Source organism: Mustela erminea, chromosome 6 (genome assembly GCF_009829155.1).
Source record: "Mustela erminea isolate mMusErm1 chromosome 6, mMusErm1.Pri, whole genome shotgun sequence".
Lineage (NCBI taxonomy): Eukaryota > Metazoa > Chordata > Mammalia > Carnivora > Mustelidae > Mustela > Mustela erminea.
In genome coordinates, this window is record NC_045619.1 from 105,488,201 (window position 1) to 105,557,273 (window position 69,073).

General features: G+C 50.8%; 2 protein-coding genes and 1 long non-coding RNA gene across 10 annotated transcripts; 1 reads left to right on the forward strand and 2 right to left on the reverse strand.

Moving 5' to 3' along the window:
• The first annotated feature begins 7,271 nt into the window (after positions 1-7,271).
• On the forward strand, positions 7,272-42,179 carry LOC116594151 (putative ATP-dependent RNA helicase DDX11-like protein 8). 8 transcript variants are annotated; one of them, XM_032349146.1, is made up of 28 exons: positions 7,272-7,407; positions 12,328-12,512; positions 12,758-12,905; positions 19,198-19,446; positions 19,904-19,990; positions 20,278-20,435; positions 27,213-27,258; positions 28,120-28,227; positions 28,456-28,543; positions 28,880-29,139; positions 30,639-30,791; positions 31,906-31,952; positions 32,290-32,369; positions 33,267-33,311; positions 33,435-33,502; positions 34,995-35,033; positions 35,286-35,397; positions 35,557-35,688; positions 36,152-36,264; positions 38,922-38,994; positions 39,348-39,451; positions 40,119-40,268; positions 40,545-40,613; positions 40,717-40,817; positions 41,202-41,307; positions 41,642-41,720; positions 41,854-42,008; positions 42,087-42,179. In XM_032349146.1, exons 3-28 carry the CDS (start codon positions 12,762-12,764, stop codon positions 42,114-42,116), a joined length of 2,796 nt encoding a protein of 931 aa, XP_032205037.1. In that variant the 5' UTR covers positions 7,272-7,407; positions 12,328-12,512; positions 12,758-12,761; the 3' UTR covers positions 42,117-42,179. The 8 variants fall into 8 exon arrangements, with proteins under 8 accessions (XP_032205037.1, XP_032205039.1, XP_032205042.1 ...); XM_032349148.1 differs by having other exon boundaries at positions 41,223-41,307; XM_032349151.1 differs by having other exon boundaries at positions 28,934-29,139.
• LOC116594153 lies at positions 36,715-40,124 on the reverse strand. The gene is made up of 2 exons (XR_004287077.1): positions 39,472-40,124; positions 36,715-38,388 (listed from the first exon to the last, which is right to left on the reverse strand). It is a non-coding gene; the product is annotated as an uncharacterized LOC116594153 (long non-coding RNA).
• Positions 42,180-43,041: 862 nt separating the features above from the next.
• Positions 43,042-57,798, reverse strand: LOC116594152 (WASH complex subunit 1). Its single transcript, XM_032349152.1, has 11 exons — positions 57,709-57,798; positions 54,082-54,235; positions 47,226-47,337; positions 46,893-47,039; positions 46,597-46,733; positions 46,260-46,395; positions 45,863-46,064; positions 45,605-45,772; positions 44,689-44,847; positions 43,631-43,699; positions 43,042-43,471 (listed from the first exon to the last, which is right to left on the reverse strand). The coding sequence occupies exons 2-11, from the start codon at positions 54,228-54,230 to the stop codon at positions 43,332-43,334; spliced, it is 1,419 nt and encodes a 472-aa protein (XP_032205043.1). The 5' UTR covers positions 54,231-54,235; positions 57,709-57,798; the 3' UTR covers positions 43,042-43,331.
• Positions 57,799-69,073: the final 11,275 nt, after the last annotated feature.

The window sequence follows — 69,073 nt, forward strand, 5'->3', positions numbered from 1 at the left end:
CCACCCCTCTCTGCCTGCTTCTCTGCCTACTTGTGATCTCTGTCAAATAAATAAAATCTTTAAAAAATAAATAAAAATATTTCATTTATTTGTCAGAAAGAGAGCAAGTGAGCACACATGCAGGGAGAGTGGCAGGCAGAGGGAGAAGCAGGCTCCGCACTGAGCAAGGAGCCCGATGTGGGGCTCAATCCCAGGACCCTGGGATCATGGCCTGAACTGAAAGCAGATGCTTAGCAACTGAGCCACCCCGGTATCCCTGAGACCAACCTATTATATGAGGAAATAGAATGTATCCTATGCCCACTAGAGTGTGGCTTAGTGAGGAAAAGTTATATACCTAGATATATACCAGACCTAGTACTCAAAGACACCAGGGCTTGGAGAAGTATTACTAGAGTGCATCCTGCACTGTTCCAGGGAGTGGCACATGGAGTCGGGAGAGGGGGGGAGGTTGGGACCAATCTGCTCTCTGGAGGTTCTCTCTGTTTTTTGTAAGTAGCCTCCACACCCGCTATGGAGCCCAGCATGGGGCTTGAACTCGCAACCCTGAGCTGAAATCAAGACTCAGTGACTTCATGGATTGAGCCACCACGGTGCCCCTGGAGGTTTTCTCTGATATGACAGGTGCATTTCATGGAGCTTCCTAGTGCCTAGGTGGTGATGTTTCACTCAGATTCCTATGATTTCCTTGTTCTGATTCTATGCTTACCAAGCAATCTTCCAGTTCACATTGGCTTCCCAAATAGGAAGACATGAATTTTTTTTTCCCTCACTGGAAGTGGCTCCTTTATAAATGAATCCAATGACAGAGATGTAAATTTAGTGATTGTGCATTTGTATGATATGAACTTTCTGAGTTTACTAAGAGAATTCAGCTTCTGGACTGAGGCTCCGTTGGTATTCATTGAATGAATGAATAGGACGACCAGGCTTTACCCTGGAAAAAGTTGCGTTTGAGAGGCCCTGGTCCTGCTTGTAACACGGCATGTAACTCATGTGTACCCCATCAAGCTGCATAACTTCAGATATCTCAAAGGTAGAATATCCCTATCCCCCTTCAAAATGCATTATTCCTCCTGACCTCATTTCTGCTCTTGCAATGGCCAAAGGCCTAAATCTCAAAATGTGATTCACAGCTAGAACCCAGCTTTACTTATTATTAGATTTTATTTATTTTTGTTAGATTTATGTTACAGCTCTATCTAAAGGGGATCTAAGAAAACTTATAATAAAAGCATTTTATATTTTATAAATAAAAACTTATAATAAAACCAAACCCAATTCATATTAGTGTTAATCTTTGTTGAGCTTTTATAACATGGGATGCCTGGAGCTAAGCCCTCAATGTTACCAAGATGATCTCATTTATCTCAGAAGACTCCTGGAAGGTTGGTCTTGCTATTATCTCCATTATATAACCGAGAAAACTGAGGCCCAGAGGCCTTAAACAGCTTGCCAGAGTCACCGAGATTGTTAACTGTGGATCTGAACCCAGATGGTCTGACTACTACAGCATGTACTTAAAATGATCAAGAAGTAATAAGGAAAAAAAATAAGTATCTAAAAACACTGGCCAATGGGGGGACAGCTGGGTGGCTCAGTCAGTTGTCTCTGATTTTTTGTTTCAGCTCAGGTCATGATTTCAGGAGTCCTGAGATCAAGCCTGCATCAGGCTGGGTGCTCAGCAGGGAGTCTGCTTGAGATTCTGTCTCCCTTTGCCCCTCCCCCTACTTGGATGGGTGGACACGTGAGCTTGTGCGCGCGGGCGCGCTCTCTCTCTCTCTCTCAAATAAATCAATAAATCTTAAAAAAAAAAAAAAACACTGGCCAATGAAAAACTAAAACAACGCACATTTAGTTTTGAGATTAGCAAAGTCAAAGAGGAACATATAATGGGCTTAAGGAGCTCTTGATGCAGAAAACATAGGCAAAAGGAAACATAAATACAATTAAATTTCCTTCTAACTTGCTGCCCATTGACAAATATTTGAGACAGGCAGAAATTAACACTCCTGCACAACCCCCAACTCTTAATGTTAATGCCTTGCTAGAGAGGAAAACTACCTTAGCTTGACAATAGCTAGGCCTCCAGGATCCTAAATCTTCATTAATCTTCTTTAACATAATGAAAATCCTTTTAGAGACTTCCTTTGTCTCTACCCCTTCCCCCCACACCAATTTAAAAGTATACAATCCATCACTCATAACCCCAGTGCAGCTTTTCTCCGTACCAGTCCTGGTCCCTGTGCTTTAAAAAACCCACCTTTTTTTGCACCAAAACCATTTCAAGAATTATTCCGTGACCGTTTGCTCCTGGACCCCATCAAATCACAATAGCTCTCACTGTTGAGTTATAGAAAGTACATTTGTACATGATATTTTTTTTTTCTCCCTGGCCTTGAGTTTAGGGAGGAGTTTGTTAAGAAGGTCTTTGAGCTAATTCAATGAATGACATTATCTGAGGCTGTTTAATAAGAAATGCAGAGGTGGACCACATAGGTCTAACAGTTTTGATTTTACCCTCAGGACAAAGCCCAAGGTCTAATGTTAGGGGTGTGTATTTTATAGATGATCCATGGGGTGGGGATTAGGGGAGGATAGAGGGTGACCTGCAGGTTTATAGCCTCATAGTAACTGCCTCCATCCTCTCATTTCTATTGCTGCCACCCTTGGAAGTGCAGATCCCTATTGCATGGTCAGGTTTATTGCACAACCTGGCTTGTGTGCTTGCTTCTGGTCTCTTTCCCTTCCAAAACACCATTTGAGATAGGGAAACTGAAGGACTTGATTAAAAAATCTACTTTCTGCGTCTTCTCTGGCTTCTATCTTTGCTAGGACCAGCACGCAAGTAGGGTAAAGGCCTAAAGTATAAGGTAAAGTATACCCTCGCCTCATAGTGCAAATAATGTAGGTCCTCCTTTGGAAGAGACAGGGAGTTTATGACTTCTTTAGAGTAATTAACATCTAAGGAAGGAGCAGGTGCACTTGACCGGAATAAGTCATCCTATGTGTGTTCCAGACCATGAGCGCTAGACATCTTGACACCAAGATCCCCTGCCTCCAAGGAATAACAACTGGGCCCTCATCTTTGTTTTAACTGGTTCCTGGATGCCTGAGAGAATACTTACCCCAGACCCCAAACATAGACAAGACCCTCTCTTTTCCTTTCTGAGTCTCCCAGACACTCTGTATCTGCACTCTTTTAATATCTCCAATAAACTTGGCTTTCACCTCCTCTTGGGCTCACATTTGATTACTATCCTATGCGCAGCCAGGGGCCCTCCTGGCTGGTCCAGCAGGATCCCCCTCTGAGTCCCGGGATCTAGTCTGTTGGCAGGCATCACTTCCACATTGCTTCCGGCTTAATATTTCCAAGACATTGCTTTTTCAATTTTGTCCCTCCATTCAAAAATATTTCAGTGACTTGCAAATTGCTTACAGTATTTTATAAAGGAGACGACAGGTCCAAAATGTTGTCACTTAGGCCAAATCAGTAAACCAAGAATCAATATCTAATCTAGTTGCAGTTTGAACCCCTAAGAATTTAACCTTTAACCAGTCAACAGGGAATTTGCTGGTCAATGAGCAGGAAATTTACTGATATATCCCTTCCACTCCCTTTGAGGTTGGGGTAGGGGTCAACCTTGCCTAAATAATTCATTCCTCCCTAACAAATTCCTTTCTTCCTTTTAAATGCCTTCTTTTTCTTCAAAAACCTTACTTTTGTTTAAATCAGTGGAGCTCCTCTTGGCTTCCTAGATGGGATGAGTGAATTGTTTAAAAAAGCCAATTAGATCTTCAAATTTACTTATTTGAATTTTGTTTTGTTTTTTACAAGTATGAAGTCTAAATGTATCACCTTGCTATTTAAAGTTTTCTGACCAGACCCTGACTTACCTTCATGAGTCTTATCCTCTCCAATTCCTTCAATGGTGCTTCTTAAATCAGAGGCTTCAATTCCCTAGGAGTGTGTGTGTGTGTCTAGAGACAGAGGGAGTTTTGAAGCAATAGGGCCAAAACCTAGTGAGCATTATCTCTTAAGAGTCAAGTTTACCAGATGACAGTTACTCTAAAAAATTTTTCTTTTTTCTAAAACATGCTATAGAGTACAATATTACATCAACTTTAAAGCTAAAAGCAGGGCACCAGAGACCTTTTTGGGATTTTGGTGGGCCACATCTCAATGCCCCATTACTTTCTTAGTAACTTCGAACTACCCCCAGTCACTAGTAGTCAGAAGTACTCAAAAATAACTGACACCGGAATTGATGTGGGATACAAAGAAGGAAAATTATTAAGTTTCCTTACTACCTATGGCCCATTGACAAGTCCTTGAAACAGAAGAGTGACATTTCTCTAGGGACTCAACTGCCTCCATATTGACACTTTGCTAAGGGCAAAGACAATCCTAGCCGTCCCCCACCACCAAATCCTGTAAGCCTTCTTTAATATATAAAAATTCCTTTGGAAACTTCCTTTATATCTAACCCCCCCCCCTCCAAGATACATGTTGGCCATCATCCCCCAAGCATATGGCCCACCAATATGCAACTAAAGGGGTTCATGACTAAGGTTTTTTTTTTTTTTTAAGATTTTATTTATTTATTTGACAGATCACAAGTAGGCAGAGAGGCAGGCAGAGAAAGAGGGGGAAGCAGGCTCCCCACCAAGCAGAGAGCCCAATGTGGGGCTCGATCCCAGGACCCTGGGATCATGACCTGAGTCGAAGGCAGTTGCTTTAACCCACTGAGCCACCCAGGTGACCCCTAAGGTTTTGCTAGACAGTAATAAATGACTTTTTCCCAACAATAGCCAGCCCCCTCAAGGTCCTGGAAACCTCGCTTTCAAAATTCCTTAGAGACTTCCATTATCCCTAGTCCCGTTCCAGCTTAAAAGAATATAATGGGCCACTCCTCATGACTCCATTGAAGCTCTTTCTGCCCCCAGGTCCTGTCCCTATGCTTTAATAAAATCACCTTTTTGCACCAAAGATGTCTCAATAATTCTTTCTTGGCGTGGGCTTCGAACCCGAATGTTCTTTCCGACATCAGAATCACCTTTTATAAACTCCCACTATTATGCAGTTTTTAACTTTTATGATTTTATGCAGTTTTTAACACTCGTTCCTCTTCCTGAAAGCCTTGCCTTCAAATTTTAGCAAACTATCCCTAACATCCCTTGATCCTGCTGGGAAATCACACCAATTACCTATGTCATTCCGCAGAAGCACTTAGTATAAAATGTCTCCTTTATCATTTCTTAGGATCATTCTGTGATATTGTGGTAATAAATATGTATTTGGTATTTGTCCCCATTCCTAGCACAGAACTCCTAAGATCCTTGGAATTTACTGAGATAGATGGAGGTGTGTTATGTTAATGTAGTGATTTTTGGAAGGCCCCTAGGTAACCAAAGGATGGAGCTTGGTTGCCAGGGGAACCAACCAAGAGATTAAAAGGTTGGAACTTTAGTCCCACCCTCAGACCTCCTGGGAAGGGAGAAGGCCTGGAGATAAAAATATTCAATCACCAATGGCAATGATTTAATCAATCATGCCTGCATAATGAAACTTCAGTAAAACCCCAGAAGTAGTGGGTTCAGAGATCTTCTGTTAGTGAATGCATGCAGGTCCTGGGAGAGTGGTACTGATGAGGGAGCAGGAGGCTGGCTGAAGACAAAGCAAAAGCTGGCACCTCGCACCCCCTCTCCACCCACTCCCCTCGGTAACGTGTGTGACATTCCTCAGGCACCCCTGACTGCCATATGCGAGAAACAAATAGTTAACTTGCAGAGATCACAATCCTGTAAGACAAGAGTCTCCCTTGGTTTACAAATGTCCTAGATCTACAACAAAGAAGTTACCTTATCAATAGCACAATTTCCAGAGGCAAATAACTCAGTTCCTCAAGCCCTAAATAAAGTTAAATTTCTTTAAACCCAAATCTCAATAACAAAGACGCTTGATAGCAGAACTGTGAATAGCTTGCCAAAAGACAACATTGATCGAGCCGTGAGGCCTCCGGTTTCCCGGCACCTTGTAGGCCCTCTTTAACATATGAAAGTTCCGTTGAAACCGCCCTTCCCCTCACCTTCCCCCAACCGCCAAGTACATAACCTGCCATCTCTCACAACCCGGGGCAGCAGCTGTTCCTGCCCATGGGTCCTGTCCCCGAGCTTTAGTAAACCACCATTTTGCACCAAAGACATCTCAAGAATTCTTTCTTGGTCATCGGCTCCGGACTTCAGCCCACCGAACCTCACCTAGGTTCTAGAACTTCATCAGTACTACTAGATAAGGCATGGAAGATTCCCACATAACCTTGCCCTATGCGTCTGTTTCATCTGGGTTTTATAATAAACTGGTGACCTAGTACGCAAATGTTTCCCTGACTCTGTACAGCAAATCAATCTGACTGGGGGTAGGGTGGGGTCCTGGGAACCTCCCATCATCTATAGCCCACTGGGTCAGAGGCATAGGTAACCCAGACCTGTAATTGGTGTCTGAAGTGGGGGCAGGAGCAGTCTTGTAGGACTGAGCCCTTAACCCATAGGATCTAATGCTATCTCCAGATAGTATCACTGGACATACTTTCAGAAAGTTGATAGGGATCAGGTATAGTTTTATTTCCCAGACTAAACAAAGGAGAATCCAATTCCAGAGATGTGAAGGTGACATGTTTGTTTTCCTACCTAGAAGCTCCTGATAGCCAGTCTGGTGCTTTTCTAGATTTCCTTGTTTTCTTCCCTTCAGGGTAGTGCCTGGCACTCGGTGGAAACAATAACCTACACTCTCCTAGAGTGCTTTAATCGACACGATTTCAGGATATCCAAGACCATGCACAACCCTGTCGAGGTGACCAAGGCAGATGCCGTCCATTTTAGAGGTAAAATAACTTGAGGTTCATTTGTAAGGCCTGACAAGAGCCGGGACCAGAATACGGGTTTTTTGATTCTTGGTTACAGCACGTCGTCCTTCGGGTGTTTGATCAATACTGGCCAATTTGATCGAGTCAAGCAACTGTTGAGCTCAGTACATTTGGTGCCAGTCAGTGGAAGATCACTAAAACATGCTGCATCTGGCAGGAGGGCAAAGGGAGAAAGCCCAGAATCCTGACCCCAGCCTCTAGGGTGCTGTCATGACAACGGTTTCCGGCGCCGGGGGGGGGGGGGGGGGGGAATTCCCGCTGAATGCGCTGTGCCGGCGCCTACGTACAAAAGGCGAGTCAGCCCACCCGCCCTTCCGAGTTCCGGACTGCGCAGGCGCACTAGCGTGGGGGCGTGGCGACGCAGCACCCTCCTCCCGGGCGCCCACGCTGACGGAGGTGCGCCGCGATTTGAAATTCCGGGACCTTCTGCTCCGGCTCGTCGTCCGCCAGGCTTCAGCGAAGCAGTCCCGCCCCGAAGAAGGTGAGTGCGGTGCCGCGTGAGGATGAAGCGAAGTGAGAGGATAGACGGTAGACGCCAGTGGAAGCGCAGACACGGCGGGCGGTTGTGCGGCGGGGCAGGGCGAGCCGGGAGCGGGAAAATTCGGTTCTGGAGCCGAAGGGGTGGGACCAAAATGTGATTGGCAGGCTAGGAACCAGTGCGAGGGGAAAGGGCGGACTAATGAGGGCGGGACCTGCAGTGGCTGTGGAGCTGCGCTTGGGCTTGAGAACGCTACCGCGCGTGGGGGGTTTCAGTTTAGCCCGGCTGTGCTAAGGCACTTGTCATCAATTGCCTTATTTAGTGATCACTACAACGCTATAAGTGAGTGTTGTTACCTGTTTCTCTTTTACAGATGAGCAGACTGAGGCTTAGGGATATTAACATGAGCTGGGATCCCGGACTTGGCCCCTGGAGCCCAGCTCCCATAATGTTGAAAGCTGTGCTTTACTGCCCGTCAGGGAATCGAGGTGAAGTAGGGGGTCAGTCTAGAGGACTGGGATGAATGGATTGACCAGAATGTTGGAGGAGGTGCCCTGAATGTGGAAATAAATGTTAATATGTAGCAGGTTCTTCTTAGATATTGTAAGAGCCTCGAGAGTGGAGCTGGGAGGGGGACAGAAGGCTCCAGCAAGGTGGCCCAGGTTGTGGCCCGGGTTTGGAGCGCTGCTGTTGTGCTCTGAGTTGGCAGCAGGTGTGGAGAAGCTTTTCTTCTTCTGGGCTGTGTTGTCTCCCAGGTGTGTGAACTTAAAGTGTTTTAGGAACATAACCATACAATCGTCGCTGGCTTCAGGTTCTCTTGGGCTACCATAACAAAGTACCTTAGACTGGGGGCTTAACAGAGTTTGGTTTTCTCACGGTTGCAGAGTCTGGGAAGTCTAAGGTGCTGGCGTATTTGGTTCCTTGTGAGAGCCGTGTTCCTGACTTGCATGCAGACAGCCCGCTTCTTCCTCATCTCACATGGTGTGGAAAGAGTCCTCTTTCCCCTTCTTCTAAGGCCACCCGTCCTTATAAGGATTAGGACCCCATTCTTTTTTTTTTTTTTTTTAATTTTGTTTATTTATTTGACAGAGTGAGAGAGAGCACAAGCAGGCAGAGCAGCAGGCAGAGGGAGAGGGAGAAGCAGGCACCCCGCCAAGCAAGGAGCCTGACATGGGGCTCGATCCCAGGACCCTGGGATCATGACCCGAGCCGAAGGCAGGTGCCTAACCAACTGAGCCACCCAGGCACCCCAGGACCCCACTGTTAATGATTTTGTTTCACCTCAGTTTCCTACTAAAAGCCCTATCTTCAAATACAGTCTATACTGTGCTGCTAACTCAGAGCACAATAGCAGTCCTCCAGGACCTGGCCTACAACCTGCTCATTCTCACTTGCTGGAGCCTTCTGTCTCCCTCCCAGCTCCATCCTTGGGACTCTCACATATTTATACAGTATATACATGAATACACGTGAATTTGGGGGGACCCAATTCATTCTGTAGCAATAGTTTATACACAAATAATGAGTGATAATTGAGAACTGAAGAAAATGAGCTTTCAGAACTAACATACCTGAGATGCTTTCATGTATTTTATCTGCTTTAATAAGTATCTGGTGTATGCCTTAGCACTCTTGGGGAATTCTTGGGAGAACTTGTGCCTGGGGTCATGGTTGTCCACCACACAACCACCCTGAAGAGGTGAGAAAAAGTCCCATCAAATGTCCTTAATAGCACTCAATCTATTATTCAAGCCTTTATGCAAACGCTTCTTTAACTTGTGATTTAGCCTGTGCTGTTTCTGGAATAATGAGATCCATAATTACCACCCACAGGGAAGTGAAATAATAATTACTTTTCCTCTGTATTGTTTCATGTTGTCATTCTGATGTTTAGTAACCAAGTCTTTCTTTTTAGTCAGCTTGCCCTGGTGGGAGGAAGAGGGATGAACTGCGAATCCCAGGGGCTTGGAGGTCTGGCAGATGGGGGTTCAAGTCTTGGGTTCAAGCACTTGCTGAGTGACTGGGCAGGTCTCAACCTATCTGAGTCTCTGTGTTTTCATCTATAAAATAGAGTAATGAAAATATCACACAGGGTTGCTGTGAAGTTCTATGAAAGCAGTTTGAAACCATTAAAGAATGGGCCCTTGAACTAGATATTTTAGTTGTGGAACCTCCTCTGCCCACACCTCTGAAGAACAGAAACCTCTACTTAACAGCCACCATGTCAAGCTGGCTGTTCATTCCATCAGAATTTATTTGACTGCCTGTTAGGTGCCACAGTACCTATTCTGGTGCTGGGGGGCAGGGAAAAACCAGACCGACAGGGTTCCTCCTTTTATGCCACGTTTATTCTGGTAGGAAAGGATTATAAATAAAAGAAGTGCAGCTAGTGCTAAGAGCTATGAAGAAATTAAATAGAGGGTAATGAGAGAAAAGTGTGACTTCAAGCAGGGTGGTGTATGTGTGTTTGGATAGGGAGTGGTATTTGACCTGGATTGGGTGGCCAAATAGAGGGGGAGGCTTCTCCGAGAAGGCAGAGTCCTAAACGTCTATCATTTCCCAGACAGTGGTGGAAGGGGGTGGGAAGCAGCAAGTACGATTAGATCAAGCTGGGTACCTCACCAGTCTGTAGGCTGACCAGTGATCTAGTTTAAAAGGACAGGCAGTGCTGATGAGATTTTTCCCTTGGGATTTTAGAACTAAAAAGAGTGAAAAGAATATCCCCTTCTGAAGCTCAGAGGTAGAGGGTGCTGAAGAGGCCCTGTGCCAGTCCAAGTCTAGGGTAGGCAGAAGCTATGAGTAAGCGGAGGTGGTCAGTGAGTGGCTCCATCTGGCGTGTGCCTGAGCCGCAGAAGGGCAGTCTGGGTATTTACTTGCTAGAGAGGTTCTTGGAGCTCTTTTAGGATCTGGATTACTTGTAATTCTAGTCTGCAAGAAATCCCACTCTGCAGTGGCTTCTGTTGTAGGTTTTTGCGGGTTTTGCATAATTTCTCAATATGTGTATTTTTATTAGATCTCCCTTCTGCCTCTGCTGGTTATCTCTTTCCATATGAATGTGACTAAAAGAGACCCATATGGACTTTGGTGTGGATTCCTGGGTTTTCTCTTAACTCTGCCTTTGAGAATTACTTAGTGTCTGGAAGCACGAGTGCCTGTCAACTGTGTCCTTACAGTGTTGTACAAGTTAACCAGGGTAATAATAGTAAAAAGGCCTGTGCAGTGTTTAATGCATATTAGGTGATCAAAATTTGTTAGATACCTTCCTCTTTTCTTCCTGTTTTTTTTTTTTCTTCTTTTTTTAACTATATGCCTCCCTCTCAGTATTAAGTGGTCTTAGTTTGTAAGAGTCACCCTTGTAGTTCTTTGACCTCTGTCCTGTTAGGTGCTCCTAAGCTATAACCAGAAGAGTGTCATGGCTATTACCTTTCCCTTCATAAATGTACTGTGACACTCACTGGTCTTATTGAAGCCAGTCATGTAGTCAATTGTAGGTGGATTTCAGACCAATTAGTACTTGTACTTGGAAGAGATAGGCCTTCCAAATAGTTTGGAGTAGTGGCTTCTAAAGAGAGTGTGGGAACCAGAATGGAAGGGTCAGTCCTCCACATGGTGATGAAAGGAAGAAAGGGTTGTAGTAGCTGGCTGGCTCAGTGGGTAGAGCATGTGACTCTTGATCTCAGCGTCATGAATTCAAGCCCCATGTTGCATGGAGCCTACTTAAAATAAAGATTAAAAAAAAAAATCGAAAGGAAGAAGAGGTATGCAGAAGCTATCTTGGAGAAATTTGGTTCAGAAGAGGGGAATAAAGATCAAACATGGAGCTGAGAAGTTCTTAGACCTTGGCCTGGCAAGGAAAGAAACGCTGTGGTCTTGAGGTAGGAAAGATGACATTAGGGTTTGAAGCTGATGGCCAAGAAAAGAATTCTTGAGACATCTTTGGTGCAAAAAGTGATTTTATTAAAGCACAGGGACAGGACCTGTGGGCAGAAAGAGCTGCAGTGGGGTCATGAGGAGTGGCCCACTATATACTTTCAAGCTGGGAGGGGACTAGTGATAATGTAAGTCTCTAAGGAATTTTGGAAGCAAGGTTTCCAGGATCTTGAGAGGGCTAACTGTTGTTGGGAAAGGTCATTTATTACTGTCTAATAAAACCTTAGTCTTGAGTCCCTTTAGATGTATATCAGTGGGCCATATGCTTGGAGGATGATTGCCAACACATATCTTGGGGTGTTTAGAGATAAAAGAAGTTTCCAAAGGAATTTTTTTAAAAAAGATTTATTTATTTGTCAGAGAGAGAGAGCGCGCGCGCACACAAGCCGCAGAGTGTCAGGCAGAGGTGAAGAGAGAAGCAGGCTCCCTGCCAAGCCAGAAGCCCGATGTGGGACTCGATCCCAGGACCTTGGGATCATGACCTGAGCCGAAGGCAGCGGCTTAACCGACTGAGCCACTCAGGCGTCCCTCCAGAGGAATTTTTATATGTTGAAGTGGACTTACATGGGAGGGGCAGTGGGGTAGTCAGGCTAGGATCACCTTTTGCCCTTAGCAAAGTATGAACATTGAGGCAGTGAGTCCCTAGAGAATGTCACTCTCCCTGTTTCAGGGACTTGTCAGTGGGCTGTAGGTAGTAAGGAAATTTAGTAAGTTTTCTTTTGCCTTTGTTTTACACATCAGTCTCAGTGTTGGGGAGCTCTGGAATTCCAGCCAGGACCTAGTCCTCGTCAGCAGAGCTCTCCCAGTCTGCAACCCGACAGGAAGCGCTTATTTATTGAGGCTGGGAAGGCTTTAGGAGGCAGCTCTGATATATTCTGGAAATGGAGGTCAGGGCAAACTGAAGATTCCTTTGAGATACGGATGTATGCACGTACCTGTTCCACATAAAGAACCTTACTAGTGATCCTCTGCCTGTGTGTCATAATTTTACAGATCTTGGCAGCAGGAGTACGTGCGACAGCTTTGCCCAGCGAAGGCTATCCTGCGGACATGTGCACAACCGTGCTGCACTGGTAGTCGGGAGCAACATCCCTGACCTCCAGGGCACAGTCCTCGAGACAAGGTCTCCGCGCCTCTCCTGGAGGCATTAGGGAGTCCAAGAAGCATAGGAATCCCAGGTAAGATGGCAGAGCGGTTTCTGTTTCGGGGCTCTGCTGGGCTGTGTTCTGCATAGCCATTCTTGACAAATGTCACTCTATGGGTTGCCCGAGCTGGGTATGACTTCATGAGGACATGCACCAAGGGGAGAACATGGTCTCTGTTTACAAAAAAGCCTACAGCCTGAGGAGAGATTCCATAACTAGTACTGAGACTGCTCTTAGGAATTGCTCTAGATTTCAAGCCCTTTTCTTCCCCCCCTTAGGACCATGGCTAATAAAACCCAGGAGGTTGGTGGCATCCATTTCCCTTTTCCCTTCACACCGTATTCCATCCAGAAAGACTTCATGGCAGAGCTGTATCGGGTGTTGGAGGCTGGCAAGATTGGAATATTTGAGAGTCCGACTGGCACTGTGAGTATGAATCATCAGGAAGGTTCTGAGAGACCCTGATTATGACACCGTAGAAGCCCCCTAGCATGCTTGTTAACCTAGGCAGAAATTTTCATTGTTTGAAGTTGGGCAAAGTTGTTCCCTAGGTTTACCTTTCTGAGTAACAGTCACTTCCACTATTTAAGATTAAATGCAGCCCCAGGGTTTGGGAACAATTAGGCTGAAGACAAAGGAGAATGTGAATGCCTATAGGAACCAAGACCTATAGCCCCCAAGCTTTCCAAATTGTTCTGGGCACACAAGTGCTTTGATGTTGAGAAACGGATTCCTTGGCTTTTTCACAGGTTAAACATACTGGTTTAGTCTTCAGGAACTAGGTTACCCAGTGCTGGAGAGATCCAGTCAGAGGCCTGTGAGCTTTTCCTTCCAGGAATGGAATGACAGAGGGATTTATCCAAGGGTGGCCAGGAAGAGCATTAGAGCTATAGCGAGCAGTCCCTGCCTCTCCTTTAGAAAGTACTGTGTGATAGTGAGCGTTGATGCGAAGGTCCCCCAGCCAGGCTGCAACCTCCTGGAGGTCCTCCATGTCCCTGTCATCCCGTGGAACTTGGCAAGTTCCGTCCACAGGAGGCGCTCAGGCTTGTGCAGCAGGCCTGCTTCCCCACCAGTCCCCTGAGATGGCTTTTAGTACCAGCAGTGACTTCCTCATTAGTAGATTTGGGTGTTTTGAGTCCTTATTTGACCTCTCTGCAATAGTTAGTGTCATTGAACATATCCCTCTCCTTTGTTTAAAGTCATATGAAAAATCTAATAAAGGATAATGCATGCATGTCATTTAAAAAGTTAAATTTATCAAACTTGGTTCTTTGGACAGGTACTTCGAATTCTTTTAACTGGTTCCTAAGAAATATACTTGCATAGCATATCTGAAATTGTAAGCTTGGCTGTTTCTTGATTTATTCTAGTCATTGTGCCTTCCTCTTGTGATAGCTAAGATATAGCTCTGTAACTGTTTCCTTTCCCTCCTGTGCCCCATCCTCCTGATGTAGCTTAGAAAATTTTAGCCTCTGCTAAGTCAGGATGCTCTGATTATGGGTTTTCTTCTGGAATAATTTTTGTTTTCCCACAGTTGATAATTGCCTTTTAAAATTTGTCTAGTTTTTAATACACCTGCATTACTTTCTCACACCATCTAGGGGCTTTTCCGTATGCTAGTCCATCCTTAAAATTATAGCTTACTCAGGCTGTTCAGGTGTCATAACAAAGTACCACAGACTGGGCGCTAAGAGGACAGAAATTTATTTCGCAGTTTGGGAGGCTGGCAAGTGCAAGGTTTGGGCAGCTTCTGGCTTCTGGTGGGGACTCCTCCTTCTTGTAGGGGTCCCCCTTCCTACTGTGTCTTCACATGGGGGAGAGATCTTCGGTGTTTCTCCTCCTTTTATTGGGACATCAGTTTTATTAGATCAGGGCTCTGTCCTTAGGACCTCATTTAACTGTAATCCCCTCCCCGAAGGCCCTTTCTCCAGTACAGTCCCATGGGGGTTAGGGTTTCAACATACGAATTTGTGGGGGGACACAGTTCAGTCTGTAGTAGTTACGCCATTCTACCCTGGAGACTTTCTTCTCTATGTTCTTCTAAGATCTGCTTCACAACTATTATACTAGGAATTTCCTTTCTCTCCTTGAAAAAAAGAAAAACCAACTTTATATTGACATAAAATGAAACATGCCTCTTTTAAATCCTCAAGTCAGTAAGTATTGACAGATGTAAACCCCCATATAACCACAACCGCAGTGAAGATGGAAACGTTTTCATCAGCCCAGGGTTTGTTGTACCCTTGGCTGCTGTTCTTCCCCTCGCACATCCGCACCACAGCCAGTGATCACCTCCCGTCTCTGCAGACGCATTCTGTCTTTGTAAAGTTTCACGGGAATGCAATCCTACAGTAAGTCCTGTCTGGTGACTGGCTTCTTATACTGGCTGAGTATATATTTTGGGGATTCATCCCTGTTGTGTGTATTCTTTTCTGGGTTGGATTTTCTGTTTTCTGGATTCCATGTCTTCTTGGTTCACTTTTGTTTTGGAAGAGAACGTTCCTGAAGGGTCGCATGGAGGGGTAAGATTTTGAGACTTTGCTGGTCTGCAAATGTGTCCATGTGCCTTTTCACTTGCTCGATAGTGATTGGTTGGTTGGGTGTATAATTCTAGCGGCAGAGTGCTTTTCCCTCCCAGTTGCTCCCTCCATCCTCTGGTTTCCATTGTTGCTACTGGGAAGTCCAGTGCGGCCTGCGCCTCGGTCCTTGGTGTCCTGGTCCACCCACCCCGCCCTCCAGAGTTTCAGGATATCCTGTGTCCTTTGTATTCTGAAACGTCGTGGTGGTGGTTTGGAAGAGTGCTGTCAGTTCTTTGTGTTGGCCTCTTGATGGGCACTTCTCTTTTTCCATCCTCAGATGTTTTTACACATTCGATAAGCTTCCTGGTACTCCCGTGCTTTGAGTTTGGACCTTCTGGTTAATCCTGTTACTATGTTGTCTTCTAATTGCCTGTCTGGTTGGGCATACTGGTTTGTTTTTGTTTTGTTTTGCTTTGAATTCCGCTTCTTCAAGATTCCTTTGACTTTGTTGTCCAGTCTTTCTCTTCAGTTTATTTCTGTTATTCTCTTTAATATTTAGGACCTTGTTCTTATTCTCTGCTTCTTAAAAATAGCATCCTGTTCTAGTGTCCCTGAAATAGTAATATCTTTCTGAGGATATCAGTTAAAGTGCATTTTTGAGTTTTTTCCACCCTGTATCCCCTCACCGTCCGTCCTCCTCCTTCCTCCAGTTTGGGGTCTGTGCTTTGTGGAGAGGCTTTCCTCAAACGTCTGGTGACCCTTGGCTGTCTCCTCTTGGTGTTCAAGAAAAAGCCGCCCCAGGGCTGGCTGACAGGCTGGCTGTGGGCTGATGGGCTAGCCTCTGTTGGGGCATCTGGTGATTAGCGTCTGTGTGATGTCGCTCAAGCCATCCAGTCTTTCTGGAGTAGGCTCCTTTAAACCCTTGCCTTCTGGTCCCAGCCTGATGGCCAGTATTCTTGAGGGTGTCTTGGGGAAGTGGCTTTAGGTGCATGGTCTTTCACTGTGTGTCCCGATTTGGTTCTGGCCCTCTTCCCACCCTTCACGCAACCCACCATCTCCAGAGCCCTCCTGGCTCAGCCCCTCCAGAGGGTACACGTCCTGTCTCCTGCAGGGTGGGGACGTCCCTGGCAGTTTCGGGGCTTCTGAGCACGACTATCAGGGAATCTCCGCAGGCACTCAGGCTTAGCATCCTTTACTCCTCTCAGTTCCGGTTGTCTGCTTTCCATCTCTCCTAAAACCCGTTACTTTCCCTTCTTCCGCTTTCTTTGTTTTGGTGGGTTTTAAGCCTCTTTTATTCCTTTGGTGTACTTTTAGCATGTTTCAGAAAAGAACACAGAAGAGCATGTGTTCATTCTGTCCTGTCTAACCTGAAGGCTCAGCTCCCCATCTCAGCGCTCTGCCAGTTCCATGTAACCTGTTCCTCTGCTCAGCCCTTTCTTGTAGATGTTCTTGGTTCCAGGGCCTCCTGTCCTTGTGACTTCAGTTACTGTCCCATTCTGACACTGTCTAAATCACGCCTGTAGTAAGCTCTTCTCCCCATCATTGGCGCCCCACTGCCCACCGGCGTGCCATACCGTTAACACGCAGTGCCTCACCTCTGCCTCGGTGGCTGAGCTCCCTGCTTAGCTCTAGATGCTGCTGCTTCCCTTGTCCGTGTCCCCTTTATAGCTTTTCATCAGGCCCCCACATTGTACTGACCTCTCCACCGGGATGGAGCCCATGCTTCACAGGGAAATGTGACGCCCCATGGCCATGGTTCGTGTGTTAAGTTTGTGCCTGTGGGCATTTTCTAGAGAACTCTGTTTCCCAGCATCAAGCCCAGTGCTTGCTACAGTGTGGGTGTTTAGAATGCAAGAATGTACTTGGCGGAAACTTAGAACTGTGATATCTTGGATGGTACCCCATGAAATAACATTGTTCAAAGCTAGGTATGTTGTGGGTACTTTATTAAATTTATTTCCTAACATGAGCATTTGGTCATGTATCCTTTTAGCATTTTCCAATTTAAATTTTTGTTGTCTTACTAGAGGATATAGAATTGCAGGCCTCAGTTCTCCTTTCTCTTTGTGATAGAGTGTGCCCGCGGTGGTTGTGGGAAGGTAACTCTGACATTCCCTTAAGGAAGGTCCTCAGCTCCCTTTTTAGGGGAGGGTGCTGGCTCTCTGACCAGCTGTCTGACCCTGGCCACTGTTACGTAGGTGGCTCTCATGACCCTAGCTTGCTGATGGCTAAAGCCAGTGGCTCTCCATTTTACTGGCAATACAGAATGGCTGCTCTCCAGCTGCTGCTGGGGAGAGCTGTTTAGAAGGCTTTGCCATTCTGTATTCATCAAAAGCTGAGAGAAATGGTATATATGGGCTTTTCCAAAGATACGTCATCCATTCATTCTTCAGAAGTGCTGTTCTATCATAGGGCCTTTTAAGAATTTCATGAAATAGGGAACGCTTGGGTGGCTCAGTCGGTTAAGTGCCTGCCTTTGGCTCAGGTTATGATCCTGGGGTCCTGGGATCGAGTCCTGCATCGGGCTGCCTGCTCAGCGGGGAGCCTGCTTCTCCCTCTCCTGCTCCCCCTGCCTGTGTGCGTTCTCTCTCTCTCTCTCTCTGACAAATAAATAAAATCTTCATGGGATTTTATTTCAAGTTCCCTTCAAGGGAACTTCATGAAATGGGTTCTTATTCAAGGTCACAGTAATTTATTACTTAACAAAAGCCAAAAAAAAAAAAAAAGCTAGCTTCTATTACTCTCTTATGTACCAGGTGTTGTTCTAGTCCTGGTGTAGGTATTAGCTGTTAGGAGTATGAACGTAATGCTTACGGCAATTCTGAGGAAGGTACTAATCTCTCTCTCTCTCTCTCTCTCTCTCTCTCTCTCTCTCTCTGTCACATACACACACATACACATCACCTCCTTTTTTATCTTATTTAACTGTTCCCATTTTTGCCTCTGTGGAGCACACAAGCCTAGGGAGGTTAGCCTCAGGTCACAGAGCTGGTGAGTGGAAGAGCCAGTGTTCAGCCAAGCAGCCTGAAGGCTGAAGCTGCTACTGTGCTCCACTCTGTCCCCAACCCTACACACTGTGCATTTTACCTACGGTTCGTTCAAGCCCATATTAGGTTCAGGACCCCTCTGGATGCTCTGAGACCCCCTTGGGTTAAGCAGGCTCGGATAGTTGACTGCCTGACCAGAGCGTGTTGGCTCCTGCAGAGGCTCGCCCGAACTGAACTGCCCTTTGGACCCCAGAAGCAGCAGCTTTAGGGAAGGAGCCCATGCGGCAGCCTCCCGCAAGTTAGTGCTCCCACTGCCCTGACAGAACTCCGCAGGCTGGGGGCTTAACCCACAGAAGCATACTCTCCCACAGCTCCAGAGGCCAGAAGTGCAGATGAGGGAGTCAGCAGGGAGGGCTTTAAGAGCAGACTGTTCCCGCCCTCTCCTCAGTATGTCAGCCTTCCCTGTGTCTCACCTTGTTGCCTGCCCTCTGGGCTTCTCGCCCTCTGGGCTTGCCGTGGTGGCCCAATTTCTCCATTGTGTTAAGGACACCAGTCTTAGTGGATCAGGGCCCTCCTCTTTCTTAACTACTTGCATGTGTGGTAACCCTTTTTCCAAATAAAGTCACGTTCTGAGACATACAGTTAAGACTTAACATATGAATTTGTGGGGGACACAATTTAACCCACAGGGAGGACCCATAGGGAATATTCTAGTCTTCAAATTAAGAATTGTGTTCTCCAGAGCAATTAGTTTGCTTTAAAAATTTTTTGAAGACTGGATCTCATGGGACTGATCCTGTTCTGTCTGCACATGGCTGTATTAAAGCATAGAGCCAAATGTGGCTTCCTGTTGCGAGTATATAGGATTTCAAGCTATGTGTTTTTGGCCTTAATTCTTTTTTGGGACTTTATCTAATTCCTCAGCTTCTAATTATGTTAACTTGCAGTACTTATATGTAACCTGATAAGCCACATTAAATTATCTTAGGAATAGTGAGCTATATAATTAAGCCAGGAACTTTATTTTTATTTTTTTTTCTTTTCTGGCTGTCCTTTTGCTAAATCCCTTCCTGTCCTTTCTCAGGTTGGTCTTAGAGTGCTTTCTAATATTTAAAGTTAGACCTTCCTTGAAGGCTTTACTGAAATGAGAAATGTTATTTGGAAAACTTTGGTTTTTGTTCTTATTTTTGAAGACTTTTTTTCTTCTTGTAGGGAAAATCTTTAAGTCTTATTTGTGGGGCTCTTTCCTGGCTCCGTGACTTTGAGCAGAGAAAACATCAGGAAGAGGCACGTCTCCTTGAAACTGGAACTGTCCCCTTGAGTGATGGGAAGGAGCAGCCCCTGACTCTCTCATCCTCCTGCAAAGAGACCCCAGACACCCCGAGGCCTGCAGGAGAGCCTGACTGGGTGACTCAGTTTGTGCAGAAGAAAGAAGAAAGGGACCTGGTGGACCGTCTGAAGGTGAGCTGTGGGGTGACAGGAGCTGGGAGCCATCCAGGAAACAGGGCTTGGCTGGTGATTTGGGGTTGATTCTGGGAGTTAGCATGTCCTTTGCCTTTGCAGTGCCTCCTTGAGTCAGTGGTGCTGCACCTGTGCTGTCTTTTCAAAGCTGATGTCAACAGGCCTTTTCTAGATGGGGTGGACGGTTCCCTTCATTACCCAACCAGGGAAGGAGCCTCACTGTTGCCCTTGGCAACGCGGTTCTGCGGCTGCAGACTCCTTTAAGGGAATGAATTTGATTGAGAGGATGTGGCTTTGGGACGAAATGTGTGGACCTCCCATACTGAGGGTCAGGGATGCTGCTGCCCCCCTGGAGTGTTGCCCACGGAAGGGAGAACCGCTCTGCCCCGGACTCTTTAAGAAGGGCATGGTTGGGGACTTCGGCAGGGGTTTTCTTTCTGGCTGTTTCACCCTCTAGGAGGAACATGTCAGGAGGAAGAAGCGAGAGGAGCGCCTGCGGCAGATTCGGCACAATGCGCAGCTCAAGTATGCAGCCAAGCGCGTGGTAAGCGACCTCTGCAGGGGTGGCGGGGACAGTGCGTGGGCGCTGTTGCTCCCCTGGGTGAGTGCCCAGGGCCGACCCCCCACCCCCCAAGCTGAGTTCTCATCCCCCAGTAGCTGCAGCTTGAGCTGAGGTGTTGATACCTTAGACACCGGGAGAAGAGCGAGGCCTGTGGTAGTGATGTGTGTGTCATCCTCAGTGGTAGCTGCTCAGAGGCCGCTCGGTCCGGGGGGCGGGGGTCCAGTCCTGAGATTTGTTTCTCTTTCCTGCTTGGCGATGCTCCTCGGCAGAGACAAGAGGAAGAAGAGATGGAGCGTCTCCTCTGCCTCAGCAGGGAGATGCTAGCGGCGGGAGCAGAGGCCGAGCCTCAGGAGCCACTGGTGTCTGGGGAGGAGGAGCTGGTCCTCGCCGAGTATGAGAGTGATGAGGAGAAGGGAGCAGCTCGTGGGTGAGACGACGCTTCTCCTTCACCCACTGCCCCTGCCTGGGTTGCCATGGGGGCTCCCACGGGGGCGGCTCCTGTGCCCAAAGAGAGGCAGGTTGTTTTGCCCCTCACAAGGTGTTCGAAGGGATGGCGTGCCAGCCCCCTGCCCCAGCTCTCAGCCGGGCTCCTCTGGAGCACTCAGAAGGCTGGAGACGGTGCCCTTGCATCTGCTGGCGCTGGCTCTGTGAGTCTGAGCTCCGTTGCCCTCACCAGGTTTGCGTCTCCCTGTCACACCCAGCGGGGGCTGTGCCCTAGCCGAAGCCACAGGGCTGGGGACAGAGCAGCTGGGCCTTGGAACCAGCTGGGCGGGCTCTAATCGTGTGCTCCTTGCTCCCAGACGACACCGTGGGAGCTTTAGGATGTAAACCATCAACGTATCCTTAGCCTAAGCTGTTGTCTCCACCGTCCGGTTTCTGTCTGGGTTTCTGATTTATGAGCAGTAAGCTGCTGGGTGGAGTAGAAGACCCTGAAGATGACAGCTGCCCCTTGTCGGGGCCTCCGCTTTCATTCACACTTCAGTTGCACAGATGCCCTTTGAGGGCCAGCTCTAGGTGCAGCATGGTCCCTGATGCCAAGTCTGCCGGATGTGCCCCCTACCCTGGGCAAGCTTGCATGTGGTTGGAGCTGGGGGTGGGTGGGACAAACACACAGATGGTAACTGCGCAGAACGAGCGCATTTGCCCAGGAGGAAAATAAAACCGGGGGCAGTAGGTGGAGTGTGGGGTTGCTCCTCTGGGTGAAGCCAGGAGAGGCCTCCGAGGAGGTGAGGAAGGGTGAGAAGGAGCCGTGGGAAGACCTGGAGGACAGGGCTAGTCAGAGGTCTGCTGGTGCCCTGGTCTGGAAAGGGGAGCAGGTTTGGTGGGTTGAGGGACACACAGAAGGTCCAGGGGCTAAAAGCAAATGAGGTAGAGTAGAGGCAGCTGTCAGTTTGTGTGGGCCTCGGAGTTCCACCGAGGACGCTGGATGTCTTTCTCCGTGTTGCGGGGCTGTGGGCCATTACAAGTGGGGGAGCGACCTGATAGGGTTTGGGCGTTAGGAAGGGCGTTGAGGTCATTTTGACATCATTTTGACATCATGCCCCAAGGCATGAGTGCCCCTAGAGATCATTCCTCTTGGGCTCCCAGCTTGGAAGGGAGGTTTCCTGCTTCTCTAAAGGTGACACCAGGTCCCATGAGTCCCACGTTGTCATTGACGCTGTGGTGACCGAGTCAGTGTAGAGTGTAACTCCAGCGTCTGAAACCTGCTATTGACGGGTGATGGAGAAAACCTTCACAGCTGGGCTGCAGTGCACCATCTGACTTGACCCGGGGATGCTCCTCGTCCCGGCTGCCCTGACTTCCTTCTTTCCCCCTCAGCTTTATTGAGCTACAGTCAGGATAGAACACTGTGTGAGTTGAAGTTGTGTACCATGAGAGTTTGATAGGTGTCTGTATTGCAAAGGGACCACTGTGATGAGGTCACTTAATTCATTACCTCACATACGTAGTATTTCTTTAAAAATGTGCTGTTTTGGCACCTCTCAAATAATACGGTGTTGTTAACATGGTCACTTATTAATTAATAAAGCTTACTAATTAAAATAATTTTATTACTTATTAATCACTTATTAATGATCATACCCTTTGGCTACCTTCACCCACTCCTGAGCCCCTACCAATCTACTTTCTACTTCTAGGATGGGTGTGTTGTTTTTTTTTTATTCCGCACATGAGATGACCCAGAATTTGTCCTTCTCGGACTTACGTCACTTAACCACAATGCCCTCAGGGTTCATCTGGATTGTCACAGCTGGCAGAATTGCCCGCCTTTTTATGGCTGTTTTACTGTGTGTGCGACGTGTTCTTCATGCATTCTTCGGTCCGAGTATGCTTCGGTGGTTTTCATTAGTTGCTGCTGTGAACAGGGAGGTGCAGGGATCTTGAGATACGGATTTTGTTTCCTTCGGGTATATACCTGGAAGTGAACTTGCCTAATCATATGCTACTTAATATTTTTAATTTGGGGGGAACATCCATGCTGTTTTCCAGAGTGGCAATTTACGTTCCTGACCACAGGACACAGGGTTCCCTTTTTTCCATGTTCTTGGCAACACTTACCTTTTCTTCTTTTCTTTTTTAAAGATTTTATTTATTTGAGAGTACACACATGGGCTTTTGTGCACCTGTGTGCCCCAGCATGGTGTGGGGAAGGGAGAAGCAGGCTCCCTGTGCCTGCTGAACAGGGAGCCCAGCATGGGGCTCCATCCCAGGATCCTGAGATCGCAACCTGAGTGGAAGGACCTGAGGGGAAGGTAGAGCTGCTTAGCTGACTGAGCCACCCAGGCACCCTTGCTAACACTTAATCTTTTTGATCATAGCCATTCTAACAGGTGTGAAGTAATAGCTCATTGTGGTTGTTTTTTTTAATAAAGATTTTATTTATTTGACAGCACAAGTAGGCAGAGCGAGAGGGGGAAGCAGGCTTCCTGCTGAGCAGGGAGCCCGATGCAGAACTCCAACCCAGGACCGGGAGATCGTGACCTAAGCTGAAAGCAGAGGCTTAACCCACTGAGCCACCTAGGCACCCCACTCATTGTGGTTTTGATTTGCATTTCCTTGGGGGATCAGCATCTTTTCACGGACCGGTTGACCATTTGTAGGACTTGGAAAAAATGTCTGTTCCGTTCCTCTGCTTGTTCTTCGTCAGATCATTTCTTTTTTGCTGTTGAGTTTTAGGAGTTCCTTATATATTTTGGTTATAAGCCCCTTATCATCAGATAGGTGGTTTGCAGATATTTTCTCCCATTTTTTGGTTCCTGTTCTATTTTGTTGATTGTTTCTTTTGCCGTAGCAAAAGCTTTTTATTTTGACATAGTCCCACTTGTTTATTCTTGCTTTGTTTATACTTTTGATGTCATAGCGAAAGAAATCACTGTGAAGACCAATGTCATAAAGCTTTTTTCTGTGTGTTTTCTTCTAGGAGTTTTAGGCCTCACATTTAAGTCTTTAATCCCTTTTGAGTTTTAAGTGGTGTAGGATAGGGATTGCGTTTCATTCTTTTGCATGTGACTCTTCCGTTTCTTCAGCACATACTGAAGAGAAGGTCTTTTCCTCATTGAGTATTCTTGGCTCCCTTGTCAAATACTACTTTACTGTATATGCATGGGTTTATTTCTGGGTTCTGTTCCACGAGTCTTATGTGTTTGTTTTTATGCCAGTACCTTCCTGCCTTGATTATTCTACTGTTTGGTTTTTTGTTTTTTTTTTTTTTTTTTTTTTTGGTTTTATTTATTTATTTGACAGAGAGAGGTCACAAGTGGGCAGAGAGGCAGGCAGAGAGAGAGGAAGGGAAGCAGGCCCCCTGCTGAGCAGAGAGCCTGATGTGGGACTCGATCCCAGGACCCTGAGATCATGACCTGAGCGGCCTAACCCACTGAGCTACCCAGACGTCCCTATTCTACTGTTTTTGTGCCAGTGCTGTACTCTTGATAATCATACTGTTGAAAATCAGAACATGTGATGCTTCCAGCTTTGTTGTTTTTTCTCAAGATTGCTTTGGCTATTTGGGGTCTTTTGTGGTTGCATATGATTTTTAGGATCTTTGTTTTCCTATGTTTGTTAAAAATATTGTTGGACTCTTGATATAGGATGGCGCTGAATCTATAAATGGATTTCAGTAGTGTGGACATTTCAGCAGCATGAATTCTTCTGACCTGCAAACATGGGACAGTCTGTCGTTCGTGTCTTCTTCAGGTTCTTTCACTGAAGTCTTGTAGCTGTGAGTGTGTAAGTGTTTACCTCCTGAGTATTTTATTGTCTTTGATGCCATCGTAAACTGGACTGTTTTCTTTATTTCTGTCTCAGATAGTTTATTGTTAGCGTGCAGAAATGAAATTGATTTTTGTGTGTTGATTTTGTACCTTGCAACTTCACTGAATTTGCAAATTAGTTCTAACAGTTTTTTGGCGCTATCTTCAGGCTTTTCCTGTGTATGATCATGTCGTTTGCTAACAGGTAGTTTTACTTCTTCCTTCCCAGTTTGGATGCTTTTTCTTCCTTTTTCTTGACTGATGGATCTGGCTAGGACTTCCACTGTATTGCAGAGAAGAGGTAAAAGTAAGCACCTTCGTCTTAGTCTTGTCTAGTGGGAAAGCTTTCACTGCTGAGTAGTGTTAGCTGTGGGCTTGTCACAGATAGCCTTTGTCGAGGGACGTTCCTTCTGTATCTCATACAGCAAAGTTTTTATCATGACTGGGTGTTGGATTTTGTCGTTTGTTTTTTCTGTGTTACTGAGATGATCATGTGACTTTTGTCTATCATTCTGTTGACTGATGTGTCACATTTACTGATTTTGCATATGTTGAGCCATTCTTGTCTTTCAGGCAGGAGCTCCGCTTGATCATGGGGCATGATCGTTTTTGTGTGCTATTTAACTCAGTTTGCTAACATTTTGTTGGGAGTGTTTGCCTCTGTCTTTATCGGAGATATAGTGGCTTGTATATCTTATGTAGTGTCATTATCTGGCTTTGGTGTTGGGGTAATACTGGCCTCATAAAATGAGTTTGGGAGTGTTCCTTCTCTTCTGTGTTTTGGAAGAGTTGGAGAAGGGTTAGCATCATTTCTTTAAATATTGAAATCATCATCAGTCTGGCCAGTTAAATTATCTGGCCCTGCGCTTTTCTTTGTTGGTGCTAGAGGCCTGCCCTTACGCACAGATTTCAGGACTTGGATTAGAACCAAAACTTCTGACCCTGCCCAGGCCTAGATGGTCAGACCTCTTTAGGCATTTCACCTCGGGGAGGTAGGAAGTGCTCTGCAAACCCTTTGCCACCTGCCTCCGAGATTACTTGCTTGCTCCTGGACTTCTCCTCGAGAGCCGCCCCCCGGGACAAGAGAAAGGACTTGAGTGGAGTTTGTGAATATTAGAGTAACAAAGTGCAACTACCCAGGGCTTTGGCCTGAGCCATTAATCCTGCAGATTAACTCCTGCAGCTTCCATGCCTTGCTATTTGGAGAGGGAGGAGGACGCTCTCTGAGAACACAACCAGTTTTTTGTTTTGTTTGGTTTGGTTTAAGATTTTTATTTTTATTTTATTATTTTTTTATTTATTTATTATTTATTTTATTTTATTTTATTGAGGCACCTGGGTGGCTCAGTCAGCAGACGCCTTTGGCTCAGGTCATGATCCCAGGGTCCTGGGTTGGAGTTCTGGTCGGGCTCCCTGCTCAGCAGGAAGCCTGCTTCTCCCTCTCCCACTCCCCCTGCTTGTGTTCCCTCTCTCGCTGTGTTTCCCTCTGTCAAATAAATAAAATCTTAAAAAAAAAAAAAAAAAGATATTATTTATTTATTTGACAGAGTGAGTGAGAGTGAGAGTGAGAGCACAGACGGGGCACTGCAGAGGGATAGGGAAAAGCAGACTCCCCACTGAGCAGGGAGCCTGAGGTGGGGCTCAGTTCCAAGACCCTGGAATCATGACCCAAGCCGAAGGCAGACATTTAACTGACTGAGCCACCCAGGTGCCCCAGCCAGTTCTGAACATAAAATTTCTGCTCTTCCTTTCTTCACACATCCTGCTTATCTAGATCCTGTTGAGTTTGCTTACCTTGTGCTACATGATTTAAATCAAAGCCTGTCAGACAAAGGGTTCTGAACAATTATTTATTGACTGGAAAGGCAACCCTATAAATCTCCTTTTCTAATTGCCCATGGGAATTAGCATTTCTGCTTAAGAAAAAAAAAAATTCCCAGGTGAACAAAAAGAATCCCAGTGATGGCTCTGTAGGGGGATTGTGTCTGTAAAAGATTTTGTTTGGTGGAGAGCCTAGACTAATAATGTCAGCTAACCATTCCGCCTCGTAATGCAGACTTGACCTCCCTCCCAGTCCCTCAGTGCATGTGGGCTCTTCCTTCATTGCCGGGAGGGGTGAGGTGCCAAGGAGGGAAGAGGTTTGTCTGGTTCTGGGCAATAGCATCTTTTTTCAGTCAGTTGTGGCTTCCCTCAGGAAATGTGCTTGGAGTTCCTGCCGTGTGCCAAGGCCAGGGTGAGTCCCCTGGCCCTCTCAGAAGCAAGATACCCCAGAGTCTTGCCTGCAGACATGAGTCTAGAGAGGCGGACAGACTCAGAATAAGTGCCTTGGAAGGAGATGAGTTGCAAAGAACAGGTGCAGGGGGCCACAGCAGTGTGGCGAGGGAGGGGCTGGCCGAACCTCTCGGGGAGGTGGAGGAAGGCAGCCGTGTTTATGTGGGCATCTCAAGGTTGACACAGTTGGCTAGGTAAAAGAGGAAGTGAGGGGCGAGCGCCTACCAGGCAGAGAGAACAGCGTGTCCGAGGCTGCGAGGGGTTGAAGTGCACAGTTCTGTGGGGACTGAGAGAACTCCAGTTCGCTGGAGGCGTACACAGTAAGGACCGAGTAGCCTTTGATGACGGACAGAGTCGGACAGCGAATGGAGGTTTTAGGAATACTGTGCCCCTTTCTCCTTTCCCTCGTGAGTGCCGGGGGGAGGATTGGGCTGGTATTAGCTCGGTGCATCTCTCTGACCCAGTGGGCAGTCAAGCAGGCACTTGCTTTGGTGGAACTTTGTTGCTGGGATGTGTCTTGTCTGTCTCTGGCTCAGAGCTCAGCCTCAGCTCTGCTGGCCTCCGACGAAAGGGACGGAATCTGGCTTAGGTCCAGGGCTCGTTGTGGGCATGCAGTAGGTGCTCACTCAAGTGTGTCTTCAGGTGACCTGAGTTCTCTGAGTTTCTGTGTTCTTTTCTCTCAGAGTGGACGAGGATGAGGATGACCCAGAGGAAGAACATGTAACTAAGGTAAGACATTGTGTCGTGGGTATTCTGGGCTTGGTCCTGAGTCCAGGGCTCTGTGTCTGCTCTTGGCTGCTTCTCGCTCTGTCATCAACAAAGAGCCTCCAGTCTCCTGACTCTGGGTCTCCCCAGATCCAGACCTCGGTGTTGGGGTGCTCACTTGGCAGGCCCATGGACCGGTGGTGTCTGTCTGGAGGTGTTAGGGGGTGAGGGCAGGCCTGAGCAAGAGCGCCCTGCCCTTTGGCTCCCTCTTCTCTTGTCTGTGTTTCCGTTGGCATGGAGCGCTGGGAGGTATGTAGGGTTCAGACATCTGTTATGATTAAAAACATTTGGTTTCATTTGTGTAAGACTTTGGTTTTCTCTGTTAAAAGTAGATATTTTCTCCCTGTTTCTCTTCTCTTCTCGCTGTTAGGCTTGGAGGAGCATAGAGCACAGCTCAGCTCCCCTTGTCCTACTGCGAGCCTGGCCCCCCAGCCTTTAGGGAGGAGTGTGTGGACAGCCCACCCCCGACACGCTCACCAGAATCTGTTCTTTCCCAGTGGGGAACCACAGCTCAGGGAGGCAGCCTGTCCTGAGATGACCAAGCCCTGTGAAGTGGCCGGATTCATGGCTGAGCAGGACTGATGGGAGGAGCTCCATGTTGTGGGTGTTCTTGTAAACTTCTGGAGCTGAGTGGGGGAGGCGGGGACTGCCTGGGCCCCGCGTTAGCGAGATCTGCTGTGGGACAGAGTCCCGTTGCTTTAGGTTTGTGTGTGTGTGGCCACTGTCCCCAGTCCCTCAGCCTACTGGGCCATGCATTCCTTGATGTGCAGAGAATGGAGATCTTGTAGTCTGGTTTCTGAAATCCCCTGCTCCTCCACGGAGCAGATTTACTACTGCAGTCGGACACACTCCCAGCTGGCTCAGTTTGTGCACGAGGTACGGAGGAGCCCCTTTGGCAAGGACACCCGGCTCGTCACCCTCGGCTCTCGGCAGGTACGTGCAGTCTTTGCGTCTTGACCTGGGTGCCATCCCGCTCCCTTTCCTGGGCCTTCATCTTCCTCTTCCAGGCATGGAAGGATGGTGCGCCCAGGCCCAGGGCTTGCCGTGCAGTGGGAGGATCGGCCTCTTCTGGTTCCTGGCAGGGTGCTGGACAGGCCCCAGAGGGTTGCTGTATATCGTGTCGTGACTGCTGTGGCTCTCTCTTTGCCCTCTGTCTTCTAGAATCTTTGTATAAATGATGATGTGAAGACCCTGGGTTCTGCGCAGCTCATCAATGACCGCTGCATGGAGATGCAGAGAAGCAAACACGGTAGCCCCCATCACTAGAGCCGTGCACGGACCCTGGGGTGGTCGTGTAGCCTGGGGCAGTACTGAGAAGTGGTGGGGGGTGGGCTGGAAGTGGACCCGGGACGCGGTAGATAGTGTCTTAAGTGGCAGTGACGGTGGAGCTTGCAGCTGGGTCTTTCCTTAAGGTTGTCTCCTTGGGAAAGGCATTTTGCTTTTTGGGTCAGTGTCTAGTCCAGAACCCTCACTCTAAAATGGTTTTATTGGCTTTTTCTAGAGAACATAAAATTAAATGCCCAAATGGTGAGACCTTCCTAAATAGTAGTGGGAAGGGTCATGGACTTGGGTCTTGACATTTTAGACCCAGTGCTGGCCCCGTGGACTGGTGTCATTCCTTGTGCCTCTGCCCCCTCAGAGAGGAACAGAGCTGAGGAAGAGAAGCCCAAGAGGAGAAGGCAGGAGCACCGGGCCGCATGCCCCTTCTATGGCTACGAGCAGCTGCAGCTCCTCCGAGACCAGGTCCTGGTGGGGGTGAAGGACATTGAGCAGTTGGTGGCACTGGGGAAGGAGGCTCGGGCCTGTCCCTATTACGGGAGCCGGTTTGCCATTCCAGCAGCCCAGGTAAAGACCTTGGAGGGTTGGACAGTAACTACAGTAACTCTTAGCTCCATCTGTGGGCTCTGCCACAAGGGATTTCCTCATTCCTCTTAATTTGGGAGGATGTACCTGGCTGTGGATGGATGACCACACAGCACCCAGGTGCCAGTGCGTGGGAGTGGGGGTGTCCTGTGGCTCTGGGTTGCAGGAACAGATGGCCTTACTGGGGACAGCAGATAAGAACTGATAAGGGTGTGCAGTACTAAAGAAACCAGAGTCCGGGGGCACCGGGCAGCAGGAAGCTGAGAAGATGCAGTCAGGGCGCTGCAGACAGAAAAGTGTTTCCAAACAGCCTTTCAGACCAACCATCCTGACGTAGGCACCTGCCTGTTGGTGTGGGAGAAGGCTGTCTTCTTTCGACTCGCCATGTTGAGGCTCATCTTTACCCTGCCCATTTGGATGGGCATTTGCGTCTGCCCATTTGACAGATCCAAAATATTGTTATTTGGTATGATTTTACTGTCTTCTTGCCACTGTTTCATTCGAGTGACTTTTGGAAATAGAGTTTCATTTGTGGAGAATTCCATACAAGCAAAAAAAGATTAGGTAGCTTTTCAGAGATACAGGGAACAATGTTAGTAATGATTTTACAGCAGCTAAATGCTCGTTAGTATACTACTCTGAACTGTGTTGCGTAAGTGCTCAGAGGGAAATTCTAGAACCTTCTCAGCCTCCACCATTGTTGCATGCTTTCCTGGGGTCTGTCTGCTGTGTCACAAGATCAGTGCCATAGATACGTGTGTGCAAATATAAGGTGCCCTGAGATTTTCATGATCTTGACTTCTTGAGATAGCTGTCACCTCATTTTTGCTTTGTAGTATCCCACAGAAAATGCTAAGGCAGGTATTATCCATATGTACACATGAGGACACAGGCCCAGAAAGGCTAAGTGATTTACCTGTTTTCTCACAGGAGGTGGGTAATGGTGCCAGATTAAAGCTGGGCCTTAAGTTACCAGTGTTCTAGAGTTTCACTTTATCAGTATTCTTTTAACTGGGAAATCGGTCTCATGAGTAGCACCGAAGAATTTACAGAGTTCTTATTTTTGTTGCCCCGACCTCTGGCCCTTGGCCCTCATTTGAGATAGAGTTTATTAAGTCCATTTTTCCCATGAAGAAACTGAGGCTCAGAAAGGTTAAGTGACTTTCGCAAGTCACACAGCTAAGAAGTCACAGCCCTGGGACCAGAGTGCAGGGCTACCTTCTAGTACACCAGGGGTGTTCACTGTGTTTTGAGGAACCTTGGGTGCCTCAGCGGTATTGATAAGGCTCGGCAGGGGTTCCACACTCCTCTCTGCTCCCCCTCTCCCCACCCCCACTTTTGGTTCAGTCAGAATGAGACTGGCTAAAACGATTTGCATCAGACACTTAGAGTAGGCGGGGAACACTTGCCAAAGCAAGGAGTACCCCCCCCCCACCCCCGACCTCCCCCAGCACTGCTCAGGCGGCCGCTCTTCCCCGCAGCTTGTGGTGCTGCCCTACCAGATGCTGCTGCACGCGGCCACCCGCCAGGCTGCGGGCATCCGGCTACAGGGCCAGGTGGTGCTCATCGACGAGGCGCACAACCTGATCGACACCATCACGGGCATCCACAGTGCAGAGGTCAGCGGTTCTCAGGTGGGTCAGCCTCTCCTGTCTTGGGCCAGGGCCTGCCATGGGGCAGAGGGATGTGGAGGGATGTGGATCATTTTTCTCTAAGCCCTGGAATTGGTCTGGAGGTGGCTTGGGAGAGGGTGCCTTGAGTCGGGGCAGTGGACTCGTCGGGGGCTAACTGGCTTTTCAGCAGATAGTAGAACTATGGGGGACCCAGCTAAGGGGAAGTGGTTCATGTCCTTGCTCTTCACTGTCCTAGGTCAGTCATCCTGAGTCCCTCCAGCCCAGGTGCTAGTATCCTGTTCTCTGTAAGCCAGGATGATAGGGCGAAGGAAGCAGGGGTCCTCACGTAGTTCGGCGTTGTTAGCCTTGCTTTGAGGGATGCTCAGGGTTTCCGAGGGCCACTGTTGATTACCTCTTCTCTGCCATGGCCCGTGTGCAGTATCATGAATTTTCACACTGCCTCCGCATGGGCTGTTGTTCCCAGTTAACACTGACAACTCATATTCGGGGGGCTTTAAGCAGTGTGCCGAAAATCACACAGCTCAGGAGTGTGGAGTTGGGACTTGACCACTGGTTTCTGACCCTGAAGCTCATGTGGTATTCCTACCCCCCCTTTTTTTTATTATTTTATTAGCACATGTGCATGGGGGGGATGGGGATGGGGTAGGAGGAGCAGAGGGAGTGGGAGAAGCAGGCTTCCTGCTGAGCGGGGAGCCTGATGCCGGACTCGATCCCAGGACCCTGAGATTGTGACCTGAGTGAAGTTAAACACTTAACTGAGTGAGTCACCCACGTGCCTCCCACCACTTCTACTGACCTTAGGCCAGGGTTGACCTTAGGCCAGAGTGTAATGGCTACCTCGAACCACTTCTTTGCCCAATGTAGTAAAAACTGGCAGGGAGATTCATTACCTGAAAGAGTTAGTCAGCCTCTTGCTTTTTTCACTGACCTAAAGTGGATACTGCAGCAGAACTTCCCTTCCTTGACCTCTCAGCTCCCAGCAGCCTCAAGGCCTTTGGTCTCTACCCAGGCCCACTCCCTTTACTGCTTCCCATGTGGCATGGCTGGCATTTTCTAGGCATAATCTTAAGATAGAGCCTGGCCTGCCCTCACGCCCATTCTCTGTTCTCTCCAGCTCTGCCAGGCCCATTCCCAGTTGCTCCAGTATATGGAACGATATGGGTAAGACACTGCCTTCTGAGGGGAAGGGAAAGTCCTGCTCAGTCTCAGAGAAAGCACTGGGGTCTCCACCTCTGGCCTGGGCCCAGCGCCAGGGAGACCAGCACACTGTTCCCCTCCTGTTCACGATGGTGTGTATCCCACACAGGCCGAGCATGCTCAGGATGCCACAGCTGGCTACAAGGCCTTGGGCCACGGCGAGCCTTCTTTTCTGGGGGTGTATTTGTCTCTCGTGGCCTGCTTTTGGAAGACACTAGACAGAAAGGCCTGAGTTTAAGGCACTTGGAAGGAAAGTTGCTTGTGGAGTACTACCACTTGATGTCCATTCGTGTCTCCTCAGGAAGCGTCTGAAGGCCAAGAACTTGATGTACATCAAACAGATCCTGTATCTGTTGGAGAAGTTTGTGACTGTGTTGGGTGGTAAGGAGCCCTGTGCCCTCCCCGACCCCTGGCCTGCTAAGCTTGTGTGGTCCGTTCCCTGGATGCCAGTCAGGACACCTGGGTTTTCTGCATCCCCAAGAATTATCTTCGCCATTGGTGGAGAAGATTCTTCTCTCTTACAGCTTAGTTGAATTGTCTAGCCTTAGATCTTTTTTTAGATTCCTAGTTTATTTCCCCCTGTTCTGAGTCCTTTTTATTTTGCCAGACCCTACTCGGTCCCAGGTAGTAATAACAGCGTAGTATAATGGGACCGTGTGAAGTCACTTTGGAGCACACCTTTGAGGAAAGCACGGAACACAGGCGAGCTCACCCTTGTGGACAGCTAAGTAAACTAGAGCTCAGAGCAGGGGTGTGGACTGTCTCTGCTTCGTGATCCTAATGGCGGGACTCTTGTGGCTCCAGGTCCATGTGGCTCTCACGATTCTGTGTCACCTGCCTTTTCTTTTGTTGCATGGCTTCTACCTGAAGGCTTACATACAAGCTGAGTTCTAGGAAGCCAGGGGACCGTTTTGTTGGAGGGATTTTGCCTAGCACTGGTGCTCTTCCCTTCCATCTCTACTTTGCCCCTGGGCAGCTCCTTGGGTCTGTCTAAAGTAGGGTGGTCACTTGGAGTAGGGTGGTCACTTGGTCCCAGCCTCTCTGGAGGAGGTGTGGAAAGAATGAAACCCACAAGGCTTTGGGCTCCATGTGCAAACACGGATCAGATTCTGAGGCTACCTTGAGCCTCCTGTCCTCTCAGCAGGTTTTTTGGGTGCTTATACATGGCAGAAAAATCTGTTAATCATGAATGCTCTTATTTAAGGAGTCCAGTGTTCAGTGTGAGAAGCTGGGGGTTAGAGAGTCACCATCCTGACCAGCTTGAATTCTCTATTTTAGGGAACATTAAGCAAAATCCCAACACACAGAGCCTTTCACAGACAGGTAAGAGGACTGCCTTCAGAGGCCCAGAGCTGCTCTGAGCCAGTTCTGAGCTCACGTCTGGGACCACGTCTGGTCTTCCCCTCTTCCGAGGAAGGATTTCAAGGCCCTTTGTTTACCCCTAAGGGACAGAGCTGAAGACCATCAATGACTTCCTCTTTGAGAGCCAGATCGACAACATCAACCTGTTCAAGGTAGAGATTTCCATCCTTTTGTGTCCAATTTGCTTATATTTATTACCATCTGTGAGCAGAACGCTGTGTGAAGACGAAGGAATAAAAAGTAAATTCCAAATTCCTCATGTCAGGCAGTCTAGAAGTCTGAGGATCTACAGCATAGGTATTTGTAATCACTTACCCTTGAAGGCATTGCATCAGCAAGAAAAAAGTAATCTCTAACCCAGGGTTGAAGGGTCCTAGGGACTAGGGAGAAAAGGTGCCTTTCATTGTCCCAAATAAGCACAAACAGAAATACCCAGGTCCTTTGCCTTGTTCCATCTTTCTTCGGGCGCAGACTCTGCCCTGGGCCTTTAGTCCAAGCAGGAGGTTAACTTCGGGAGCATGATCCTGCTGTTGGGTTGAGGTGGCTGTGAACTGCCTCCCCTCCGCCCCCTAAGGCCTTGGACTTGTGTGCAGCCTCTGGTGGGAGCTCGCTCCAGGCCTGCTGTGCAGGATCCCACCACCATTGCTCGACTCACGACTCAGGGATTCTAAGTTACTGACAATACAGCGCACTTACTGCGTTCACGGCAGGGCACCAGGTTTTGTGACTCCAGGGTAGGATGTACCATCACTGCTCAGAAGCAGAGGGACCCAAGGCTGGGAGAGGTCACCCCCGGAGGGACAGGCATAGGTCACACACAAGTGAGCAGATGGTACCTGGCGTGTTAGCCCCCCTGCCTGGACTCCAGACCCTTTGCTTTCCCTCCAGCCTTCCCATTTGTCTTCACACACACCCAACTTACCCGTTTCGGTCCCCGTCACTGCCATGACCCCATCAGACAGGCTATCAGTCTAGCCCTTTTTGACTCCTTTCTTCTCCCTTTGGGTCCTGCATCTAAATGGTCACCGGCTCCCAGAGCCAGAAATAGCTCTTGAACTTTTGGAGCCTTTCCATTCCCATGACTGCCACATCAGGAGAGGCTCTTTTCTTCTTGCCTTCTCCCTGCTCTCCCTGCTCGCATTCCCTCTCCCTTCTGCTCTCTCCCACACTATGGTCTAGTGGAGCTCCGCTGAAAGATAGCACCCTTTTTCTCGCTGTCTTCCTTTCCAGGCTACACATAGTGTATGCACCAGACACGCCTGAACAAACCCAAGCTTTACCTCCTTCGTGCCTTTGCTCCTACAGGTTTTTTTTTGCTCTTACAGGTTTTTTAAGACTTAATCTTTCAAGGTTCAGCTTAGGTGCTGTCACATTGAAGGAGATTAGGGGACCTTTCTAGAGGGTTGGAGCCATGCACACACGTGTGAGGGGACTGCCTGCACGAGGCTTCCACCATGCTGTGTGGGGGTGGTAGGAGAGGCAGGACCTCAGAGGAGGGTGACCCTTGGCCAACAAGGAGGCTGTGGGCTCCTGGGGCGGGGGAGGGCAAGCAGGGAGTCCTGCTTCCCTGCGGTTTGGGAAGCTGGTGGTTTCTTTTTTCCAGCAAATGGTGGCCAGATACCTGCAGTAGGCTTGTTTTCACAGGTGCGGCGCTACTGTGAGAGGAGCAAGATCAGCAGAAAGGTGTGCCCTCCCCTTCCCAGGTCTGGCTAGGGTCTGCAGCACCCTAGTGCTGCCCCCTGCCTTTCAGAGTCACTTTTGCTCCCTTCCTGTTGCATGGCTCGCTGGGTGGGGGGTGGGGGTGCTAGAGGCCTCATGGCAGGTGGGGGTAGGGAGCAAGGTCCGGGCTGTCTGGGGTATGGCAGAACCTGCCTCCATCCAGAGCTCTCACTGCTGCACCTTCATTCCTCCCTGTGCTCTCTTACTCCGTCCCAGCTCTTCGGCTTCACAGAAAGGTATGGCGCAGTCCTCACACCCTCCAGGGAGCAGCCCAGACTGGCTGGGTTCCAGCACTTCCTGCAGACCCTGCAGCCCACAGTGGCCGAGAGTGAGTTAGGAGGCAGGAGATTAGGCTGCACGCGGGGGACAGGAACGTCCATCCCTCATGCCTGGACTCCACTCTTGCGGAGAATGGCTTTAGGCTTGCCACAGGGGGCCCTCCCACCGCCTCTGTGGTCACAGACCCTCTTCCTTTTGCTCTGTACAGCTCCTGTGAGCCCTGTGGAGGAGGGCGAGGCCAGGCTGCCACGGCCAGCTTCCCCACTGATGCACATCGAATCCTTCCTAGCAGCCCTCACCACTGCCAACCAGGATGGCAGGGTCATCCTGAGCCGCCAAGGTAATCCCAAGGAAGAGCCGGCGTGGGCCGCCAAGCCAGAGCATGGAGAGACTCGTGACGCCTCCTGGGCGAGGATCAGGAAGCAGGGTGCTGGTGACTGGTCTGCTGGCCTGTGGAGAGGGGGGTGCGAGGCACTAGGACAGTGGGGCACCTTGGGCCAGGCTGCGAGGGAGGCCGTGTGGCCTGGTGGTTGTGGTTAGGTGGGTTGAGTCTGGATTCCCTCACCTCCAAGCTTTGTTTCATTGTCTCTCTGAAGATCAATGTACAAGGGTAGATGTCTCTACCACAGGGTTGTCCTGGAGATTAAATGGGACCTCATCAAAGAGCAGTGATATCCCTGTGGTTCCTGCATAGACATGACCGTAGACACAACCGAGCTCCCTTCTGCCTCAAACTCATGGAAGTCTTTGTTGGGCCTGCAGCCCACCCCCCTGCCCCACAGAGCTGTCTTTCTTTTTTTCAGGAAGTCTTTGTCAGAGTAGCCTCAAATTCTTGCTCCTGAATCCAGCCGTACACTTTGCCCAGGTGGTGAAGGAATGCCGGGCCTTGGTCATCGCGGGGGGCACTATGCAGCCGGTAAGGGAACCAGAGCCCGCCTCTTGTGCCCCAGGTGCTGGGATGGGACAGCTGCACTGTCAGGCCTCTTCCTGTCCAGTGGGCCCCCAAACCAGAAGGGGGTCTGCTTGAGCAGGCTGAGCAGTGCCCACCAGGTGGCATTGCTGTACGGTCTCAGGCCTGGGCCTTTAGCCCGGGGCCATGGGTGGGCGAGGGTGTAAGGGCACTGCTGCGCATTTGGTGCTTCTGGAGCCACAGGACCACATTTCTCCCAGAGACAGCTGTTCTGGAATCGCAGGCCCCCATCCAGTGCCTAAGTGCCGTGCCTTTCTTGGACCCACCAGGGATACCACCTTCCCTCTCTTACAAATTCACACACACACACACACACACACACACACAAAAGTATTTTGCTTTCATTGTAGAAAGCAGAGACCAGCAAAAGCAGGGGGAAAAAAAAGATGATAATTCCACCACCAAAAGATTTGTTTTAGTGTATATCATTATAGTAGTCTTTGTGTGTAATTTTTACAAATACACATACATGTTTTAAAAACGAAAATCTCCATCTCTACATGCTGTTGCTACGATTTGGATTTTTCAGCTAGCAACAGAATGTCATAAAAATTTTTCCTTGTCAGTAGTGTGCATTTATCCCACCACGCTCCGGCTCTACTCTGTTATGTGAATATGTTATATTTTGTAGAACCACTCTTCTTTTGTTAGGTATTTGGGTGATTTCCAGTTTTTCTCTGTTTTAAGCAACATGAAGGCACAGAGAACCACATCTCTGCACAGCGGTTCTGTCCCCAGGGTATGCGTGGCGCGGGACTGAGCCAGTGGAAGGGTCCTCAGTGCCCGCACACTCTGGTCCCTCTCTTCTGCCACTGGAACCACTCCTGTCACTTTGTTAGTTTTCCATTTTTCTTGTGTATAGACTCAGATTTTTGTTCACAAATTAAAGTCATCTCTAGTCCTTGTTGCTTTTGATGCTCAGGTGCTTCAGGCTCGGCCCCTCAGAGCCCCCACATGCTGCCCTTGGTCCTTGACAAGGCCCTTATTGGCCTTGGGATGCTTTCTTGCTTTTTGGCACGACAGAATGCAGAATGTCCCGGGCCACCTTTCTTTGCCCCAGATCTGGAATCCTTCATTTCTCCAAGTAACCTGGCTTCCTTATTTGGGGATTGGTATATGGAAACCAGCATCTGGGTGCGGGGGGTGTTGGTCGTGCTCCTGGATTGTAATTGCTTTTCTGTAGACAGACTGGGGAAGATAGCTTTAAAAAATCATGAGTATTTCTAAATGAAAATCCATGAATTTGTTTGACCTTACACTGTATATCTTTTTTCTTGAGCTGAACATTTGGTTTCTTACTATGTTTGTTCTATCTTATTACTTACTTGCACTCTTACTTACTTACTTACTACTTACTTGCACAGGAGACCTCAAATACTTTCCTATACTACTGATAGTCTAACAGTAAACTAGTGATTGAAATTTAATTTCTTTGCGTTTATTTTTGCTCTGAGAGTGTACCCACCCACTAAGGATGTCTGCTCACTAAGGATTTGAAGTCACTGGAATTCAGGCTCCTTGTGTGCTTCTGTTGTGACTCTGACAAAGGGTCCTCTTTACTGCTGTCTGTTTTCAGTTTTAGCGTTTGCTTTTTAATTTTTTAATTTTTGATTTAATATGTTTTTAAAATATGTAAACACCTATATGGTTCAGAAGTCGAAACTGTCTGGAAGGTGCCTTCAGAAAGCCCCACTTTTGCCCGTCTGCAGGCTGCTGTCTGTGCCCAGAGGCAGTCACTTTTACAACTATGGGTCTGTCCTTGCCTGCTTTCATTGCATTTCTCTGCAGAACTGAGCAAATACATGTACTCACTTATCTCTCTCCCTGTTCTTCTGTCAGTGGCTGTGGCGCCAGTGTTGTGGCGCTCACGCCGTTTGGTGGCCGTTGCGGGTGTGTGTCTTGCCTGCCGGCGGGCGCTCTACCCTGCAAGGGTGCGGTGAGCCCATGCGCTGGGCTCTCCCGAAGGGCAGTTGTACGCTCAGAGATCACATGCAGGAGTATCCCTGCGCAGGTGTTGGCTTATGGAGCTGTACCTTCAGGGGGCACCCCTAGGTGGGGGGCACTGCCAGGCTAAAAAGTAAAAAATACATCCAGCTTACAAAATACTGTCCAGGAAACACGGAGGGGTCACGCCTTAGGATTCTTGCCAATTCAGTAGGTGAAAATCCAGAGTGCTTTAAAATTACAAACGCATATGTCTGCCCCACCCCTCCAACCCCCAGAGGTCCTTCTCCGGTAGTTGAGGCTGGGACCCGGACGTGTGGATTTTGTCTTGAATTCCCACAGGTGCTCTCGGTTGCCTAGTCAGGGGTGAGAAGCACTGTGCCCAGCTCACCAGATTTCCCGTGCTGTTCCCACAGGCTCACTGAAACGATCCAACACTGGGTTATTGTTACTTATTTATTTATTTTTGCCCATTTACTATCTGCCTTACCTTTTACCTCTTTTTTCCTGTTCTTATGTACATACTGTGCCAGGCCAGACTTTTGTCTTCCCCAAAGTGCGGCGCTCGCTCTCCCTCCCTGCCAGGGCCCCCTGCCTGCTCAGGCCTGCGGTCCCCGGCCCTCTCAGGGATCACAGAGCCCTGCTGTTGTGGTCTGCAGGTGTCTGACTTCCGGGAGCAGCTGCTGGCCTGTGCTGGGGTGGAAGCTGAGCGAGTGGTGGAGTTTTCCTGTGGTGAGAATCCCTGTCCAGGGTGGAATGAGCCACGGGTCACTCTCCGGCCCCTTGTCGTCGTGGTTTGACCCTGTGCTCTCATCCTGCCCCAGGGGCTGAGGAGCCTGTGAGATGGGAGCTCAGTCCTTTGCCAGCTCTCGCGTGGGCTCACATCTCTCTGCTCCCGCACGGTGGCCTCCACGACCGTGGGGAGGTCTGAGTACCACCCACTTGTGCTGCGGGAGCAGGCGCGTGGGCGAGTGTGGGAACTGCTCTTCCTGGCATGGAGACAGGGATGAGGAACACGCTTTCCAGGCCCTGCCTTACGGGCTCGTCAGCCCCTTGTTTTCAGCCCCTCCCTGGGGTCTCTGCAGGTCATGTGATCCCACCAGACAATATCTTGCCCCTGGTCATCTGCAGCGGCCCCTCCAGCCAGCAGCTGGAGTTCACATACCAGAAGAGAGAGCTGCCACAGATGGTTAGTACCAGCCCGCTCACCTTACCACCGCCTTCGCCAGGGCAGGAGAGAGATTTCTGGGGTGCTGGGCACCCTGGCCTGCACTTTCAGTGTTCAGGTGTTAGGGAGATTAGTGCTGGGGTCTTCCACACGGAGGCGGCCCAGGCTGGATAGTGTCCCATCTGCATGCTCCTTGGGAGGTCTGAGCTCCCCTGTCCCCTCACTGCTTCGACCATTAAATAATGTTTTCTTAGAACCTTGGGCCATTCCTTCAGGATGAACCTGAGGAAAATCTGCTTGTTTCCTTTGGTTCTTTTGCCATTTGGTTTTATCGCTCCCTGCCCTGTGCAGGAACATGGGGCTTGCAGCCTGTCGTGAGAGGCACACATGGGTTTTCAGTGTCCGATTTGTTGTAGTGGAACTTGTCCCCAGTGGCCCGTAGGCATTGGGAGTTGAGCAGGGAGGCTTCGCATGCTAGCCAGTTTTAGCTCCGGTGCGCTAGCATCGTGATGTGTGGGGGGGGGGGGGGGCGAGGGAGGGAGCGCTTCCGGCCACAGGTCTCCCCCATGACTGCAGTCACACTTGGATCTCTGTATGTGGTTTTGAGTCTCAAAGTCAGGAAGTGCTGTTTGGATATGGCCTCAGGAATGACTCCAGGGAGGGCTGTCTGTCTTCCTTCCTTCCTTAGATGGAGGAGACTGGTCGCATTCTCTGTAACCTGTGCACTGTGGTCCCTGGAGGGGTGGTCTGTTTCTTCCCCTCCTATGAGTACCAACGCCAGGTCTATGCCCACTGGAATAAGAGTGGGCTGCTCGCCCGCCTGGCTGTCAGGAAAAAGGTGAGTGACTTCTCAGCTAGAACTCCCACTTATTAGGACAGTGGCACCCAGAGTTCCTGCTAGGATTTCTCATGCATGTCAGAGAACTGTCTGGACTTCGGCTGGCTCCTTACTCCCCCCCACTTGGAACCCCTGATCACTTCTGGAGGATTTCCCTAGAACCCTTTGACTCTGGGGGCCTCTCCAGATCCCAGTCTGGAAAACATAAAGGCCACGAGCAGACATGGGGCCCATGCATTCTGAAACTCTTTCCTGGGAGACATTGTTTTCCTTCAGATATTTCAGGAACCCAAGAAAGCAAACCAGGTGGAACAGGTGCTGGCGGAGTATTCCAGGTGCATTAAGGTGAGAAGTGTAACTCTGAGGCCTTGGGTCCAGAGAACAGCTGGCAGCATTTTGGGTGGCCTTCAAGCTTTGGCTGTACAACCTGGACTGGTATTTCCCGCAGTGTTGTGACCAGGCGGGAGGCACGGTGACAGGTGCTCTGCTCCTCTCTGTGGTTGGAGGAAAGATGAGTGAAGGTATTAACTTCTCTGACAACCTTGGCCGGTAAGTTGTGGGCCTCTCATCTCTGGGCTCTGCTGTGCTCACCCTTCACTCCACGAATGGCCGGGTTCCTGCCTGCAAGCTGATGCCAGCAGGAGTCTGCACCCTGGGCTGGCTGCTTAGGTCACTCAGCTCTGTGGGGAGGTAACTTTGGCCCTTTAGCTCCAGGTGGAAATTAGGCAGAGCATAGTTTTGTGGGGACTCCATTCATGTGGCCTGCACTGGGTCTCTCGGCCAAGCACACCTGTTCCCGGTGTGGAGGGAGGTAGAGGCAGCAAGCACAGCTTGAGGGGGGTGACAGAGCGCTGGATGTAGCAGTTGATGACAGGAGGGTGAGGCCTGGCCCTTGGCAAACACACTGGGGACCTGATTGCCCCTGCGCCACAGCCTCGTGTTCCTCGGCCCTAGGTGTGTGGTTATGGTAGGCATGCCCTACCCAAACATCAGGTCACCAGAGCTGCAGGAGAAGATGGCCTACCTGGACCAGACCCTAGTGAGTATCTCCAGTGTCCCGAGGCTGGGAGGAGACGGCTTGGGAGGAGGTGCTGTTGCCCCTGGGGCTGCGATATTGGGGCTGCAGTGCTGTGCCTTCCCCACTGCCCCCCGATGTGTGCCCGTGTCACCCGTCAGCTCCAGGGCGTGGACGCACCCTTTACCCTCTGGAGCCACTCTGCCATCTCCTTCTGTGGCAGCTGCTGCTGGCCTCGTGCCCGTGATGCCTGCTGCTCTTTCTCCCACGCTGAGCGGTGTCATTTTCTCAGAACACTGAGTGGGGGGTGGGGGGAGGCAAGAAAATGCTGACAGGTGCTGTCCTCTGCCCTCCCCAGCCCAGAGGCCCAGGTCAGCCACCACCAGGGAAGGCTTTGGTGGAGAATCTGTGTATGAAGGCTGTCAACCAATCTATAGGTAGGCCTGGGACTGTTCCTGGCTCTTGGGATGCCTGGCAGGAGAATGGGGTGACAGGAAGGAGGGAACACGATAGAAATACACTGTGGGGGAGGCTAGTTTAGTGGAGAGCCCAACCTCTGTCCCCACCTAGGCAGGGCCATTAGGCACCAGAAGGATTTTGCCAGCATAGTGCTTCTGGATCAGCGGTATGCCCGCCCACCTATCCTGGGAAAGCTGCCAGCCTGGATCCGAGACCGTGTAGAGGTCAAAGCCACCTTTGGTCCTGCCTTTGCTGCTATGAGGAAGGTCAGTCCTGCCTAAACCTCTCTCTGAGAGCCCCCCACTCGAGATCTCGTGCCTCACTGCTTTTCCCTGTCTCCCCAGTTTCATCGTGAGAAGTCTGTCCCTTCCTGATGGATGGCCCACCACTGCCCAGATGCCAGCTTCTTCCTTCCAGCTGCTCACGTGAAATGTTTGCCTCATGCCTGCTTTGTGGGGATTCAGGCTAAGAAGGTGAAGCCCAGCTGGAGACCAGACCAGCCCCTTTCTTGAATCAGTGGGCTGCCAGGACTAGGCACAGGTGGAAAAGCCAGTAAGAGAACATCAGGTCGATCCTGAAGAAACCGTGGGTCCTGGCCATCCTGGGACCCATCCCAGGGCAGTCTGGCTCCCTGGAATTGAATGTCCATTCACCATGGTCCAGAGTCCAGCTCTCTGCCCTGCTTTGTGGCCAGTCTTCCACTGCAGCATCTCTGTCCTCCCTTTGGTGTCCATTCTCTCACAGGTGAGGCGGAACATGCCCTCTAGCCTTTCCCTTTTCTGGCTACAATTTGTTGTTCTAGACCTTCACCTTCTTTTCAAAACCAAGAACATTCCCCACTTCCAGCCCCAGGTCCCTGGAGTCCATAGGGCTCCTTCTGCCCAGGGCCCTCTGACCACCTCAATCCTACCACCTTTCTCGGTGTTACGAAGAACTGGGAAGAGCCGTGTGCCGACTCCCCCACCTGCTGGTCTCTCTCTTCCCCAACCAGTGCTGGCCCCTAACCTGTCCCACCGCATGTCTAGTTCCCTTGGCCTGGCTCCACGTCCTCCTCCCACGTCAGTGGCACCTCCGAGACATTTTTCCCTGTGTGAAAATCTCCTTCCCTCCATCCGCAACAGCCAGCCCTGTTGACAGCACCTCTCTGCTGTCCCTGACCCAGAGGAAGGGCCCTCAGTTCACCCAGTGCTCTGCCCCACCCGATGCCTGAGCCCAGGGGGAGAGGGAGGACAGGTGCCAGCTCGGAGGAGACGCTCGCCCCCTGCACAGCCAGGGTTCCTTAAGTAAAAGCGTGCTCTTGCTTTATGCTCGGTTCCCGTGTGACACTGCTTTATTGATGCACGTACTCACTTCAGTCTGTGGCTGGAGGAGAGCACAAGGGCTCCCCGCTCCCAGCCACTTGGCCTCAGAAGCTGGCTACCTCACTCCTTGAAGAAGGTCCAGGTGCAGGTCTGGGACGGTCCTCCATGGTCCCTGTTCCTCCATGGGCAGCAGGGGTCGAGAGACCCACAGGCCAGGCATCTCATCCTGGTTGTGTCCATGTGAGGGTGAGACCTAAATCTGGGTCTTGGTGGGGAAGGAGTGAGCCTCTAGGATTCCCAGTCATCCTCATCCTCTTCTCCAGGTGGCTGCTGTGGGGGAGGCAGAGGTGGGATGGAGTCTGACATTCGGGCAAAGGCTCCTCCTGGCCCCTCGCTGGCCCCTGTCGCGGGTCCTTTCCCAGAGATACCTGGGAGGGCAGAGATGGAGGTTGAGGGAGTTAGTTTGGGACACTGGTTCACCTAGCCACTGGAGACTTAAAAACCAGAAGAAAAAAGCAGAATGTGCAGGATACAAAACATCCTGAGATTCGCAGCCCAGGGAAGGCAGCCAGGCTCCGTTGTCCTACCTTTACGCCGCATGACCAGCTTGTTAAAGAGATCCGACATCAGGTCCCCACCTTGGCTTGTGGCTCTCACTGTAGCAGGAAGAAGTCTCAGGTCAAGAAGGATGAGGGGACCAAGGAAAAATCTGCCCCTGGGGTGATCTTCTCAGGGCTGGTCCTCTTTTCTGCTCACTCTCCACACCTGCCAGCCCCGCCCCCCAGCCACAGCATCACTGCCAGGTCCCAGAGCTGCAGGCGGTCACTGGAGCCAGCATCAGAGCACTATTAAACTGGCAGAGCTGCCCTGTGAGACAAAGTGGGCAAGGAGGAGGGGCCCCACAGTACGGGCAAGGAAACTGGCCCAGAGAGGTTGCTGGGCAGTTTGCCTGAAGTCACAGCACAAATCTCAGAAATCTAGCTCGAACTCAAGCTCAGGACTCAAAGTCACTGCGGCTTTGGCCCCGGGTGTTCTTTTCTTTTAAAATTTTATTTGTGTGACAGCCAGAGAGCACAAGCAGAGGGAATGGCAGAGGGAGAGGGAAAAGCAAGCTCTGCACTAGGGAGAGAACCTGATGCGGGGCTTGATTCCAGCATCCTGGATCATGACCTGAGCCGAAGGCAGATGCTTAACCATCTGAGCCCCCCAGGCGCCTCAGGGCCTGAATGTTCTGTTCGTGCTACACTCAGGATGCAGGGCACGGAACCTGCGGCCTCGAGAGGCTTGGAGAAGCAGGACTGCGCTATCCCTCCAGGTCTGCAGTCCCTACAGCAGCTCAGGTTCCCAACCATGTCCTAAGACAGCTCCTGGCAGAATCTGAGCTGGGGGAGGCTTTGGCTCCTGAGTTTAGAGAGGAAGGTTCTAAGCAGGCTACAAAACCAGGAGGGAACCCACAGCTTAGGCAGGAAGGGTGGGAATGTTAGGGACGGCTGCCCAGGGCTTCCCACAGCCTGCCTGGGGAAAGCATGGGGCAGGTGGGCTGGGTGCTGCTCCTCTGACCTCTTGGGAGTCTGGTGGGGGCTACAAGAGAAGGTGGCCCTTTACTGAGAGCCCCCCTACCAGAGCAGGCTGAGGATCCTCTCACCTTGCTCCTGCTCCTTCTGTTTCTTCTTCTCCAGCTTGCGCTCCTTGACACTGCGGAGCTTGGCCTTGCCGATGCCCCCAGCCTGGCGGATGGACTCCAGCAGAGTGGCCCGGCCACTGGAAGGGTCCACCACTTCCTTGGGAGCTCCCTGGACTGCAGCTTGTGGGGGAGGGGGCGGGCAGGGTGTGAGGAAGAGGGCTCCTCAGGCAGGCCATGCTGCAGGACAGCCTTGCCCAGCCTGAGGTTCTGGGGGTCCAGGGGCTTCCCCTTGAGCCTGGCTGTGGGTCTTTCCTTTTGAAAGAGGAAGCCAGTGAGTGAGTCTGAGCTCTGGGAGACCGTGTGCAGCCTGGATGCTGTTTGCATCTGCTTGAGCTCAGCCAGTCCTATGTCCAGGCACCCCTGGTCCCTCTCCTAATGCCACCTAGTTTAGGGGCCACTACAGAGGTGGACTGTGGGAATCTACTGATGGAGACAGTGTCTGAACTTGACACATGAGCCAACATGGGGTTTCTGTGCGACCTTTGGGTGCTGGAGATAGGTGGGGAGATGTCCTGCTAAAACTGAAATCCTGCCATTTACATATATGAGTACTTTGTTGCTGAAGCCTTCTACTGTTTCCAGTAGCTGCCCCTTTCCCACTGGTGTAATTGGAAATGGGGGACAATGGCTCTACCTGTCCACGTCCAGGCTCCCTCTATTCTGGAGATAAGAATTCTGGGGGGCTACAGAGTTTGAAAGCCACTATTTCATGAACCCAGGGGAACAAGATTTTGGAAACAGAACTATTCTGAAGGTCTAGAATTTATGGTCCTATAAACCTCCAGGAAACCCTCCCGGGATCCAGAAATGAGAGGCATCCTCAAAGAGCACACGCCCCCTCGCCCTGACCCTCCACATACCCCAGTGCTGCTCTTACCTAAAGGAGACATGCCGCCACTGCTGTCCTCCTCCCTGGCACCTTGGACCGGGGAGGCCATGGGCTGCGGCGGGGGTGGCGGAGCGTTGACCAGCACAGCCGGAGCTGGGGGAGGCGGGGGTGGTGGTGGCGGTGGGGGGGGTGCTGTTAGCACCCCATCTTCTGGGTCTGAAAGAGAAGTGTGGGAAAGTGTGAGGTGCCCAGGAATGCAAGTGGCCAAGTAAGGGGGTTCTTGCCCAACTGCTGCTCTCTGCTCACCCGGCTTGAAAGTCTCGGCCACCTCTGTGTGGAAGGTGGGCAGCTCTGGAATGGTGCCAGGGGCGGAGGGGGCGATGCCGGGGCCCAGGTCAGCACTGTACATGAGGTCATCGGCAATGCCTGGCAGGTCAGGCAGGTAGGACGGCACGTCGATCTCAGGCACTTGGCCCAGGTCAGGCACATAGAAGTAGTTCTCTGGAACCTGCAGGATTAGGTGGGGGCACAAGCGGGGGCTGAAGGGGGCTTGGGCCCTGCAGTTAGACCCTGGGGCAGTCAGCAGGGCCTAGTGCATACCCATGGACAGCAGGGTGGGAGCAGGGGCTCAACAGATCGCTCACCTAGAGGACACCGCTAGGCTTTCTTGTCCCCCCTCCCCGGCGGGCAGCATGGGCTCTACCTGCTGCTCCAGCTGCTCCCTCTTGCTGATGGACAAAGGGGCATCGAACAGCTTCTCCTCGGTTTCTGCCCCCAACATCACGTGGGTCTTTGTTACAGCACCAGCCAGGGGGTCCAGAAAGACATACTTTTTGTACCTACAGAGGTGGAAGGGATGTCGGGCAGCCCATGGTCAGCTCGAGGCCCAGGGTCCTGACCCAGCTTTCCTACTTCATCCAGGCCAGTTAGTCTATATTGTGGACGCCGACACCTCAAAAGAGCAATCAGACTGCTGGGGCCCCCACAAAGCCAGGCCAGGCCACCCAGCCACCCTCCCAGGGCCCCGCTGTGTGCCGTACAGGTTCTCAGTAGTGTTGAACAGCAGCAAGGAGCTGACGGAGCTGATGTTGCTGGGAAGGCCCCCAAGCCCCTCCTCGGCCTCATCCTCAGGCTCAGGCTTGGTGTTCACACACACAGGGAAGTATTTCAGCTTCTCCTGGCAGGGGCAGTAGCGCAAGGATGGTGGGCTTCGGGACTGGGCCAAAGTGACCACCCATCCCAGTCCTAGTCCTCTCGGGGAATAGAGCCCTCAGTTCCTCCCCAATACCCAGGACCACCTCTGATCACCCCCTGTAAGTGTGTGAGCCCCTCAGACCTGCAGAGCCCACTCGTCCAGGGGGCGATGCTTGCTCTGGATCCTGTGGCGGGGGCGTCTCTGTAGGCCAGGGTCCTGGGCACCCGTGAAGATGGACCCGTACTCCTGTAGGCGCTCTGGAGCTGGGTACTTGGCACTGGAGAACACCTGGGGACACAGGGAGTCCGAGATGCTCCAGAGTCTGGGGGGGTGGCAATTTGAACTAGAAAGCTTGAGGTGTGGCTGGGCAAGGCGGGCAGAGACCTAGGCAACTTCAGGAGCATAGGGAGGGAACAGGGATGGGATTTCTGGGACTGCCTGCCAGCCAGGGGGACTCAGGGTCACATGGTCTACCTTGATTGCCTTCTTGCTGCCCTTGATCTTCTCAATCTTGGCCTGGGCCAAGGAGACCCTCTCCCCAATGGCCTGCAGCTGCCTCCGGCTGAGCTCTACTCGCTGAGAGATTCTGCCATGGGGGGAAAAAAAGAAACTCAGCGGCTGAGGGCTGCTCCCCAAGCCCCTATAGTCTCCTGCACCCCTGCTTCTATCTGCAGACTGCAAAGGCAAGGGCTTCCACAGGGGCCCTTAAAATACAGTGTTACCTGCTTGTCACAGCTGACCTTTAACTGTCCAGGTGACCTCCACATAGATCTCTACTCTGAAGGGTCTAGATGAACTCTACTGAGTTCTTAGAGCTCTGGGTTTGAATGGGCAATCACCCTGGCCCCAGGGTGGTGCCTGGACTTGCCATCTGTCAGGGACAGGGCCCCTGCCTCCAGGAATTTACAGCCTCAAGCAGGGGCAAGCGGAGAGAAAATAGTCATGATTCCTGTACAAAACTGCCTATTTCCAGATGAGACTCAAGCTCCCAAGGAGGAGGGAGGGTGGGCAAAGCTGGGTCTAAATCAAGTCCCAGACCCACTCACGTGGAACTGCCCTGACATACAATAAACGGTTCCTGTGGACAAAGTCCTCACCATGGTTCCTGTGTGTGGTCAGAGCTCGCTCAGAGGCTTCCACCCACCATTCCTGGTGCATCGGGCTCCAGGGACTCCAAGGCCCTGAACAGGCAAAACATGTTCCCGTGTGGCCTCTGCACCGAATGGAGTGCCGTCCCTGCAGACTGCCCCGGGACTGGCTTCTTTGCTTCACCGAGCACACTCCTCACTGAAGACTTCCTGACCACTGCCTCTATAAATGTGCACCTGTCACTTTCCAATCCCCCCTTTCATGGGGAGCCACCTGACATGCATCTATCGCCTATCTGCTCTCCAAGGGGGAGACGGCTGGGCTTTGTTCCCTACTGTCTTCCCAGCACCGACACCTGGAGAGCTCCATGAGTGACTAACATCCATGCGCCCTCAACGCAGATGCTCAGGAGCCTCACTTTCGCTGTCCCTGTTCCTGAGCAACGGCCAGGTTCTTCTCCCTGCGGAGTGGAGTGGGTGAACAGGGGCCAGGGTATCCTCTTCCCAGCTGCTGCCCCACCTGCACAAACACCAGTTCCTGCCCATGACCTCCACGCCTCACATTCAGAGAGGGTGCGTGTCGGCACCCACCTGGCCAGAGGGAGCATACAGGTGAGAAAGGCAGGACTGCCAGCGCCAGTTTACCAGGAAAGGGCAGAGGCCACAGCGATGGCAGGGGGGCCCCCACGGTCTCTGGGGTCACAGAACACCAGGATTTCTTTAAAGGTTTCTTTAAAGGTCAAGGCCCTGGACGCATCTTCCTAAATCAAACCCCACCAACTCTAGAGGATTCTGGCCCCCCAGAGAACCTGCCGGATCAGCCAGTTTCACAGCCCAGGGGTCTTGGCTCCCTGCAGTCTCCCTGCTTATTCCTGGCCCCTTATGTACAGGGGCTCACTGAGGCGGGGGGCTGGCATACAAGCAGGCACGCAAAGCTGCTTAGTCTTCTCTGACAGACTGGGCTGAGTGGGTGGCGAAGGAGACAGAGGACTGAGGGCAGAGCTGCCTTCCAGTGAGAGGACGAAGAACCACCAGACTTGCATGAGCTCCATCTCTTCTGACAGGAAGAAGGGTTTGTGTCTGCTGAGAAAGGGTACTTGTGCGCAAGTCACCTCCTCCAGCTCCCAGCCCAGCCATCCTGCCCAGGGTGCGGAAGCCACCTCCGTGGTTATGTGACAGCTCGGCCTGAAGTCCACATGGAGAGTGGGAGGGACAGCAGAACTGGAGAGGGACAAAGGGCATTTTGTTCTCGTTCTTCCAGCAAGGACAGAAGGGCTGATCTCTCTTAGTTGTGAACACAGAGCTTAACCATAAACCCTGGCAAACTTCCAGAATGGATTATTAAATCGAGGGTCTGTAAGCCCTGCGAAGAGAAAGAGGCAGCTCCCAGGGGTCAGCATTGTTCTAAATTCACAGCCTTTCTTTTTCTGACAGGGATATTAGACTGGTGTAGCAGGGGAAAACCTTAAACATAGTGCATCCTGAGTCAGCAACGATTCTGACAGCTTCTCACAAAATCCTGTGGACGAGATGGAGCTATGGGGGTTGGAACACATTTAGAAAAACTCAGAGCCAGATGAGGAACAGCGCCCGAAGTGCACTGCTGAGCAACGGACTGATTTTAGCCTTGCACGAAGTTCTCTGGCAGGGCCTTGTCCAGCTCATGCAACACTGGGTTAGTAAACTGGGGAGAGCAAATGGAGGAGGGTCAACATGGTCTGCATGGGGAATCAAGACTCACAAATCTCAAGAGTCCAGAAAGATGGACTGTAATCAGCAAGACGAAACTGACAAGGTGTAAGAAGGTGTGAGAAGTCCAGTGCACAAACGCAGAGGATGGAGGGTTAGCAGCAAGGCCTGATGTTTTGGTTAACTAGAGCTCAGTATGAGCTAAAAGTGTGTTAAGCAGCCTAAGAAGGAAACGGGATCTTGGCGCACACAGCTCCTTGTCCCTTCTCCCTTCTTTCAGTAAACAGGGGAGGGACATCCACTCTCTTGGGGGCACTAGAGAGGAAACAGACCCCAGATTAGTGAGCTAATCTGTGCTGGGCACCCACCTCTCTATAGCTGTGTCCCCTTTAAACCGGATCCACAATTTAAGAGAACTCTGAATTCCTTCTAGACTAACTATAGGTCTGTCTTAGTCACTGCTGTGTCCCTAGCACCTGGCACTGTGTCTGACACGTAACAAATACTGGGTGAAAGAAAAGTGACAAGTTCAAGAACGTCCAAAGGAGGGTGATGGTGAGGAGTGAGCTACTCACGTCCTGAGTGTTCTGGCAACAGGTGAGGTGACTTAGACAATACAGTAATTCTCTCCATATGTCAAAATTGTCACAAGTGCTGGCGGGTGGAAAGCGACTGCACTTATCCAGTTATGCCCAAAGGCAGCATGAGGACCAGCGGGTGGAGTTACAAGGAACCAGCTCTCAGTTCTGCACAAGGAGAACTTTCTAGTAAACTTTCCTTCTAGGAGAGCTCTACAAATCAGATTCCCGCGGATGAGCACCCATCAGAAATGCTCCAAGGAAGGCTGCTGTGGGGGGCAGGGGAAAGCAGACAGGATTTCCAGGGTCATCCAAGAGCCTACCAGTCTAAGTAATGGCCCCCAGGCTGTCCAACCTCTCACAGTAGGAGCCGTGGTGCCAAGAACACAGAGCACAGGTGAAAGGGCTCTCACAAGGGGAGTGGCAGTGCCAAAGGTGGCAACAGGAAGGACCAGCAGGCCACATGCAGCTGGGACGGAAAGCCATGACTGATTAGCAGTGCCCTCCACGAGGGTTTGGGGGAGTAGTGGCAAGAGGGTGATCTGTTTGCCATTCCTAATCTACACTCCCTCACTCGGAGGTCTGCTTCATGGCAGGTCAGTTTCCAAGCTTATCACTAAAGCCAAGTCCCCAAAACCCCAGAGTGGTCTCTGTGGGTGTCAGGAATGGAACTGCCTCAGCCAGTCTGCTCAGAGCCCGGGACAGAGATGAACCAGGGAGCAGACATCTCCCAGGGACAGAAGCAGGTACGTTTACCATCTACTTCGAGGCAATTCAATGAACTGGCCTATGCCTTGGGCTTCTTCAGCTGTGACATGGGGCCGGTGACTTCTATAGCACGGAAGAATGAGCAGCGGTGTGCCATGTTCCCGCGCTAGCTGCTGAATCAGGTGTTAGTACCACCCACGAGGTGGTACTAGGAGGGATGAGGGGCTCCAGGTGCTCAGAGGAAAGCAAGAAGAGGCGGTGCTGAGCAGACATGGGGGAGGACGGTCCAGGCTCAGGAAACAGGCACTTCACAGGGAACACCATGAAGGCAGGGTGACAGGAAGCCACTCTTCCTCCCGGGGGACCACCACTTGGGCTCCCGGGCCCCACCTCCCATGCTGACCCCCCAACCCCCTCACAGATGATTTCCGGCCACAGCCTCCCCACCCCCTGCAATCAGCACACCCTCACACCTTCCCACCTGCCCATGGAGGCTGCTGGGGAGGAGGGAGCACCAGCTGGTCCTCCTCTTGCAGGTCCTATCCCTTGGCATTGAGGACACTGAAAGCTCCTGTGTCACCACCTCCGCTCCCCCCCCCCCACATGATTAGGAATGATCTGCTAATTATGCAGGCAGCTGACTGAGCTTCCTAACCTTGGGAGTCACCAGGTGCCAATCAGAGCCAGGAGAGGACAGGAGGAGGGGGGGAAGGGGGCAGAGGGGAGAAGATGGGAAGGGAGAAAAGGGAGGGAGGGAAACCAGGAAAAGAAGGGAGAAAGGAGGGCTTGGAAAGACAAAGGAGAGGCAAGGGAAAAGCTTTGCAGAGAAAAGGAATCCTTCCCCAGGGCTGACGGGAAAGGCAAGCGATAGCACCCAAACTTACACACACGGAAGCTGTCCAGTTCCTCTTCCCTCCGCCCCCCAACCCCCTCTGCCTCGTCATCTAAGTCATGCGAAGCAGGTGACAGGTGACGTCTCTGGGCGGCTATTTTGGGGCCTGGCTTTTCCCAGGTGAGGACAGGCAGATGCCCGGACAGGGGGAGGCACTTGTCATTCTCTTCAGGCTCCGCGCCGCGGCAGAGGAGGAAGGCCAGCTCGGAATGCTAATTTCCCATGAGCTCACCTATCTGCAGAACTGGGCCCAGGAGCCCCTGGGCTGAGGGGCCTGGGCCTGAAATAGGGAAGCGGTGAGGAGGAGACACAGATACCCACATGCCTCTTTACATGAGGTTTCAAGCAGGTGGAGTAAGCTTGAGGGGGAAGATGCCAGCCGGGGTCCCTCCCCCAGGACAAAAGCCCATGAAAAGTGAAAAGCCCACGGGGTGTGTGGATTGCTGCAGGCTGGAAGGTGGGAGGAGCAGGGGAATAAGGCTGGGTCTGGGCCTGCCCCACCCCCACTATCCCTGACCCTCCCTTTCCTTCATCCTGTTCCCAACCTGTCATCATGTCCCCTCATTACTTCCTCTGAAATGTCTCTTCTCCAGCCCTCCCTGAGCTCCCCTGGACTGCAGCCTCACCCCTCCCATGCCTTGACTGCAACCAACAGTTCCTCGAAGCCCCTCCCTCCCCTACTGGCCACTCTTGAGTGCTGCCTGCTCAGCCGTCTCTAAACACTTCTGTGGCACCCTTCTCTGCTCCAGAGCCTCCCTCCAAGGCCCAAATCAAGCACAAAGCCCTGTCCTGTTAGGGGAAGCCCCCACGGGCCCTAACCGACTCGTTCTAACAGCTCACTTGCCCCATCGTCCATCCCCCTCCCTCAGCCCCAGCACATTCCCGCAGCACTGCAGAGCACAGAAAGCAGTGAGAGGCCCTGAGAGTCTGGCTCCCAAGGCATGCAATCAGAGGGGGGTAAGCAAGGCCCAGGAACCCAGAGAAAGCGGACTCTTCACACCCTGTTCCGCAGTGCAGGAGCTGCATGTGGGGCAAGCAGCAATGTCTGCACCCCCCGTACAAAACGGCCCGTTCAGGCCAGCCTCCCCTGGGGAGCCCGGGATACACCATGCTCCCGTTCAGGCCTCTGATCCATTCGCACCCATTTCTAGACCCCAGCAGAGGCCCTGCACACCCATATTCCTACCCCTGCCTAACCACAACCTAGCCCTCCTACGGCCTTCAGGAGGCCTCCCCTGACCACATAGCAGGCATGCAGGTTTCCTCTCCAGCATCCACTTCTTCCTCACTCAAGTAGGGGCCCTCATTTCCTTTGGGGAACCCGCTGCTCCACAGGCTCAGGCCCTGCACTTCAGGTGGGGCTAAAGCCGGGGGAGTAATGCGGGTAACAGGGTCTAAGCCCATCAGTGTGTCATGGCCTCTGCCCCCGCAAGGGGCTCTGGGATAGACATGAGAACCCAGCCAGGCCAGTGTCCCTCTTTCCTATTGGACCTGAACGTTGAGTGCAGGAGCATCAGCCCTGCTGGAGGCCAAGGCCTTTCTGGGAATGCAGCCAACAGAGAAACAGCAAGCTGGGATGGAATGAAGGAAAAATTAGGTACTGACGACATCGGTTAAGCCCTGCGACTCCATATCCTGCTCCACGGACTGGTTATACTATTTGCTTCAGCGGGTTTGGGGAGTTCTGATGCCTACTTATCGTCTCTTCTCTAGATCCCTAGAAGTTGACACAGTTCATGCTACACAGTGAAGAATCAATCCATCTCAACTTGGTGTTTCCCCCATTCTAGACTACAAGGTCCTCAGGACAGGAACCAGGTTGCACACATCGTTGGGACCCCTCAGGGTCCAGCAGTTTTGGCCCAGGGTGGGAGGTCAGTGGGGTGACCAGGCACCAGGCTCCCGAAAGGCACCCTAAGCTCCCTGGACCACGCCAAGGCTCCCAGGAGATAGATTTCCTGCCCTTTCCTCATTCCATCCCTAGGCACAGGGACATGAAACTGTCTACAGGTGCCAAATGCCAGAAAAGTAAAGGCCAGTGTGCTAAAACTCCAGTGCCCCCCGTAGAGAAAGGCAAGCATACAATCACAATCCTGGTGAGAAAACACAAATGTTTCTGACAGGTTTGCTTTCTGCCTCTATTTTGGTTGCTGGGCAGGGGCTATCTATCATCTGGGACTGATGGCTCTTAAAGGCCCGTGTCCTCTTGCTAATGTAGTCCATGGGCATAGTTAGCACAGACATAAGCGCAGAAAGGGCACATTTCCAAAACTACTGATAGCAAGTTCACGGAGGAGGAGCAGAAGGGCTGCTCCTGGAGGGCGCATGCTGACTGCCCAGCCCTCAATCAGGTGTGGGTGAGTGGCAGCACCCACCTGCTGAAGATGTCTCCAGAGACCTTCTGAAGGTACTGCAGGGCATCGGCCACCTGCTGGATGGCCTCCTCTCGCCGCAGGTCCGGCTGGATGAGGGGCACGGCGTAGGTCTGCCCTGCCAATGAGTGCTGGATCCTCGTGGGAGTCATGGTGCCTGTGGGTGGGAACCAGAGCATGAGGGACCAAGTGCCAGGAGGACGGAGCCCAGCCCCCAACCTAAGCACCCCCCCAACCCACCCACCCCCTCCTGCAACTGTTAGCTGTAGAACTGTTTGCTGTAGGTCCCACCTCTGGAGGTGGGGAGTGGGGGACAGAGCAATGGGTGGGAGGCCAGGAGCTCCCTGGAGCTGGTCCTCTGTTGATGCTTGTTGCATCAATGAGGGCGGGCCAGTGGTTAATGACAACAGAGACCAGAGAGAAGCAGTCAGAAGTGCACTGCTCTGCTAGGCACCCTTTCCATCCATTATGTCATTTCTACCTCCCAAGCCTAGACAAAGAAGAAAGAAACCATGGCTGCAGAGTGAAAAAGAGGTTGGGGCAGAGGGATGGATTGAGGGGTGGGGGGTGGAGAATGTCTGTGTCAACTGCCAAATGATACCCAGGTCTGGAAAAGCACAGGAAATGCAGACTCCTGGGTTCTTTTCACTCTGGCCCCGAGGAACTCAAGACCTGTTCCTGAGACAGGACAGGTAGTGGCTGGTGACTGGGCTCTGCTCCCCCAGGCTACAGCTAAGGGGGGCCAGGAGGAAGGAGGGGCATGGGAGGGTGGGGGACAAGGAGGAAAAACACTCCTTCCAATTGCAGGATGAGGGCAGAGTCTATTTATACTGGGTTTAATTAACTCCGCTCCCTGGTGCCATTAAAGCAGCAATCATGCTGCACACGGCACTGATTTGATCTGCAAGAGATGTACCAGGCAGAATATTAAGGCTCCGGGCCCCTATAAATAGGCCTAATCACAGCCCCTCAGTAGAAGACGGTGAGGAAGACATTAATCAGAGCTGGCACTGTGCTACAGACCTTTTCTCTCTGGCCCCATGTTGGGGCCCCTGAGTGCAACACAGATGGAGGTGGGGCAGGGTAAGTGTAACAGGGAGGGCTGACACGGGGGCTTAAAGAATGGTTTGACTTGGGGTAAGTCGCTTGCCTTCTCTGAATCTCTGATTTTTCCCATTTCCCATTTTGCAGTCTTGAGCATGGCACCACTCGCCAAGAAGTGGTTCTTCACACCATCTTCTCCAAGCTGGAGCTTACTCCTTTGCTCCCTCTTCTGGCTTCCCCAGCCCTTCCTTCTCCCGGGGCTTGTTCCTCCTATCAGCCCTCCGGGTCTGCTCTTCAACTTCTTCTTGGGCAGTGACATCCTCAGTCAGACCCGAAGCTGCCTAGCATCCTCTTCTGGGCTGGAGCGTCCCTCCTCACTTCCCCACTTCTCTTCCCTCCTATCACATGACCCAAGTGGGGCCAGCTGATGCCGAAGCCAGGAACCTAACCCTCTGAGACCACTGCACTCCTTTCAAGAAGCCCCCCCCCCATTTATATTCATATTGATGCAAACTTGCTGGCCTTTCTAACCTAATTCTGTACCTCCGTTTTCCTATCTGTAAGCTCAGGAGAGGGTAAAAGGTGGAGATACTTCTGTGCACATTTTGAGATAGTTCCTTGTAAATTACCCCAACTGTGTGTGTGTGTGTGCACAGGAGGGGGTCGTACGGGGACAAATCTCAACAAGGAAGTAGCAGGTCCACTCAAGAATTAAGAGACTGAGGGGTGCCTGGGTGGCTCAGTCAGTTGAGCATCTGCTTTTGGCTCAGCTCATGACCCCAGGGTCATGGGATCAAGCCCCACATCAGGGTCCCTGCTCAGTGGGGGGTCTGCTTCTCCCTCTCCCTCTGCCTGCAACTGCTCATTTATGCACATGCTCTCTCTCAAATAAAATCTTGAAAAAAGAAAAAGAACAAAGAGATTGAGTACTAATGGTTAGTTGTTTATTCATTCAGTCTCCAGACATCTCGGGATCAGCTACTAGGTGCCAGCCATGATGGCAACAAAGATGAGTGGGGCACTCGGCTAGCCACAGAGACAGCCTCACAAACAAACACCACATGACAAGTGCTCTAATTCACAATACTAGTGGCTAGGGGAGAAGCCCCAAGGAAGGAGTGATCATCCCCGCAGAGGTTGGAGGAGTCAGCAAAAGGTTCTCAGTAGAAATGGCATCTCTCTACCAGGCCCAGCCAGGCACTGGGGAGAGGGCATTCCAGGTAGAAAGACTTGAACAAAGGTGTGTAGGGAAGGGCAAGTAAGTGGCGCTGAGTGATAAGGGTACAACTATCCTTGGGCCATTAGCAGGAAAAAATTAAAAAGCCAGATTGTGATAAACACTGCATACCCCAGCAAGAAGTTGACTCCGAAGCCCTTACGGAGGGGCTGTCCAATATGCTAACCTCTAGCTGCACATGATCTGCCGGAGTGGAGGGTGGTGTAAGTGCAAAATGTAAACCAAATTTCAAAGACTTAGTAGGGGAAAAAAAAATGTAGAATATCCCATTAAAATTTTTATATTGATTACAGGATGAAATGACCGTATTTTAGATACACAGAATTAAAGAACATCTATTACTAAATCGATTTCATCTGTTTGTTTGTTTTCTTAATATTTTACTTATTTATTTGAGAGAGCGCGCGCCAGAGCGAGCTCAGGCAGGTAGAGGAGCAGAGGGAGAGGGAGAAGCAGGTTCCCCACTGAGCAGGGAGCTCCACGCGGGACTCGATCCCACGGCTCTGGGATCATTACCTGAGGTGAGTGCAGACGTTTAACCGACTGAATCACCCAAGCTCCCCAATCTGTTTCTTCTTACTTGTAAAATTACAACGTGGGGCTCACGCCGTATTTCTATTTGATGACACCACCTCACAGAATATGATAAAAACCATAAGACACCATACCCGCCTCTCAGTGCTGTTTAATCACAGAAGTGCACGGACTCCTTCCCGCAAACCATCCCCGGGCCCCAACTCCCAGGGCCCTCAGCTGCCCAGGTTAACAGCAAGGCCGGACGCAGTCAGGAAGCAAGCGCGGGGAAAGCAGCGAGACAGGTCACCTAAGAGGGGCCGGGAGGGAAGGGAGCTGCTGAAGGGGTCTCCGAGGACTCGGTCGAGCCCGCTTGCAGGGCCCAGGGGCCAGAGAGTGCAAAGACCCGTGAAGGTCACGGGACCGGCGGGCCGCGACGGGGAGGGCGGGCTGGAGCCCGGGCCCCGAGTCCCGCGGGCCGGCAGGGCCCTCCCCGCACCCCGGCCTCGGCCTCACGCCGCGGAGGAGAGCGGCTCCAGGGGTGCTGGTGAGCGGGGAGGGGCCCATCAGACTCAGGGCAGAGGCTCGGCGCCGCTTCCGGGCGGGAGGGCAGCCGGGTCGCAGGCCTTTGCGGACGGCGGCCGCGGCCCGGCTCGGCGCCGGGCCTCCCAAGAGGAAGGAGCGCGGCGTATCCCAGGCCTCGCCGCCTGGCCCGGCCCTGCCCGGCCTCCCGGAGCCCCTCCCTGCCCGCCTCCACGCCGCGTCCCGCCCCTGCACCACCCCGCGCAGCCCCGGGATCCCCCGCGCCCTCCCCCGGCCCGCCGCCCGCTCCTCACCTGCCCGCCGCCCGCCGCCCCGGCCGCCGCGCTTCCGCCGCGCGCGCTCCGCCGGGTCCTGGCGCCGCCGCTCGGCCTCTCGGGACGCTCGGCCCGCTGGCGGAGCTCTGCGCAGCCAGTGGCGGGCCCCCGCGCAGAACAGGCCGCCCGCGTCCCCCCGCCGCACCCCTCGCGCGTGCTGCGAGGCGCCAGGTCGCCTGGAGCCCTCACTTCTCCCGACGCCCCGTCACCTCCCCGCCTTCCGCTCAGACCCGGCCGCGCGCTGCCCGCCCCCTTCGTCCGTCCGCCCCTCAGCGCCGCCCCCGCGCCGGACCCCGACCCGGGACTGGTCCTGGCCCCGCCCTCCCTCCGCCCGCGTGCGCCCGGCGGTCCCGGCTCGGCCTCCGGGGCGCACAGACGGACAGAAGGTAGAATGGTGGGTGTGCTGCGCCTGGGCTGGTGGTTTCGTGCTTACAGACTTTCGGTTTCTTTCTGCGGTTTCTCCCACCGCCTTGGACTCAGGATCCCCTGAATCCTCTCTCTGCCCAACCAGGCTTCGGGCTGCATCGGCCAGCGGTAGCGAGAACCCTAGCAAGTCGCTATAGCCGGAATCCCCCGGCCTCTACGTCAGATCACCCTCCGTGTTCGACCGCGCGCCTCATCCCCCACGATCCCCCCGCGGCTTGCCCTTCGTTCCGGCTGCCCTGAACAAGAATCCTGTTGGTCGGCCGAGCAAAGAATTACCTACCCTCTTAGGGATTTTCCATCCGCTGCCCCGACCCCCGCCTCCCCACCTTGGCTAGAAATCCCCCTCGGCCATGCTGTGTTTGCAAGGGACCCTGCTTATGTACCGAGGTCTCTTTCCCCCTCTGTTGCAAAGTCCTAAATAAAATCTCTTCTTACTGCTAACTGTGCAGCTCTAGTTTTCTTTGACACGTCAGTTCGGAATGATGAGAAAGTTCTGGAGACTGGAATGCTTGTGGCCTGCTTCCTTTTGAGAGCTGCAAAGAGAGGCTATCAAAGCACTCTGTGGATGATTTGTACACAGAAGGAAATTTGTATGTGCCCCAAGATGTTTGTTTACACACATGTGCACGCACATGCTGCCACCACATACCAAAACTGGCTGTTTTCTCACAAAAGTGCTGCTAGGCCGCTGCCCCCCGACCCAGACCACCCAGTGCACCCTCAGTTTACCCTCCACTACATAGTTCTTTACCTAATCCACCGAGAGGCTCATCCCACACCTAATTTTAAAGATTTCCTAGCAGCTAGATAGCAAAGACCTTTCACTTCAGTCACTCAAGTTGCAGTGGGAATCCTCGACCTCAGAGCAAAGAAAAGCTAAATGTCATCCTACTGTGGGAACGCTGAGGCCCACCCTGCCCTTGCTGGCCTGTGGTGCGGACTCCATTGATTCGTGATGCCCAGGATAGGGAAACCACAGGGACAGCAGGGGACTGAAGGCTGGCAGGAGCTGGGGGCAGGCGAGGAAGGGAAGTGGCTGCCTATGGGTACCAAGTTTTATTTTGGGGTGATGGAAAGGTTTGATCACAGAAGCTGTGATTGCACAGCCTCATGAAGGTACCAAAGTCCACTGAATTTTTCGCTTTAAAATGGCCCATTTTATATGACTTTCAGCTTACTTAAAAAGAAACAATGTGGTGTCTAAGAAATGCTGTGTAAGCGCTGATTATTCTGCTAATGCATTCCTGGACTTCCCGGACGGAGGGCCCAGCCTGAGTCTTACCTACGCTTCGGTGGCCTCCTCGGACCACCGATGTGGGATGGAATCCGAGAATTTGAGAGCTTGAAATCACCTCAGAGGTCATAGAGCCAGTGCCACAGGCTGCAGGCCTTTTCTGTGTGTCAGAGGAGGCTGAGGAAGACACAACGGCCTCCTTCCCCATCCTCCCAGCGAGCAGCACTGGCCCCAGGCCTTCAGACAAGTCCGGAAAGTGACTCTGAAGCAGATGATTGCCAGAACGTGGCCGTGTTTCCATACAAGCAGTGAGGGCAGCATAGGGCACGGGAGCTCGGAGCATTCAGAAGGGATGGCTTTCAGTTGTGCCAGCAGAAACCTCGTTCCGGGGTTTAAGCGTTAGGAGTTTCTACTTCCACGTTATAGGAGAACCCGATGGAGGCAGCACAGGGCTGGGACGGAGGCTTCATGGTTCCTTGAGGAAACTGGAATCTTTCATTGCTGCCTTAGCACATGGCTGTCATCTTTATGGTTGTAAAATGTGTGCTCTGTTACTGAGCATTGCGTCTGAGTTCTAGGTGGGAAGAGAGGAAGCATAAAGGAAAAAGTTATAAGGGCAGATATGAGCCCAATTAATTCTCTCTCTTATTTATTTGACACACACACACACACACACACAAAGAGAGAGAGAGCACAAGCAGGGGGAGTGGGAGAAGCAGACTCCCTACTGAGCAAGTATCCCAACGTGGGGCTCGATCCAAGGACTCTGGGATCATGACCTGAGCCAAAGGCAGACGCTTAATGACTGAGCCACTCAGGTGCCCCTGACTCTCTTTTTAAAAAGCTCCCCTAAAGGAGTACTTGGGTGGCTCAGTCAATTAAGCATCCGACTCTTGATGCAGCTCAGATCTCAGTCTCAGGGTTGTGAGTTCAAGCCCCAAGTTGGGCTCCAGGCTGGGCGTGGAGCCTACATTAAAGAACAACAACAACAACAACAACAAACCAACTTCCCTGAGAATCTCTATCCAGCAACTTCCTGTTCCATTTTATGGGCCAGGACTGGATTGCATGACTCTGCTGGCTCCAGGGAAGTCTGGACAAATGGGTGTTGTTAACTGGGTGTATCGCTGTCCTGAACAAAACTGAGATTCTACTAGGGAACAAGGGAGAAGGAACAAAAGGCAGCATCTGCTAGAGCTACCTCGGCCTGGGTCTAGGAGTTGGGGGGTTGCTCAGGGAAGGCTTTCTGGAGGATGTGATGCCAGAGATGAAGTTTAAAGGCAAAGCAGGAGTTACCCCAGTGAAGCAGGGTGCAGTTATAGGCATTCCAGGAACATGAGACAGCAGGGGGTACTAATTGAGTACTCTAGCTGCCACATCAAGCCAAAATTATCTAACGGCTTGAGCATGATAGAAGTTTACATCTCACTAATGGGACATCCAAATCAGCTGGATGGTTCTCCCTCACGTTTTAACTCAGGGACATTGGTGCTTTCCACCTGTGGCTCTGTCATCTTCAGCATGGGGCTTGCAAGTTGGCTGCTCTCCTTGGAAGGGGAAAGAGCATGAGGACCTTGTGTGAGGTTTGAAGGAACGTGCATGGAAGTGGCATACGTGGCTCTTGGGCATGTTCCACTGGCTACAGCTTGTTCCAGTGACCACATCTAACTGCAGGGGAGGCTGGGAAATATGGTCTGTCTATACTCCCAGGAGCAAGAGCTAGCTGGTTTGTGCAACAGAGGTCAGGAGGTGAGGAAATGTACACTGAGGAGTGGAATGGGGAATAGGAGACAAGACCGTGAGCAGTTCGATGTTGCCGAAGTTCAAGGGAGAGAGAGGGGGGTCTCGATGAGACTGAGAAGTAGGTGGGAACCAAATCACAATACTAGGTACCATTTTTGGAGCTCCTACTCTATGCTGGGCAATGCGTTTGGTACTTTACATATATAATCTCCATTATGTTGGGTATCTGAATTGCGGACACGAGGTGAGGGATCACCTATGTTTGTCTCACATAACAATCCTATTTCTTCTATTTTATTTTTTTAAAAGATTTTATTTATTTATTTGACGGACAGAGATCACAAGTAGGCAGAGAGGCAGGCGGCAGCGAGGGGGTGCGGGGGTGGTGGTGGAGCCAACTCCCTGCCGAGCAGAGAACCAGATGTGAGGCTCAATTCCAGGACCCTGAGATCATGACCTGAGCTGAAGGCAGAGGCTTTAACCCACTGAGCCACCCAGGCGCCCCCTATTTCTTCTTTTTAAAAAACATTTATCTGAGGGGCGCCTGGGTGGCTCAGTGGGTTAAGGCCTCTGCCGTTGGTTCAGGTCATGATCTCAGGGTCCTGGGATCAAGTCCCACATCAGGCTCTCTGCTCAGCGGGGAGCCTGTTTCCCCTCTCTTTCTGCCCTTCTCTCTGCCTACTTGTGATATCTCTGTCAAATTAAAAAAATATATTAAAAAACAAACAAACAAACAAACAAAAAAAACATTTATTTGAGAGAGAGAGAGAGCTCAAGCAGGGAGAGGGGCAGAAGGAAAGGAAGAAGCAGACTCTCCTGCTGAGCAGGGAGCCCAACGCAGGGCTCAATCCCAGGACCCCGGGGATCATGACCTGAGCCGAAGGAAATACCCAACCATCTGAGCCACCCAGGCACCCCTCGAATAACAATCCTATTTCCTAGCAAGTGTATAGAGCTTTAGTGTATGCAAAGCAAAAGTACATGTACGATACTGAATACTTACACGAATCTGGTGAGGAAAATATTCCCATCATCCCCATGTAGAGTTGGAGAAAAATGAGGCTTTGAGAGGTTTAAGAACTTGTCCAAGGTCAGGCAAATCCACCTCTTAATGAGCACTCCCATCCACTATATTATATTACCTTTCAAAGAGGGTCTCATGCGTCCTAGTGAGGAGTCTGGACTTGAGCCAGCATGTGTTGAAACCTTGGGATCATAGCCAGTAGATTTGGAAGAAGCCGCCCCTTTCTAATGCCAAATCTGGGTTCCCTCAGATTTGTTCAGGCTTACCTGAATCCGTGGCAGCCGGGCAGGAAGCCTTTCATAAAACCATGAATGCGTTCTTCATGGGGCAGACGCCCTCCTCTGGGCATCTCCCCTTGGAGCCAGCCCTCCCCTGGCTCTCCCAGGGGAAGGAGGGCTTACTTTTCAGAGGGAGGGGACAAGGAGCCTCAGTGCCCCTCTCTGAACCCAAGAGGTAGCTCTCTTGCCAACCATGACTGTAGAGGCCAGAACGGGGGGCGGTAGGAGAGCTGTAATGTCCCCAAGTGGGTCATTTTGGGCTCAGAGAAGGGGACTGAAGCTCTCCGTCCGTTCCCTCCGTCTGAAAATGGAGCCCCTCCTCACCAGCGAAGAGAGAGAGGGGGACTGGAAGCGGGGCCACAGGGAAGGCCCACTTATCCATTAGGCACAGTAACACGATACTTTCAAGGGATCGCAAAAATATTTTAATTGAAGTCAGAAGAGAAAAATGAACCGCAGATCCAGGAAGGTATTTTAATACATATGAATATGTTCATCTATATGCCAATAGTCATAAAATCTAATTTTTAATTTTTTTTATGGAGTAAGGTCCTCATGAAGGCAAAAGTGCTCAGTTTATGAAAGTAATAAGGAGGCTGGTACGTGAAAGTGATGGGGAGATGGGGAGGGTGAGCGCATGCGCGTGTGTGCGTGTATGTGTGTGTGTGTGTGTGTGTGTGTGTTTCAAGCCACAGATTGAGGCCCCAGGACTTTGGGTTCTCATGTCTCCAGCTTTTGGACTTACTATGGTCATACTTAATAGCTGCAGGCTGCCACTGTCCATCCCGCTAAACTCCACATATGACAGGCTCTAAGAACCTGGAACCTGGCCCCCAGGGTTCCTGCCCTGTATGGGTCTGCATCACAGGAGTTGCACCCCTCCCTTCCTGGCCCAGTCTCCATAGCTCTGAAATCCCACTTGTGTGGGAGCTGGGCACAGGGCAGCAGGACTAATCCTTGAAATAGCTCAGGGAGGATTATCCCAGCCTCTCAGTGGCAGCACAGCCGGGCTCATTCCCAGGGAGGAGGAGGCCAGAGCGGGGTGGCTGCCCAAAGTGGGAAGACTGGGGAAGGTGAATATCCAGCAGAGGTCCCAAGCCCCCACGAGGCAAGGAGGGGGGTCCTGAGGGGTGGGACTAAATCTCAGATGTGGGATTATGCAAATCAAGCCAATTCCAGGCAGAGATCTGAAGCTTGAAAAAAATCCAGCCCGGGGGAAAGAATTTCAACTATAAAAAATTTAAAGTACGGAATGTGATATATCTCTTAAAGTGCTTATTTAACCACCAAATCATTCTGACACAATGATCCATATGTGAAACGTCCCCCCCGCCACCCCCCCAAAAACCCATAGGCACCACACTACTGTCCATGGTTAGGTAGCTTCTCTGTTTTCTTTCCTTTTTCATAAACCAAGCCAATACTGAAATCCTGTCTCTTCCAGTGGGTGACAAGAAGGCAAGACCTGACTCTTCCGGAGCTGCAGTCAGGGGAGAATACCTCCTGATCCTGCAAGTGTGTAAATCTGCTTAATCAGTATGCAAATTAGCTCTCTGGCATGCTAATATGTATGCATAGACATGAGAATCCTGATAGAAGGACCAGGTGAAAAGTGGGCCAGGGGAACCAGGGATGGGTATGAATCAAGGGTGGCTCAGGACTGGGGGTGGGGGTGCAGGGGGGAAGGGAGGCTGTTGTTTGAAGGTCTGGGTGGACATGCCGGGGGCAGTAGGATCTGAGCAATTGCAGAAAGCAGCAGCTGAGTGGTTGAATTGGGGCCCAGACTGGAGAGGCCTAGGCTCGAGCCATTGGTCATTTGTAGGCACTGAGCCCTTGAAATGAGACTTCTGTGTGCCACTGAGGAGCTGAACTGTTAACTTAAACTCATTTAGAAAGAAATTTTAAAATTGAGTTGGTTATTGGAAAACTTAAATACGTGTGAGACAACTTGGGTGTGTGAATTTACTTTTTTGACATAAATTTTGCAAAATCTAAATACAGACCATGTATTTCCAATAAAAATTTAGCATCCAAACTGAAATGTGTGGAAGGGTAAAATACACAGTAAACTTCTTTGGCTTAGAATGGAAGGGGAATTTTTTCAAGTATCATTTATAATTTTTTATGTGATTCCACGCTGAAATGGTAACATTTTGGACATATGGATTAAGTAAATATAGTTTCAGTTAATTTCTCTTTTTCTCCCCAGTTTTTTTTTTTAAAGTAATCTCTATGCCCAATGTGGGGTTTGAACTCACAACCCCAAGATCAAGTCACATGTTGCATTGACTGAGCCGGTCAGGCACTCCAAAATTAATTTCATTAAAATAAAAAAAATTCTTAAAATGTGGCTACTAGACACTTAGAAATCATATATGTTGCTCACCTTATATTTCTATTGGACAGCTCCTCTCCAGATGTAAATAAAGGCTGCTAAGAGGGACCTGACTCTGGCTTGGGGTGGAAGAGAGAGAGATTCACGAGGCAGGGCAGAAGGTTCTCTAGGACAGAGACAAAGCTAGCCTGGTGGCAGAAGCAGGGGTTAGGGGAGACGAGAGTATAGAGACGACTTGACCTGGCAGTGTTAAAAATGTGTTTCGGGGAGCAGGCCGTGTCTGTTAGTTTATATCCTGAGGCTTAGGTGTCTCTTAGCTACCCCTGGATCTGTACCCCTCAGTGTCCCCTGCTGCCTCCCCCCGCCCCCCACCCCTGCGCTGCCATCTTTGCTCATGTGCAGGCAGAGGGGCAGGTCTTCTTCCTCCTTGTATTCAGAGTATTAACATCATGCCAGAGGTGCAAAAGACACTTAGCAAGTATTTTGTTGACAGATGGAATGACAGCCCAATTGCTGTTCGCTTCAGCGGGCTAACAAGTGTGTGCTGGGGTGAAGAGATCTTAAGGAGAGAGGACAGGCCCTGAGAGAAGGGGATGGGGAGGGGCTAGAGGCTGCTTGGAGGAGACTGACCTCATCCCCTGGGGAAGTTCCGGGGACCCCTAGGAAGTAAAAGGGGACTGTGTTTGGGTCAATTCCATAACGGCTCCCCAGCCCATCTTCCGTTTGGATTTTTTTTTTTTTTCCAGTAGCTTCCTAACTGGTCTCCTGCTTCCACTGTAGACACCTCAATCTGTTCTCAACATGGCAGCCAGAGGTGTCCTTTAAAGCATGTCAGATCAGGTGACAACTCAGCCCAAAACCCTTCTCTCAGAGTAAAGCCCTAGTCCCTTAAAATTGCCTATGTGGCAACAGGCTCTAAGGTGACCCCCGGGATCCCCACTGCTTTGTATTCATACCCATGTGTGACTCCTGTCCCTTGAGTGTGGACCAAACCTGTGACTTGCTTCTAACCAAGAGAATACAGCAAAGGTGACAGGACAGGTGTGACCACATGGATGTGCTTATTATATAAGAATGCAAAATTGTGGGGTGCTTGGGTGTCTCAGTTGGTTAAGCATCTGCTTAGGCTCAGGTCATGATCTGGGGATCCTGGGATCGATCCCAGTGTCTGGCTCCTTGCTCAGCAGGGAGTCTGCTTCTCCCTCTCCCTCTGCCCCTCCCCACCATTCATGCACACGTTCTCTCTCTCTCTGATAAATAAATAACATCTTGAAAAAAAAAAAAAGATTTGGGGCACCTGGGAGGCTCAGTGGGTTAGGCCTCTGCCTTCGGCTCAGGTCATGATCTCAGGGTCCTGGGATCAAGCCCCGCATCGGGCTCTCTGCTCAGCAGGGAGCCTGCTTCCTCTTCTCTTTCTGCCTGCCTCTCTGACTACTTGTAATCTCTGTCAAATAAATAAATAAAATCTTAAAAAAAAAAAGATGCAAAATCGTAATAATGGGTTGCCAGGGGCAAGCCCTTGCTGCCTTTGGAAGAGTAGGCTGCAGTGTTGTAAGGCACCTTGTGGAGAGGGCCGGGCAGCAAAGAGCTAAGAGGCCTCCCGTCTGCCTCCACAGGAATGGAGGCCTTCCACTCAGCCATGAACTAAATGCTGCCCTGTGAGGCAGGAAGCAGACCCTTCCCCTGTTAGGCCCCGGGGGCGAACCCAGCCTTGGACAACGCATTTGTTTTTAATTACACTATAATTAACATACCATAAAATTGGCCCTTTAAAATTTTTTTTTTGCTCTCAGGGTATAGAATTCAGTGGTTTTTAGTATACTCACAAAGTTGGGCAACCATCACCATGACCCAATCCCAAACTATTTTCATCACAGTAGAAACAAACTCCACACCCATCCCAGGTCATTACCCATTCTCCCCTCCCCCCAGCCACCGGAAAGCACTCCTTTCCTTCCTGTCTCTGGGTACATCTGTACCACAGCCTTACAGAGGACCCAGTCCCCTCACACCCAGACTTCTGCCCTCCAGGAACTGTGAGATAATAAATGTGTGGTGTTTTAAACCTCTTAGTTTGTGGTAAAGTTATTGCACAGCAATAAATAGGTAATACGGATTTTGGTGCTGGAAATAGGGGACTCCTGTAACAAATACCAAGGAATATAGGAGTGGATCTGGAATGGTGTGGTGGGCAGAGCTGGGGGGTATTCTGAGGAGGTGGTCAAGAAAGCCCGGATTGCCTGGATTGGATTTTAGCTGCAATGTGGACTTACCACCAAGGACTGAAAGGAAGCAAGGATTTCACTGATAGCGACCCCGCGAATGGGTCCTTGTTACTTAGGGGCAGAAAGCTTAGCAACATTGTCTCCTGCGGTTCGTTAGGTGGAGAGTAGAACATGCAAGTGATAACTTGGCTCCCATAGTTGAGATGAACAGGGAAAGCACAGAGATGCCTCCAGGTTGCTTCTTGCTGGTTCTAATCAAATGTCAGAGGTGAGAGATACGTTGAGGGGGTAAATGGTTTAAAAACTCTTAAATAGGCATGAGGACTTGACGATCTTTTTAAAGATTTTATGTAATTATTTAAAAGAGAGAGAGCATGAAGGGGGAGCACAAGGAGAGGGAGAAGCAGACTCCCCACTGAGCAGGGAGCCGGATGCAGGACTCAATCCCAGGACCTTGAGATCACGGCCTGAGCCGAAGGCAGACGCTCAACGAATGAGCCACCCATGTGCCCCAGGACTTGACGATTTTGAAAATTCTCAGTCTCCATACTTAGCAAAAGAGGCTAAAATTAAGAAATGGGCTCCACACACAAGAACTAGAGATAAATCCTGGTTTAGAAATAAAAGCAGAGGGCGCCTGGGTGGCTCAGTGGGTTAAGCTTAAGCCGCTGCCTTCGGCTCAGGTCATGATCTCAGGGTCCTGGGATTGAGTCCCGCATTGGGCTCTCTGCTCAGCAGGGAGTCTGCTTCCTCCTCTCTCTCTCTCTGCCTGCCTCTCTGCCTACTTGTGATCTCTCTCTGTCAAATAAATAAATAAAATCTTAAAAAAAAAAGAAATAAAAGCAGAGAGTGTGATGATATCATCTTTTGTTTAAAACATCGTGAATATCAAAGGATCAGGGTAAGTATTGAGTCGTACAAAGGATTGTTTCAAGAGATTAGGGATATGCCTCCCAGGACCTCTTAATCTAATCATTGGACCTCTGGGAAGTGTGAGTTATCCCCTGGTCATCTCAGCAGGAGCTGGGCAGAGAAGGGCTTATCTCACAAAGATCTGGGGTGTAGCTTCTGCCTAATGGACTAAACCCCACTGAAATCCACAGATGACACACAAAGTTTTTGAGAAAGCTATTTCAGCAAGCGCACTGCCAGCTTGAATTGAGAGGGACAGAGTGCAAAATGAGAGGGGGTTGTAGGGGTCTCCAAATTCTGCTGGCAAGACAAATGCTGATTAAACTACTCAGATGCAAACCCATGCTATCTTTCATGGAAAACGAAGGATGACCCAGAGGGCAGAAGGCCAGAAAGCAGAGCCAAGAGACGTGGAAGTATTCTCAGGTCTTAAAACCTAATCAGGGAACACCCAACCTTAGCCGGGCTGGACTTCAGAATTGGCTGTGGATGAGTGATTCCTCTGTACCTTCCATGATACCCTTTTTAAAAAAGATTGTATTTGGGGCGCCTGGGTGGCTCAGTGGGTTAAGCCGCTGCCTTCAGCTCAGGTCATGATCCCAGGGTCCTGGGATCGAGTCCCACATCGGGCTCTCTGCTCAGCAGGGAGCCTGCTTCCTCCTCTCTCTCTCTGCCTGCCTCTCTGCCTACTTGTAATCTCTCTCTGTCAAATAAATAAATAAAATCTTTAAAAAAAAAAAAAAAAAAAAAGATTGTATTTACTTGTCAGAGAGAGACAGACACACAGAGCGCAAGCAGGGGGAGCAGCACGCTCCACATTGAGTAAGGGGTCCGATGTGGGACTCGAACTCAGGACCCCAGGATCACGACCTGAGCTGAAGGCAGACGCTCAACCAACTGAGCCACCCAGATGCCCTTCTGTTGCCTTTTGAACAGGAATATCAGTAGCTGTTATCCCACTGTTGTCTGTTTACAGAGGCAGATAACTCATATCTTTAGTTTTTACAAATCAAGTAAGAGGAACACCTAATGGAAGCTCATCAATACTTAAATCTGATTCAGGCAACTTTCTGGACTTTGGCCTTGTGGGGCTGATGGTGAATTTCTTTCTCAAATACAATGAACATGAGTCAAAGGGGTGGGGGATGGAGGGCAGAGTGAACAGAC

Bases quoted from the DNA above. Each gene is read 5' to 3' on its own strand.
- LOC116594151 (XM_032349143.1), top strand. From the start codon at position 12,762: ATGGCTAATAAAACCCAGGAGGTTGGTGGCATCCATTTCCCTTTTCCC. The intron at 31,953-32,289 runs GTAAGACACTGC...GTGTCTCCTCAG, and splicing joins CAGTATATGGAACGATATGG to GAAGCGTCTGAAGGCCAAGA. The intron at 32,370-33,266 runs GTAAGGAGCCCT...TCTCTATTTTAG, and splicing joins GTTTGTGACTGTGTTGGGTG to GGAACATTAAGCAAAATCCC.
- LOC116594152 (XM_032349152.1), bottom strand. From the start codon at position 54,230: ATGACTCCCACGAGGATCCAGCACTCATTGGCAGGGCAGACCTACGCC. The intron at 47,040-47,225 runs GTAGACCATGTG...CTGTGTCCCCAG, and splicing joins GCAGCAAGAAGGCAATCAAG to GTGTTCTCCAGTGCCAAGTA. The intron at 43,700-44,688 runs GTGAGAGGATCC...TTCCTGCTACAG, and splicing joins ACAGAAGGAGCAGGAGCAAG to TGAGAGCCACAAGCCAAGGT.